We start from the raw sequence: 72,089 nt of genomic DNA, 5'->3' as shown, positions 1-72,089 counted from the left end.
TTGGAGGGGACTGCCGACCGGACGAGGAGGTAATGGTTAGAGGGGACTGCCGACTAACCATAGGTAGTTAGAGAGGACTACTGACTAACTACCTCATGCCATCTGGAGGGGACTGCCGACCAGATGAAGCATCGGAGGGGACTGCCGACCGGAATATTCTGGAGGGGACTACCGACTAGAATATTGTCTGGAGGGGACTGCCGACCAGGTAATGCATGCATGCTCTGACTTATTTACCTCCTCAATAAACTGGAATAAACCTCTTTCAGATAATTGCTTTCGGAAAGAAACTCGATATCAATTCACTAAATCCTCAATAATTCATCGAAAGCATAACTCAGAAATATCTCGATAACTCAAACCTCAATATCTCAATAAATCCTCGAAAGCATAAATCTCATACTCGATAAATCAATAAATGCTTTCGGAAAGAATTCTCAATATAACTTCAAAGCTTATGAGTGCGGAACTCAAAACTCAAGCAGTCTCAATTCCATCGTGCTCTAATATTGATAAATCATTCGTATTCGTATATCATCATATAAATCGGTATTCGAAATTAATATAATTCTCATAATATTTGCTTAATCAATCACTTCCCGAAATCATTTCCCAACTCAATAACTTATAACTAACAATCTCGAAAATCTACTAAAAGCCCTCGGGAAGGAACTCCAATACTAACCCTCGTAATTCATAAATAAATCTCAATAAACCAAAGTTTATAAAATTATAAAACTCAATAATTCAAATAACAAATTAAACCTCAATAAGAAAATAATAATATACTGCATGCACAATTAATTTAAAATAAATGTCCACTCACAGTACTATTTAGGCGACCACGCCACCTGTTTCCTACGTCGAGCAGTAGCTCGGCACGTCGCCCTGTATACAATTATAATTCGTGAATAACAATCCGGAAATTAAATACGATTCCCACATCAAATCCTCATGAATTAACATTTCTATTTCTTCTCTAATTAAACCAAGACTTTATCATTTGCACCATTCTTTAATTGAAGGTTTCTAGGGCAAAATTGAGAGAAATCCGATAGTGGAATTCTCATAAATCAATAACCAAACTATTGAACTTCGGAAATTCCGATTAATATCCAAACCTCCTCCAATTTCCACCAAACACCTATCCATAAATTTGTAACAATATATACTACTCAATAGACCAAAACAACTCACCAGGAACGGCCGGACGCGCCCTCACGCGCCGCCACAGGCAGCTGCGCCTGGGCCCCACGCGCCGCCGGTTAACCACCATATCTGGCTACCAAATTTTACCAACATCAACAACTCAACATTCTAAGCGTCTTTCATAACTGTGGCCAAGTCAGAAAATACCTCTAAGTGGCCGAACAATTAAGCAAAGACTCGACGAGCTACCACCACAGGTGTGTCCAGGAGGAGGAGAGGAAGCCAACGGTGGTCGCGGTTCCCTCCCAGGTAGCCGGAATCAAAAAGTGGCCGGAGGTGCAGAGGAGAGAGAGAGAGAGAGAGCTCAGTGAGAGAGAAACGGAGAGGAGGGAGAGAGAGTGGTAGAACTGATCTACCACAGTAAATTTTCGAATATATACTAATTTATCATGAACAGTAAGTTTACCTTTTCGCTTATAACTTTCGCATACGAACTCCGATTTTTACGTACCAAGTATGCACGCGCTCGGTTTAACATCCTCTACAAGTTTCATGAAGAACATTTTCTCAAATTTTGACCCGAAGAAAAAAAAGCCAACTTTTAGGGCCCCTAAAACATCGAAACGGAGCCAAAAAGTAAATGTAAATGTCGTTTACCCATCAAAAGACTCGTAAACTGGTAAATTTAGGTTCAGGATGTTACAGCCAGCCCACCACGAGCTTGGGGGTGACAACCACAATGCCATCAAAACAAAAATGAAGGGATAGGCCAGAATTTACCTCGAAGCAAATCGGAAACCCAAAATCCCAATTTCTTTGATTCCACCTCCACACTTCGATTTGATGCAAGAAACTTGTATGGTTGGGAAGAGGATGATGGCAGCTTCAAAACCTGACCGGTGGCACGGCCTGAGGTGGCCGGAAAACGGAGAACTGACCGGAAATGCAAAACGGATCGATCGTGAGCTTCTAGGCTTCGATTCGTCTTGCAGGGCAAGAATTGATGAAAAAGGAGGCTAGAATCCGGTAGGAAGGAATGAGGTGCGCCGAATGGCGCAGGTGGGGCGGTTGGAACGGCTTGACGACCTGTTGGGTATCCGGTTCGAGTTGGGTCCAAAAATCAGGTCAGCTGGAGAGATAATGTGAATGGGGTTTTTGGGTGACTTTCCGGAATTAGAAACTTACCAAAGTAGAAATTTCTATTTATAGTCAATTCCCGAAACAGTAACTTTAGTTTTCTAACCATAATTTTCACATACGAACTCCGATCTGCGCATGCTACGTGTCCACAAACTAAAAGGATACGTCATCTACAACTTCTGTGAAGAAAAATTTTCTCAAATGACAAACGAAATAAAAAGTCAACTTTTGGAGCCCCTAAAAGTATCGAAATCAGGTTAAAAGTGAAACTAATTATCTTTTACCGTCCGATTGACTGATAAACCAGTAAATTGAGGTACGAGACGTAACATGCAGTCGTAGGTGTAGGAACTTAATTATTTGTTTCACACTTGTTATACTTTTTCTGTGTAGTAAGTGTTGTGGGTGTGTTTACTTATTGAATTGTTGTTTCAATTTAATTTGTAAACTTGGGTTAATGTAATATATGACTTTAGAAAATGAGTTTGTATTGACATTGTGGGTTCAGAGCATCATTGGTGCTTCTTTTTTTTTGATAAATTGGAAACATACCAATAGTATGCCCCAGTTCATAGATCAAGAATAGTACAGAAGACTACTCAAATAATACATTTCTGCTCAGAGTAGTCTATGCCACATAAAAACACCTCGCCTTGCAGACAATCTATTCTAACTAACCTTAAACGCCGAACCCGCAATTGTGGTACGCTCAAGCTAAGCATTTCCACAAGACTCATAGAGACATTCTTGCTAGCATAGACAATCAAAACTAGGATCACCTACTAAGCAACTATAGATTCATTCCCCTTAGACAGGTTAGGACCATTGACAACCTCAACTAAAGTAAATTCCGGCAAACCATTCACCAACTTTTCCTCTTTTCTTGGAGACTTACTCTTCTTTGATAGGGACTTCTTCATAGGAGAAACTTGAACAGCCTTGAGCTCCTTGGCCTTTTTTTTTTGTACCTTTCGGCCTGCCTCTCTTCTTGTACACCTTCTTGACTGGTATCACGTTGCACAAGCCCATAGTCATAGCATCCAGGTTTGTTCTTCCAACTGCCAACCTCAATCTCATCTTCTTCGGAGAAATCCCATCCTCATCTACACGCTTACGGCGCATTACACAACTAGGAGAAGTCATTGCTTGAGTTGGTGCCTGTTTTGTCGAGCTGTCAACTCCAACTGTCTCCTTACCCGAGCCATCAGACTTTGGCTCACTACCACCATCCAACTCCGTCGCATTTGAGTCTGTCTGCACCCTAGAGCTACCTCTCCACTTCTGATAGAAGCATTTTAATGCAACGTTTTAATTGTTATTTCCTCATATTTTCTTAGTTATTTCCTTAAATGAATCTTTATTGTTTAGGAAAGTTACTATTTTTAGAAAGTTTCCATTTTTAGTAATTTCTATGGAGCAAACAAGCTGAAGTGAGCACAAAAGAGAAAGAAAAGCTAGAGGACGTTGGAGGGAGCTCAAGGACTGCATAAATGAGCTGAAACGAAGCAATGAAGTTTTCCTGGTCCAGCTAGGAAATCCTGTTTCAACTAGGAACCCCTGTTCAGAAAAGGAAACTTTGACAAAGCAGGACTCTTAAGCCAACCAGGAAGTATGGTCGAAATAATGAAGAAAAATGATGTTGAGAGAAGAGTCCTGGAGGCACTAGGAGACCTATGGCTCGAAGATGACACATGGAGGCCCAAGAATCTTCTAGATTAATTATGGATTTCGGCAACAAGGAGAAAGCTCAATCAATTTGGGTTGTTGGACGTAAAAAGAAGGATTTTTGGAAAATAAAATCCCTTATTGTCGTGAAAATCATGGAAGATAATGTTGGAGATATTCTTGGAGGAACAAATCTTGATTTTGCCCTGAAGATTGGTGGAGATAAGGAAGTTAAACGTGAAAATCTAGAGAGAATCATGGAGATGACGTTGGAGATAAGGCTTGGAGAGTTTTAAGGAAGGGTGAAAGCTCAAAACAAGTCCAGATTCACTCCTAAATCTGCTAAAGATATTTTGGCCGAAAATAAAGAATAAAATCAGATTAAATCTCTAGATATTTCGGCAAAAATATATTAAGGGATTATGGACTTATTTTGGAGCTTTTTGATTGGTTGGATGACACAATAAAGCTAACATGGCACTCTGTGATTGGTTGAAGCTGTGTGGAGCAACCAGAAAATTAATTGGAAAATAAAAGAAGATTCATGAAGCTTGGAGAGCCTTTGCCGTTCCCCTATATATACTCCCCTTCTTGGACGTCAGACATCTTCCTCCCATTCAGAAAAATCACACCAAAAACGTCAAGTATCTCTCTCCCTCTCTCCATTCTCTAGTTGCAAGCTCCACGGTTTTCAAGCAAGGAAGAAGAAGAGAAGAAGGAGCCGTGTGACCTAGCCTCCATCATCCACCTTGAAGACTTGCTTCCAAGATTCAAGATTCCAAACGTCAAGCCCTCCATCTCCATCTCCAACTCACTGTGTAATTCGTTCTCTTTCTTTGGAACCTTTTAGGTTTTCCTTGTTTGATTTTCTTTGGAATTGTTTCTAGTTAACAAAAATATTAGGGCAAAGTTTCAAGCCCAATTCTTATGATTGAATGAAATTTTCGATTCCTATGATTGTGATTCTAAAGTTGCTTACGTGAGTTTGTTCAATTAAATTTGCTTGATTGATATCTTTTGTGTGTTTATCTTATATGGTTCGAAACATCTAGGGTTTACATATATTTGATGCTAAATTTAAGTACATGATTCACCTAATAGTTTTGTGAACTTGAATCAAAAGTAGTAAAGGCTTTGGACAAAGGTCGAATTTAATTGAAAATGATTGCAAATAGATGAACTTATTCATACTAGGTTGTGCACTTAAGTTGATAACCTTCCTCTATGTCTATTGCGTTGAACATGTGTTGATTAGCTAACTTTCTAGACTTTGATTGCATGTTTGATAGGATTGATTTAGGTGCTTTCACTTAGGTTAATTAGTAAAGGGAAGTAAAATATGGGAAATCATTTGCTTTGCATGTTTCACATGATCAACTTCTTTCTCATGACTTAGATGAACAATTATAGGATTTGAATCGAATTTGATTATATGAAATTGGTTTTGATCTTTGTTTCTTACGTTTCATTCTTGTACTTGCGTTTTTATAATTTCTTTCCTTTGTTTATTTTAATTTTCGGAACCATCTTGTTAAAATCCCCCTTGTTTCGTTAACTTGTATATATCCTTGGTTTATTTTTGTAAACATTTTACTTTGTATTTATCTTAATTCTCTAATTGTTTTTAAAATGACAGGTGTACCCTCAATCTGCAGATTTGAACGATCCTTATTTACTGCATACTAATGATGATATTTTCAGGGTTAAATTACACGCTTACTTTGAGCGAGTCAACTTCCAACAGAAGGTCGCCAACGTATTTCTTTCCTCACCTTAGGCTTAGCAGTCAGCATAAACCTCTCCAATCCAACCTGGGGGGGTATTCTGTGCCCCAAAAACCAACATTGGCCCAGCATGCTGTATCACATCCACCTGATTCAAGGCACACTCCAAATTCTGATGTGCTAAAGGAGTATCAGTTTGCAGCTCTACTGGCAAAGGAGTTCCAGAACACGGGAAACCAACATGAGTGACAAGTCCACAATCCATGCATCTGCCATACAAATTCTCGAAGAAGAAATCCAGATCCACCACAATACCATTATCTATAGTAAAGCTACGATGAAAGATGATAGGTTGTAGCAGGTCCAGTTCAACCCGGATCCGGATTCTTCCTGCATCAAACTTCGTGGTGTCCTTTTGAACATACCAACCTATGGCACTGCCAATCCTTCTAAGACAGCGATCTGTGTGAAAATCCGGCGATAGTCCACGCACCTTGATCCAGAAAGCTAGTGTAGTAAGAGGTACATCTTTGATTGCTCCAACTCCATCATATGGTGCCAAAACCACCGGAGCTCTGTCAAAATCACAAGGACCACCCTGGAGAATCCGGTTACGATCAGTTGGATCCGACAAGGTAAAAAGAAAGCGGTCATCATGCTTCTGGACGGTGTAGCGGCCATTCAACCTCTACGCTCGCCGGAACATCCCCATAAAAGATCTCTTGTTGAAAGCTCTGGCTATCAGAAGTTTTCCAACAAGGTACGTCTGGGATCGACGTAATCCTTCACCACAAGAAGGTCGCAGATCCACCGGCCGGCGTGCATCTGCTTGTCCTAAGGATGCAGCCAGGCGCACGACCATCTCGTCGACGTCCTCCATGCAAACCGAAGTAGGGTTTTTTGGTGAGCTAGGGTTTTCCTCTCTCTCGCGTGTGTGCGGCTAGGTTAATTGAATTTCTGTGAGTATTCTCGATATTGTATTGGTGAATGTCTCAAGTTCTTTGAGAGATTTAGTATAGAGTTAACAAATATATAAATATTAGCATGATCAGAAAATGAGCATCATTGGTACTTGTTTTAAAAAGAAAAAAAAAAGATTAATTTCAGTTTACCCCCCTGAGATTCGGGGGTGTCATCATTTCACCCCCTCTACTTTTAATTTTAAATTTTTACCCCATAAGCTTTTCAATTTTCCTCAGCTGTGCCCAATGTCTCATTCTCCGTCTAAATTGGACGTTAAATCCGACAATAGGGCCCACTTTAGAGGTTAAAATGGTCATTTCGGGAAAAAAACAGCACAAAAAAAAAATCATTCTTCTTCTTCCTCCTCTGATCCCAGAAGCTTCCTCAACCTCGCAAAACCCACCACCTCCCCACTCCTCTGTTCCTCTCTCTCTTTCTGTCAGTTCTTCTTCTTCTCATAGCAGTGATAGAAACCAAAGACCCATCTCTGATTTCTTCTCAATTTTCACATTCCCCACCCCAAAATCAAATCTTTGGAATCACCCATTTCACAATGTCCACCGAAATCGTGACCCGGTTCAAGGAAGCCTAACAATCGGCGATGGCCACGCACCGGCCGTGGTCCGAATTCACCGACCCAACCGCCCTCAGCCTCCCTTCAAACCTCTCTGACGCCACAACCCGACTCTTCCATCATCGTCTTCTTGATCGTCTTCGTCATCTAGGTCTTATACTTCTCCCGCGACGAGGAGCTTGTGGTGTTCGGGTTTCTGATTGAGGATTCAGATGGATGCTTTCTGGGACTTGAAACTTGATCAATTACAATTACCACTGGAGATAGAGAAATGGTGGCAAGTGATAACCAAAAAGAGCAAGATGCTCATCAGAAAAGTCCCACAATACTTGAAGCTTGAAACTCGGCGTCTTGCTGTGAGAAATCAGATAAAAACGCTCTCCTTGCTTTCGCTTCTAGTACTATAATCCAGGAGGTCAAATACTGACGTCCATTCTTCTTCCATAGCATTTCACAGTGATTTTGGAAAAAAGTGGAGCTTTGTGCATCGGAGAGCCATCTAATTCAAAGGTCAACATATTGTGGGTGAGGCTAAACCCCTTTTTTTTTATGTCCAATTGACTTGAATTGCTGAACCTTGACCTTTCTTGCTTTGAATATGTTGATTAAGCTTTTGTCTTGTGCATAAATTGATGGTCTGCAACGCCACCATTCATTTTTCTTTCTTTTGTTTTTGCTTTGCACTTTGTCAGCTTCTACAATTGTCTTGAGCACCTTGTTGATTAAGCCTTTTGTCTTATGCATAGCTTAATTAATCTATCTTTTGGCCTGCAACATCACTAGAACATTCATTCTTTGTTTTTTACATTCGGGTTGTGTTTTGGGTTTTGGTTATCTATGATGGGTGTGTGTGACGAGTAAAATTTGGCTGGTGGTTTTTGTCAGGACAAGTGATGGCTGTGTGTTGTGAAACACGTATGAGGTGGATTTTGGCTGGGCGGTAATGGGTTTTTTGGGATTGGGTTTTGCACTTTTGCGAGGTTGAGGAAGCTTCTGGGATCGGAGGAGGAAGAAGAAGAATGATTTTTGTTTTTTTTTTGTGCTTTTTTTTGCCTGAAATGACCATTTTAACCTCTAAAGTGGGCTCTATTGTCAGATTTAACGTCCAATTTGGACGGAGAATGAGACATTGGGCACGGATGAGGAAAATTGAAAAGCTCAGGGGGTAAAAATTCAAAATTGAAAGTAGAGGGGGTGAAATGATGACACCCCCAAACCTTAGGGGGGTAAACTAAAATTAATCCAAAAAAAAAAATTCCCAAGTATTTTCTGTTGATGTCTAAACCATCACGCTCAGAATAATTGTGATTGTTTAACTTATTTATTATTTGTGCTTGAAAATCGGGGCGTGATAGTAAGCATCTGCAGCATCTATTAGTGTTGTCATTAGAGCAAGTGTAGTGCTAGGTCGCTTTAACTCTACAAGCTCTTCTGCTTATTTCACCATCAATGTGGTATTTATATCGTTCCTATCCTAGTTGTCCAGCACTTGTCTTTTTCATGATCGTTAGTATACGACAGTGACCACAGTAATTCTTCTGTTTTCGGCCATCCTTGATCTGCTTACCTTTACTCTTCCAATCAGATTTACTTGTAGTTGTTTGTTTGTCACCCTTCTTGTCAAGTCTTTAGCATTAGGCCTCGATGACGATGGCCTTGACAGTAGCTTCTTGAAGAGATTCTACGGTGAATAATTTCAGTTCTTTTTAAATGTAGTCGGCAAGACCTTTTTTATATTTTATGACAACATCATAATCCTCAACATCTATATCCAATACCAAACTTGGTCATGGAATTCAGAGGTATAATCTTGTACCGATTGACCGAACTTTTGATTAGAGTGCTGCCATCTGTACCATCTTTCTTCCTCATAACCAACAAGATAAAATTGTTTTCTTAGCAACTTCTTGAAATTACTCCAACTCAATTCTGAAACATTGAACTATTTTCGCTATAACTTCCACCACGTAACAGCATGGGTTAAGAGTTTCAAGCTTGCAAATTAAATATTTTTGTCACGCCCCGAATCCGGGTCAATTTTTTAATAATATTTTCCCGAAATCCGAGGTGTGAGTAAAAATAAAAATAAACGAATAGAAAATAAAATCGACACTTTGTTAATGGAATTGACTTCTCATTTCGATATAAGGATAAATCCAACTCAAGATCACTATACTCACTTTTGTAATAATGATCTTACATATGCAAAACTCCAACTAACGTACTCTAATTGCTTTCGATCACTAATCTCCATAGTTCTTGTGTTTAATAACCTGCAAGACTGTTAAGGGGTGAGCTCAACCTGTGGCTCAGTAGGGTGCTATTCCTCTTCAAACAAACAATAACCACACAATCATCATATGGTATGCATGAATGCATGTTCTATTCCCGATAATTCACACAGCAGAATAAACTGAGCCTATATGTCCCATACCATGTATTTTACCACGAAGGTGACTCAGAGTACTCAACTGTATGAACTAACCCCCACCCAAAATCAATCCCCCTAGCCCTCTTTTGCTAGTCATCTTGTCCATGCCCCTTTCGCCAGTCCCGAATTACCCTTTCAATATCCTATACTAATTGTGCATCAACAATGGACATACCTGGGATCTGGTACTTGCTGAGGTTATGGACTCAACTACGTGAAAGATAAATTTCAAACTTTCTTATACCAATAGCATTACACATATCATCATTGCCACCCTTATACTTGATATGTACTCACTGGATGATGCATCAATTGATAATATATACTTCGCAATGTAATTGCATCAAATATTCGTTCATTCCAAAACAAACCGGTCAAGCAACATATATGCATACAATACAGTTGAGTAGAAGTTCCCCAGATCCCCCTACTTGGATTCCAAGCTATTGTATAGATACATGTTCCTACATAAAAAGTAATTATCCAAGTACAATTCACATTTCCTCTGCATAAGTACATAATTTATTTTAAACACAAAGCTATGATTCTGGCTTGAGAACATACTTCAATATCGAGCTTATGTCTTAAGAAAATGGTACCTAAAAAATCTCAAGCCATTTAGATTTCATTTGAAGTGCTAACTGACCAACCAAAATGTCGATAAGAATTGGCTATGAAGGTGATGGAGAATTCTAGAGAGAGAGTCTCCTCCTTCTCTCTAAAATTCCCCTCCCCTCTACCAACTTTCTTCCAAACACAAACTGACCTCCTTTAGATCTTAACTCCCTCCTCCCACTTCTTTCCCTGTTCTCTCTCTAACCTTTTTCCTTATCCTCACCTCTCTTTTTTCTTGTGCTCACCCCCTTTCCGCCCACTTGTAAGGTTCTTATCTTGTGGATATCATCTATACCCAGTGGTATATTCAGATGTTGTCTCTCCAGCCCCTTGGAGTTTTTTGCTCTACCCACACGTGGTAGTCCCACCTTTTCTCCCGCCAGATCTGTACTCCCCTGGGGGAGCAGTACCGTTTTGTTCCCTTTTCTTCTATCACCCTTCCTCCACAATGCCTTCACACGACCACTTGACCTCCAAGCTTGAGAACACCTGTTGCCTGGACGACATTGAAAATGAGGTGTCGCTACTGGGTGCTTTGATTACAGATGTTGTCCCGAATATTGGAGGTGTGAAAGGCTCACTTCGTAGTTCGTGGAAAGAGGTTGGTCGCCTCAGGATCGCCCATTTGCACCACAACATCTTCTCCATCAAGGTCTCATCAGAGGGAGCAAAAACTCTTCTAGAAGAGGGTCCCTGGCATGTGGATAACATGCGTTTCAACGTAGTCAGGTGGCTCCCTAACTTGACCATCAACGATGTTCATTTCCACAAAGTCTGGTACTGGGTCCAGATCGCTGGCCTAACTTATGAGAAGATGAATCCCAAAAATGCTATGGTGATTGGGTCGGAGATTGGAACTGTCTTGGAGCTAGAAGATCCAGATAAGGTAGATGCAACTTTAAGAGGGTATTTGCGAGTAAAGGTACTTTTGGACTCCAGAAATCCTCTTCCCAGTGGATTCTGGCTACCTCTGAATGACTATACAAAGACTAGGGTTGGTTATGCTTATGAAGGTTTGTGTGACTTTTGTTACAAATGCGGAAGGCTAGGGCACCACTTGGATGCCTGCAAGAGTTTTCGTCTTATCAACCCGGATGAGGAAGAGCACGAAAACGTCTGGTATGGGCCTTAGATGAAGAGGAAATCACTCAGTGTGAAACACCAGTCATGGCTGGACCGTCCGGCTAGGGTGAACCGGAGGAAACCTAAAACCAGAAGAGTGACCAGACCGGATCTTTGCTCCCCTTATGCTTCACAGGCTGGCCCTAATCACCGGCCCATATACCAGCATATTAAGCCATTGCTGACTGACATGGATGTGACGCAACCTCTAGTCACTGAACCAGATGATGCTGACTTCTCTGGAGGTAATTCAGAATTTCAAATCAGTCCCGTGAGGGCTCAGAACCCAAACCTTCCTCTGCTGGATGACATGCATGCAATTCACCCTCCAAGGCTACAGGTAAACCCCTTCCCTAGCCCCCATTGGCTGAAATTAGCGGTCACCACTAGTTTGACTCATGAAAAGTGGACTAAGAGAGTTGACAGCTCGAAAACTGCTATACCACTTTCCCCCATTCCAACCCATTACCTTGAGATGAGTAATCGGCCCATTCCACCCTTCATCCCTCACTCATCAGGCCCAATTTCTGAAGCTAACACTGCTTTGGTTAGGGGCAGGCCCATTGAGTACTTAAACCATTGATAGGAGCAAAAAAGTGTGACGATATTATTAATTATGTGCCTCATTTTAGCCTTATTTCTCCCTTAGTTTAGTGTTTTGAGTCATTAAGTCATTTTGAAAGTCTTGTTGAGTGTTTGGAGTGAAATAGGCGGAAAAAGTAAAATTCATGAAAAATCCTAGCTGGATCAGGATTCCTAACTGTCAACTATTTTTGCGGTCTTTACATTTTAATTTCCCTTTATTTTCTCTAGAAAATTCTGATATTCTCCTGCTTGTTGTAGGAAACGTTGCCTGGTTGAACTCTTGGAAACAGCAATGATGGAGTCATAAAATAAAGCATTAAGATATTTGACCAAGCAATGAAGAAGGGAAATAAAGAAGAAAAGACGTTTTCAGTTGAGGAATAAAAGAGAAAGTCGTTTCAGCTGGAAAATAAATAAGAGGAAGACGTTTTCAGTTGAAGAATAAAGGAGAAAGACGTTTTTCAGTTGAGGAATAAAAGAGAAAGATGTTTCAGCTGAAAAATAAATAAGAGGAAGACGTTTCAGCTCGGAAATTAAAGGAATTGCCCCATTATGAGAGGAGTTAAGGCCATAAAGGAGACGTTTCAGTTGGTAAAGCCAACCAATGCTTCCCTATAAATAGGCAACGTCCAGAACTGAATTTGCATCACTTCCTGACCAAGATCACTTCCTGACCAAGATCACTTCCTAGCTTATCAGTTCCTAGCTGAAAATTATTCCATAGCTCTACCCAATTCACTTCTCAAACCTCCATCACATACAAGGCCGTGACCACCATCCTTCCATCAATCTACGAGTTCTTAGGCGCTGAGTCAAGGACGCTCCACCACCACCATAGCAGAGACGAGTTCATCACCTTGTTGCTAAGCCGCTGAGGAAAGCTTCAAAAGTGTAACTATGACTCTACTTATAATTATTGTTTCGGTTTTGTGTGTTTGGATTTGTGAGTTGTGTAATTGGAGACATGAGATTTTCAGAATATTTTTGTTAATATTTTTGAGATTTCCAGTTTATTATTGAGTTAATTTCGAGAATTCTTTCACGATGCATGTTGTAATCTTGTGCCGTTTTATGTGTTTAGATAATTTTCAGAGTTAGGTTAATAAGTTTGCATGCTAGAATCACGCTGAGTATTCATGTGTGTTTGCTTAATTTGCCAAGAGTAATTATTATTTGTTAAGACGCTGAGTTAAACAAGTAGTAATTAGTTCTAAAGAGTGGTAAAAATCATGCTTTAATGATTGAATGATACTGGAAATTACGTGTTAATTGCTATGAGTAATGGATTGGACCGTGACAGCTTTTCATTTGGGCTCTTATCTAGCATTTAAGTAGGGCAAGTTTTTGTTGCATGTTGAAATGAATTTTCTGTTTTTACACTTAGTAATTTTCGAGTGGTAGTGGTCTAGGTTACGGAAGTCGATCATTGTACATAATTTTATTTGTTTTGTTTTTTTTTTTAAGTAGATTAGAACCAAATCTCAAAACCCCCCATTTTATTCTTTTATTTGTTAATTGACCTTTTAGTGTAGGTGTACCCTACAATCCCCGGACTGAACGATCCCTGCTTATCCTATACTGACAACTACATTTTGCAGGGTTAAATTGTGAGGCTATTTCAGCCGCATCAATTTTTGGCGCCGTTGCCGGGGATCGAACCCGCGTGACAGGCTATTCCTTTAAATTATGCGCTTGCTTTCAGCACCATCAATTTTTGGCGCCGTTGCCGGGGATTGTTAAAATTCCTTGCACTTAAAGTGTCATCGATTTTGTTGTCTATAGAATGCATGCTAATTTTTGTACTACACTTGTGGAATGGTGACAAATTGCGATTTCGGTTAGGCCAAGCTTTAATTGTGATTTAGTTTAAGTTTTATGAGTGTTACAAAATTAAGCATGTCTTTTATCATTGTTGTACAATTTGTAGAAGTTTTTTTTTAAGTATGTTGTAAATTGTATGTGTTTCACTTAGATTAATATACTTAGGTTATGAATTTAGCTAAATACTTAATTGTTGTAAGTGTGTAAAATCGTATGAGTAGACAAGGGCCCTTTTGTTAATATTGGCCTAAACCCTTCATTAGTACCTTTTTCAGGTCTCTTGAGGTTGAGGGCGGCCTTTATTAGCACTTGGAGAACGGTCTAACACATAAGTTAATTTCCCAGCTGAGTAAGGGGCATACGGATGGTGTCTTAGGTTGAGACCCTGGGTGATGGGTTCAATTGGATCTCAGAGATACTATAGAATGAGCCTAAACCACTATGTGGGAGTAGCCGATAGGGGCCTAAACCTCAATGAGGGAGTAGCCTCCGTAGTTTCACTAAAATGAGTCCTCCCTCTCACTTACCTCTTAATCTGGCCATTCGGCCTTCTGAAACAAAGGAAAGAGACTTCTGTCTGGGCGACTATCCCTATATCGTATCTCACCAGTAGTAGTGGTTTCTATTGGGCTCGACTTACAACTTGGAATCAATTGAGTTATTAACTATGTTTATAACAAACTAACAAAATGTTGTGTGACATGCTTAAGGTATATTGGATTAAACATGACTTTGTCGAGGGTAGCTGTTCTATAGTCCCATTGCACAAACAAGGTCCTCTGTTCCAATACCTAAGTATGGAAATGTAAAAGTAACTTAGAAAGTAGGAAAGGCATAATGTTTGTATTCCTAACCTTGTATATGTTACTAACACTTGACCCAAGGAATGAGCACGTGTGAACAAGGAGAAAAGTCTAGGCTGAAGGACTATAAATATTAAGCGCGGCATGGGAGGCAACCCATTTCAATCGAAGCTGTGGTGGAGCCATCAATGAGAGTTTGACATTTCTATCCCTTCACTTGCTTAGGTTGAATTGTACTTGTGTCTTTGTTTGTTTGTTTTACCTTTCCCTTATTTTCGTAGCCCCCCATATTTAGGGTCTATATACCATATTTCTTGCCTACATTGAGGACAATGTAGATTCTAAGTGTGGGGTGGGTTTACACCTTTATTTTAGTTTAGTTTATTTTGGTTTAAACCTTTATTGCAGTTATAAAAATAAAAAAAAATAAACCTAAAAAATGTTGGTTTTAGAGTCTTTTTGTTTGTTTGAGTCTTAGGATGCCCCTAACGTCTAGGATGAACATGTCTCTGAATTCATGGCTGAAGGTTTTCACAATCGAAATAGGACTTAATTGAATTCTGTGGTTAATCGACATTGTGATGCTTGTATGAAGATTTGAGATAGGATTGTAACTTGGTTCATTAAGCATGCTAGGATTAAGTCTGATTCATTTGACCCTAAGTGAGCTGTTGAGCTAAAAAACTTTCTTTTCAAGTGCTTATTGATAATTCTAGAATTTCTTGGCTGTATTTGAAAAACCTCATCATTCTTTGAAAATCCAATGATCATGTGCCATAGATTTTAATGGACTAGAGAGTACTAGAACTCGGCTGTTGTGACTGTCAAAACTTGTATGCCATAATATGCACTGATCCTGGATAGGATAGAAGGCATTAGGATAACCACCAAAGCCAAACAAGCATGTGTCCCCAATTGTGCCCGTCGTGGGACTCCTTAGAATGAACCCTGATAGGAGCATTTTAATGCGACGTTTTAACTGCATTTCCCTACATTTTCTGCGTTATTTCCTTAATAAAACTCTGTTTAGGAAAGTTTCCATTCTTCGATTGGGAAAGTTCCTATTTGTAGAAAGTTTCTATTTTGTAGTTTCTATTTTTCATTTTTGGAAAGTTTCCATTTTCAGTTTAGGAAAGTTGCCATTTTTCATTTTAGGAAAGTTTCTATTTTTCTTACTAGTTTCTATTTTCAGGACCTCAGAGCTAAAAAGTGGAAATGAACTCACAAATGGAAAGAGGAGCTCGCCAATGTTGGAAGGAGACAAAATGAGATACAAAGGGCTGCATAAATAAGCTGAAAAGAAGAAATGAAGTTTTCCTGGTTCAACCAGGAAACCTTGTCCAGAAGAGGAAACCTTGCCAAAACAAGACTCTTGAGTCAACCAAGAAAGGAAAGCAGAAAAATGAAGTGTCAGGGCATTGAAAGAAGCTTCTTGAAGACATTAGAAGATGACATGGCTTGAAGGTGACGCACAAAGGCCCAAGAACTCTCAAGAGGTTATGGATTTCGGCAAATGGATAAAGGCCCATGGAAATTAGGGTTTGTGACACATGAGAGATATTTTTGGAGAATATATATGTGTTTGCCGTAAAATACAAAGAGGAAAAGGAGGAGGCAACATGAAAATCTGAAAATATAATTGAAGATTTTGATTGGAGTAATTCAAGGGAGATTTTTAAGGGCAAAGAGATATTCTTGGAAGATTTAAATGTGATTTTTGGCCGAAAATAGTGAAGCAAATCAGCATTTATTTATGGAATTTCGGCAATTACTTTCCCAAGGATATTTGTGGCCGAAATTGGTGAAGCAAATCAGAATTTATTTATGGAATTTCGGCAATTACTCTCTCCTAAGATATTCTTGGCCGAAATTAATGAAGAAAATCAGAAAATCCTTATATAATTTCGGCAAGGATATATATTAAAGGAATTTAGGGAATTAATTTGGAGAGTTTTGATTGGTTAGATGACACACCAAGGCTTACTTGGCATTCTACGATTGGTTGGACCACATCACAAGGCTTACTTGGCATCATACCATTGGTTGAAGTGATGTGGAAATTTCTGATTGCTTGGAGAACCCTAGCCGTGCCCCTATATATTCTCCCCTTTTCTCAACTTCAGGGGTTCCTCTCCCCCATACAATTTACACTTTAGAAAAAAAATCAGAAAATCTTCTTAGCATAGCCGTGAGTTTCTCCATCCTCTAGTCATCTCCACGAGTTCAAGCAAGGCCAAGGGAGAAGAAGAATTGCCGTGAGCATCATCATCCACCACCATTCTTGAAGCTTGCTTTCGAGATTCAAGAGACCACAACGTTAATCATCCATCTTCATCCTCCATCCACGGTGTAATCCGATTCTCCTTTGTAACCTTTGCTTTGAATTTCGTTGGTTATGAACTAGTTGACATATGTGTTTGAACAAATATTAATTTCTGGAATTTTTATGATTAATTGAGAATTTTCAGATTCATATTATTGTTCTTCGAGAGTTGCTTATGTGGGTTTGTTTAATTAAATTTGCGTTATAGATAACTTTTGTATTTTAATCTTATGTGGTTGCAAACACTTAGGGTTTTGATATGAATGGTGCTAGGTTTAAGAACATGAAATCGACTTTTCGTTTTGTGTAAACTTGAATCAAAGTAGTAAAGGTTTTGTGCAAAGATCGAATTTAATTAACGAGGATTGCAATTAGGTGGACTTTTCCATACTAAGTTGTACACTTGAGTTGATAGCCTTTCTCTATGTGTAATGCGTTAAACATGACATGATTGACTAGCTTTCTAGGGTTTGATTGCATGTTTGATAGGATTAATCTAGGTGCTTTCGCTTAGGTTAATTAGCATTGAAAAGTAAAAAAATGGGAATTCATTTGCTTTCGAATGTTTCACATGATCAACTCCTTTCTCATGACTTAGATGAACAATATTAGGGTTTGAATCGATTTTAATCATATGTTTCGATTTTGATCTTTGTTCTCTCATTCCATTTGTATTTTTATGTTTTTGCATTTTAATTGTTTTGTTAACTTAGTTTTATTTTCGAAAAACCAAAAAGAAAATCCCCCCTTTTCGTGTACAATGTTTATAGTTGTGGATATCTTTGTGAATATTATACTTTGTTTTAATTTTAATTGTTTAATTGTTTGACAATGACAGGTGTACCCTCAATCCCCGGAATAGAACGATCCCTATTTATTACGTACTACTAACGACATTTCAGGGTTAAATTATGCGCTCGCTTTTGAGCGCATCAAACCCCTTTGAGCTTACGTTGAAAACCTTTGTTTCATCACCCTCACTACCCTACCATGAGCTTAGTACAGGATATCTCTACCCTTGTCTTAGGGACTTAGTAGAGTACGACATAGTATGTAGGGGTGACGATGAAAGACAAGTGTGGGGTGGGGAAAATCCAAGAAAAAAAAAGAGAAAAAAAAATTTGCCGTAAAAAAAAAATGAAAGAAAATGAAAATGAAAAAGAAAGAAAGAAAAGCGGCAAAATAGAAGAAAAATTGAAAAGAAAACTCTTGGGAAATTGTTGAAGTGTGGTTTTGGACTTTCAAATTTGTAGAAGGCTCAAAGTTGAAAATTATGCCTTTGTCCATTCCCATGTTGGTTAGAGTGAAGGTTTGGCCCAAAACAATGATATTTGGTCTACAAAAATGATGACATAAGGTGGTCCTTATGTGCTCTGCTAGGTCCTTAGGATTTTTGTATCCTTAATCTTCATTTCGAGAACCCTAGCTTAGCCCCATTACAACCTGTTTTAAGTGCTAACTTGATCCTTGAGATGGGCAGTCTTTGGTTAGTGGAGTCAGGTACGCAGTCGAGCTTATGGTTTAGGTCCATTTGTGCACTTAGTCATTTCATGAGGTCTTTAATAATTCTTCACAAAATGCATTTATTGATGAAATATGCAAGCTGTTTGTTGCCTTACAATTTATTCTCTTGCATATACTTGAGAGTGAAGCTTTTAAGCATAGCCATTTCTGAGAGAAAAATCGAGAGTATGCCCTGTGAGTTTGGATTGGACTTGTTCGAAACATGCTATCATTCACTGTATAACTTAAGTTCTCCATATCTTGCTTAGTCATATGAATGTCACAGGTTTATTAACCATGGAATTATCTATGCAATTTTGATTAAGTGTTTAACGTGAAAGCCATGAGTTTGGAGTCTCTGAGACAACAGTTAAGGGAAGTAGAGTCATTTACTTGTTTTTTTTTGTTGAGTCGTTGTTTTGTTTTGTATTTTTGTTTTGCTAAGGGACTAGCAAAAGCTAAGTGTGGGGTAGTTGATAGGAACAAAAAAGTGTGACGATATTATTAATTATGTGCCTCATTTTAGCCTTATTTCTCCCTTAGTTTAGTGTTTTGAGTCATTAAGTCATTTTGAAAGTCTTGTTGAGTGTTTGGAGTGAAATAGGCGGAAAAAGTAAAATTCATGAAAAATCCTAGCTGGATCAGGATTCCTAACTGTCAACTATTTTTGCGGTCTTTACATTTTAATTTCCCTTTATTTTCTCTAGAAAATTCTGATATTCTCCTGCTTGTTGTAGGAAACGTTGCCTGGTTGAACTCTTGGAAACAGCAATGATGGAGTCATAAAATAAAGCATTAAGATATTTGACCAAGCAATGAAGAAGGGAAATAAAGAAGAAAAGACGTTTTCAGTTGAGGAATAAAAGAGAAAGACGTTTCAGCTGGAAAATAAATAAGAGGAAGACGTTTTCAGTTGAAGAATAAAGGAGAAAGACGTTTTTCAGTTGAGGAATAAAAGAGAAAGATGTTTCAGCTGAAAAATAAATAAGAGGAAGACGTTTCAGCTCGGAAATTAAAGGAATTGCCCCATTATGAGAGGAGTTAAGGCCATAAAGGAGACGTTTCAGTTGGTAAAGCCAACCAATGCTTCCCTATAAATAGGCAACGTCCAGAACTGAATTTGCATCACTTCCTGACCAAGATCACTTCCTGACCAAGATCACTTCCTAGCTTATCAGTTCCTAGCTGAAAATTATTCCATAGCTCTACCCAATTCACTTCTCAAACCTCCATCACATACAAGGCCGTGACCACCATCCTTCCATCAATCTACGAGTTCTTAGGCGCTGAGTCAAGGACGCTCCACCACCACCATAGCAGAGACGAGTTCATCACCTTGTTGCTAAGCCGCTGAGGAAAGCTTCAAAAGTGTAACTATGACTCTACTTATAATTATTGTTTCGGTTTTGTGTGTTTGGATTTGTGAGTTGTGTAATTGGAGACATGAGATTTTCAGAATATTTTTGTTAATATTTTTGAGATTTCCAGTTTATTATTGAGTTAATTTCGAGAATTCTTTCACGATGCATGTTGTAATCTTGTGCCGTTTTATGTGTTTAGATAATTTTCAGAGTTAGGTTAATAAGTTTGCATGCTAGAATCACGCTGAGTATTCATGTGTGTTTGCTTAATTTGCCAAGAGTAATTATTATTTGTTAAGACGCTGAGTTAAACAAGTAGTAATTAGTTCTAAAGAGTGGTAAAAATCATGCTTTAATGATTGAATGATACTGGAAATTACGTGTTAATTGCTATGAGTAATGGATTGGACCGTGACAGCTTTTCATTTGGGCTCTTATCTAGCATTTAAGTAGGGCAAGTTTTTGTTGCATGTTGAAATGAATTTTCTGTTTTTACACTTAGTAATTTTCGAGTGGTAGTGGTCTAGGTTACGGAAGTCGATCATTGTACATAATTTTATTTGTTTTGTTTTTTTTTTTAAGTAGATTAGAACCAAATCTCAAAACCCCCCATTTTATTCTTTTATTTGTTAATTGACCTTTTAGTGTAGGTGTACCCTACAATCCCCGGACTGAACGATCCCTGCTTATCCTATACTGACAACTACATTTTGCAGGGTTAAATTGTGAGGCTATTTCAGCCGCATCAACCATCGTGACCAGAGAAAAGGGAAAAACAGTGCTCAACACTTCCCAAATTCCACCACCACTAAAAATAACAACCCACCTCAAACTGGACAGAGGACTCAGAGTCTTAGAACCAATGCTCACTCTCTCTCTCTTAACCTCCCGAACCACCCCCAAGACCCGAATATTAACCACCACTTATCCACATGCCTTGGCTCATCTCTGACTCTGGGACACCAAAAACTTAATTCTTCCTCTTCCCTAGAGATCCCACTCAAGTCGCAGCAGGAATCCTCTAGAGGGAGGGGTCGTCCGAGGGGAAGAGGACGTGGTTCTAGAGGAGGCAGAGCTGGTTTTGATCCCCCAATCATCAGAAGAGGCTTATATGAGCTGAGAAGTAGCTCAAGCAAGAAAAAGTTTGATTTTCTGCCCAGCTCTATTCGTGAAATTGGGGAATTACAGGAAATAAGGGTGGAAATTTTAGATGATTCTTCTGAGGCAGGTTGTGTCGATCCTACAACTTCAAATGATCTGGAGGGACGTTCTCATCTCCAGGGCGGTAGTGGCTGGCCAACAGCCACATCGCATCAATGAGTCAAATAATTGCTTGGAACTGTCAGGGTCTGGGACGAGCCTTGACAGTCCAAAAACTTGGGGAGCTTATCCACTCTCATTCTCCCTCGGTGGTCTTTCTCAGCGAGACCAAGCAACCAAAATACAGAGTTAATAATTTGAGGCGACAGTTGAGGTTTTATAAAGGTGAAACCTTTGAGCCATCGTCCAATTCAGCGGGTGGCCTTGCTATCTGGTGGCGTCACGATGTTCATGCGGAAATCATCTCAAAGGGTAAGCACCTTATTGATACAAATATTTCCTTCTCAAGTCTTAAGACTACTGTCAGATTCTCTTTCTTCTATGCTCCCTCTTACCATGATGAAAAGCCTTCCTTCTGGTCTTCACTGGGTCGAATGTTTTCTCCCTCTAATGATCCCTGGATTTGTGTGGGTGACTTTAATGAGCTAATTTCATTGATGAGAAGGAGGGAGGTGTTCCCTGGCATTGGAACAGACCTAGATTCTTGAAGAATTTCATGGATCAAAATGCCCTCTTTGATTTGGGATTCACTGGACCCACGTTCACTTGGGAAAATAAGAGGGAAGAGGCAAGTGAGGTCATCCGGGAAAGACTGGACAGAGTTATTGGAAATGGGGGCTCCTTGTGCCTTTGGTCGGATTCTGTAGTTAAACATGAGCCTCGAGTTGGGTCTGATCACAGCCCCCTTGTCTTCTATACTCATCCCAGTATGCCTAAAGGGCCTAGACCGTTCAAATTTGAAGCGAGCTGGGTGGAGCATCTAGAGTGTGAGAACATAGTTAGGTCTAGCTGGCTCTCCAACAATTTCACCTACCCCATTGTGCTCTGGGAGTCCAACCTCAACTCTTGCAAAAAACTTCTTTTGAGATGGAGCAAAGAATGCTTTCCAAATAATAGAGTAACCATTGAGGCATTAAACTCGGAGTTACTGTCTCTTCATAATGCCCAGCCTTCTACCCAGGCGAGAATGAGGGAGAATTGGATTCTTAAGGAACTGAGTGAGGTTTGGAAAAGGGAAGAGGCCTTTTGGAAGCAGAGGTCTAGAATCTGTTGGCTCCAGGATGGGGATCGCAACACAAAGTTCTTTCATCTTTCTACGATCTTCCGAAGACAGAGGAATAGAATCAGCAGTCTCTGCTTAGGGAATGATGTTTGGATCAATGAGGACAGACAAGTTAGGGGCGCTTTCACAAATTACTTTAAAACTCTGTACTCCTTCAATGGCACTAGGGATTGGGGAACCACTTTAGACAATGTGAACTGTCTAGTTACACCAACTCAGAATTCTTGCCTCACGAGCCCCTTCACGGTGGAGGAAATAGCCAAGGCAGTCAAGCAGCTGGGTACTCTGAAAGCCCTGGGACCGGACGGTTTCCCCGGCTTGTTCTACCATAAGTTCTGGTCTATTGTGCAAGAGAACATCAACACTGCTGTAAGTGGTTTTCACAATGGGGAAGTCTCTATTAAAAGCATCAGCAAGACTAATATTGTCTTAATTCCCAAAGTTCCCAGTCTAGATTCAGTCAGTCAGTATAGACCCATCAGCCTCTGCAACAATTCCATTAAGATTATTTCCAAACTATTGGCCAATCGGATCAAACCACTGCTTCCTCAGCTTATTTCTGAACATCAAAACTCCTTCGTTCCAGGGAGACAGATACAAGATAATCTCATCCTAGCACACAAGGCCTATCACTATTTGAAGATGAAAAAATCCAAATCGGACCATGAGGTGGCCTTGAAGCTTGACATGAACAAGGCGTATGACAAGGTCGAATGGGATTTCTTGGAGGCCACACTCCTCAAGTTTGGTTTCGAGAGCCGTTGGGTCAATCTGATCATGAACATGGTATCTTCTGTTTCCTTTTCAATCATGATCAACGAGAAACAAGGAGATTTTTTCTGCCCCTCAAGAGGCCTAAGGCAGGGAGACCCCCTCTCTCCCTACCTCTTTCTGCTAGTTGGTGAAGTTTTGTCAAAGAATATCTCGGTAGCCACTCACACAAAGAAATTACAGTGCTTGAAACTCAGTGTAAAATGCCCGGGACTATCTCATTTGCTTTTTGCTGACGATGCTCTCTTTTTCGTGAAAGCTACCATTGCAAACTGCAGAAATTTAAGCAAGATAATTGCTGATTATTGCCAAGCTTCAGGACAAGCTGTGAACTTTGATAAATCCTCCCTCTACTTCTCGGCAAATACACCTCTAGAGACTCAGGGTGAAATTGCAAACACCCTAAATGTGCCAATCTCCGAGGAGCCTGGCATGTATCTCGGTTTACCTACACACTGGGGTAACTCGAAGAGAAAAGCCTTATCCTACATAAGAGAAAGAATCAATCAAAAGCTTGAAGGGTGGAAAGCTAATGCCCTGTCCCAAGCCGGTAGAGAAATCCTGATAAAGGCGATAGCAATGGTGGTCCCCGCTTATCCAATGTCTATCTTCTTAATGCCAACCACTCTTTGCAAGGCAATTGACTCCGACATAGCAAATTTCTGGTGGGGCTTTACAAAAAACAAAGAGAAAATCCATTGGAAGGCCAGGGAGTCGTTATGCAATAGCAAGGCAGAGGGGGGGCATTGGTTTCAAGGATTTAATGACCTACAACAAAGCGCTTTTGGCAAAGCAATGTTGGAGAATGATAGGCAATCCCAAGTCTCTTTGGGGGAGGATCATGAAGGCTAGGTATTTTGAGAGGTCTACTTTCTTAAATGCTAAGAGGGGATCTCGGCCTTCCTGGGTTTGGAATAGTCTTTTGGCTGGTAGAGAGGTCATCCAGAAGGGTTCTTTGTGGCAAGTTAGGAATGGTAAAAGCATTAATGTGTGGAAGGACCGGTGGGTTCCAAATCAATGTGGGGGTCTTATTATTCCTACGGATACTTCGAACAGGTTCACCCCCGTCTTAGTTTCCAAGATTATTGATGTTGATAGATGATAGGAGCATTTTAATGCGACGTTTTAATTTTTATTTCCTTATATTTGCTTAGTTATTTCCTTAAATGAATCTTTCTTGTTTAGGAAAGTTACTATTTTTAGAAAGTTTCCATATTTAGTAATAGTTTCTATTTTCAGATCCTTGAAGCAAATAAGCTCAAAATGGATGTTAGACAACACACTTTAGACAACACACTTTACAATTCAGAAAATTCTCTCCATAACGTCAAGCTCTCTTTCCACCCTCTAGTGCAATCCACGGTTTCAAGCAAGGAAGAAGAAGAAGAAGAAGGAGCCGTGAGCATCATCATCCATCCTCCACCTTGAAGACTTGCTTCCAAGATTCAAGCATCCAAACGTCAACCCTCCATCCTCATCTCCATCTCATGGTGTAATTCAACCTCTTTCTTTGTAACCTTGTTTGATTTCGTTGGAATTGTTTCTAGTTGACAATAATATTTGAACAAAGTTTAATTCTGAATTTCTTATGATTAAATGAATTTTCGATTCCTATAATTGTGATTCTAAGTTGCTTTTGTGAGATTGTTCAATTAAATTTGCTTTACAGAAAACTTTTATATGTTTATGTTCTTTGGTGGCCAACTTAGGATATATGCATGTAATTGATGCTAGATTTAAGTTTGTGATTCACCTAATAGTTTTGTAAACTTGAATCAAAAGTAGTAAAGGTTTTGGACAAGAATCGAGTTTAATTGAAAAGGATTGCAATTAGATGAATTTTTTCATACTAAGTTGTTCACTTAAGTTGATAGCCTTTCTCTATGTGTATTGCGTTGAACATGTTATGATTAGCTAGCTTTCTAGACTTTGATTGCATGTTTGATAGGATTGATCTAGGTGCTTTCACTTAGATTAATTAGCAAGGAAAGTAAAAAATGGAAAATCATTTGCTTCAAATGTTTTACATGATCAACTTCTTTCTCATGACTTGGAAGAACAATTGTAGGGTTGAATCGAATTTGATTATGGAATTGGTTTTGATCTTTGTTTCTTATGTTTCATTCTTGTACTTGTGTTTGTATAGTTTTATTTGTTTTAATTTTTTAATTTTCAGAAACCAAATCTTAAAAACCCCCCTTATTTCGTAAATTTGTATATACTTTATTTTATTTTTGTAAATAATATACTTTGTTTTATTTTAATTCTTTATTTGTCTTACAATGACAGGTGTACCCTCAATCCCCGGAATAGAACGATCCCTATTTACTATATACTAACGATGACATTTTCAGGGTTAAATTATATGCTTACTTAAAGCGTATCAAAAGAAGTTGGAGTGTGGATCACCTTGCACCTTTTATTGAGGAGAAGGACCTCAGGGCTATCAAAGCCATTCCTATTGGAGAAGAAACGGAGGAAGATAGACTTGTGTGGCCTCACACAAAATGCGGCACATACTCTGTTAAGAGTGGTTACCGTAGGCTTCACTCCTCCTCTACAACAAAGCAGATCAGTAAACCCTCCACCTCTCATTTTATCAATCATAAAATTTGGAAGGTGGTCTGGAACCCAAAGAACATTCCTAAAATTTCCAACTTTCTGTGGAGATCCCTAGTTAATGCTCTACCCACTAACCTGAATCTATACAAAAGGAAGATCCTTCCTTCCCCTATCTGTCAAATATGCGGTGAACACTCGGAATCTGTTGAGCACTGCCTCCTTCTCTACCCTTGGACGAAGGCAGTGTGGTTTGGGAGTACTCTCGGTTATATTCCCGACAAGCAGAGGATTACCACTTTAGAAGAATGGCTCATAGCTATTGACAAAAATGCTGGTTTGCTCCATAATGACAGAACTGAGCTCCTTCAGTGTGTAGGCTTTCGTCTGTGGGAAATTTGGAAACATCGGTGTGAGGTGGTCTTTAGAACCGGAAAGCCGAACCCAGCTGCCACTTTGAAAAGAATACAAAACAGCTCCTTGGAATGGTCAGAGTTGATTAACCGCAAGCAGGAAGACTCAAATGTGGGGATCCCTGGGTCTAATCTCCCCACACCTGAAGCTCAACCTAACTAGCACCCTCCTCCCCACCCTTTTGTTAAAATCAATGTTGATGGTGCTTGGGATGCAGTTAATCAGAAGAGTGGTCTAGGAACTATTGTGAGAAATCACAAGGGTTTCTCCATAGCGGGTGGAAGCCTACAAGGGAACCACAACTCAGCAATTGAGGCTGAAGTAGATGCAGTGGTTAAGGGCCTCCAACTTGCGGCTCACTTGAAGCTTCATAATATCATCCTTGAGAGTGATTGTTATGAAGTTATCAAGGCCTTGGAGAACCACTCAAATCCTCACTATTGGAGGATCTCTCTAATGCTCGATAGAGTGACTCACCTTCTGCCTTTGTTTACTGGGATAAGATGGAGCTGGATCCCTAGAAAAGCTAACCGCGTGGCGGATACAGCGGCCAAGCTAGCAAAATCGAGGTTGTGCTCTCAGGAATGGGCCAATAGGCCTCCAACCTCCCTCTTCTCTGTTTTGAGAAGCGATGGGCTCCCTGGCCCTCCATAACTATTGCTCAGTTGGTTTAAAGTCTCTTTGTTCTCTCTGTTGTAGGATTTGCTTTTTCATATTGCTTTCCCTTTGCTTTGTTATCTTTATCTTTGTAATCTTTGCCCTCGGGGCCTTATGTTATGAATTCTCTTTTTCAGACCAAAAAAAAAAAAAAAAACAAACCAAAATGTCCCGCAAATTTGTTGTGACGAAAAACAGATATGGCTAGCAAATTTCACAATGACGTAACTATCTGAAATAAAGTCTGAAAGTGGTGTCATAAGTTTTGTTGTAAAGTTAAGAATGTCTATGTTCAGTTTGTGAACAAGTTTGAATAAAGGAAACTATTGAAATAAAATGAAACAAACAGAAACATAGTGACAATTGAAGAATTTCCTGATGCAGACCCTCAACTTCGAAAAATCATAACTTACTCTAGAAAACTCTTTTTCATGAGATTTCAATTCTGAAATGATCTTTAAGATGTCTACTGAAACTTTCATGAAGACACGATACCCATCCGAAATGTACAGTTTTCAGTAAAAATAAAACTGGGTTAAAAACAACAGATTGTAGACCTTTGTTTTTAGCCTCAAAATTAACCACTGAATCTTAAATGAAATTGTACGAAACTGTACAGATATTAAGCCTAAAGTATAAGCTTTCAACATATGCAAATAGTTTCTAAAATGAAGGTCTAAATCAAAGGATATGGTTGCTCAAAGTAAACTAAATGATTATAATGCAGAAACCTGTTCTAGCTTTCTCCGATGCTTACAAACTAATGTTTGAGGTTACTGCTCAGTCTAAGGTTGTTAAACTGATTCATATAGGTTCTTTGATCACTCTAATCTCTTGTTGTGAAGTCAAAATAAGAATTCCAACCCAAACAGCAACCTAAGACTTTACTCAGGACACCCACCTTTAGAAAGCCAAGTTTCTTATCATCTTAATCTGTTTCTATGCTTGCATTATGTTTGAAAATCATTTAGGTTACTAACTGTGCAGAAGCTTAAACCAATTTGGACAAGAACTAAGCTAAACCTAAGAACAAGAATAACAATTAAAATAGTTTATAGGACTGAATTCACCTTTGAATCCCACCAGAATATCGATTGAACTAATCTTGTTAATTCATCCTTTCCTTCTTAACTTCAAATATCTCTCTCATGTCTCACATCTCATGTTTCTCCTTTCTCTTTTCTTTTTTATCCTAATTATGTTTCTTCTTTCTTTTCCTCTTCTCTTCTCTCTTAGTCTCTCTCTTTTGTTTTCTTCTTTTCTTTCATGCTCCTATTCCCCACGTCCTTCTCTTTCTCTCTTTAGTTTCCTTCCATCTATTCAACTTTAGTTTCTTTCTTTCTATTCTACTCCAGCCCTTCTCTCTGCTATCTCCCTCACTCTCACGTTAGGTTCTATTGCTCATATTCACTGTTGCAGACTTTGCCTTGCCCCTTTTGGGAAGTCTATGCTTTCCCACATCGGAAACAAACGAGGTGCAAATTTCAGCACTTGCTAAATCGTATATACAGACATATCTGCTTCCATTCTTCTTAAGTTACTATTTTTACTCTGTACCGTTACTCTATCAATATTATATCTTGGTATCTGACTTAAGCATCGGAGAGTTATAGGCTGATAACCCCGGTCTCCCCCTGACCTTTGTTTCTTCTGACAAGTAGTGGGACTCGGTAACTAATCTATTCTCGGTGATTCTCAAGTTCCCCATCTCTAGGAACCACACAGAGAGAGGGAGCACGGTTAATACAGTAGTGCTTGTGTACATAGCCCTTTTTACAACAATTAATTCCAAGCATACAAAATATATCTAAGTATTCATTTATTTCAAAAGTTTCAGGGTTTTACACTTTCCATACGCCTTTCTTTGATACTAAAATGTATAGCTTAACTATGATGCATGAGATTTCACACTGAACAATGAAACCTCATTATAATGAAGTGAGAGAGAAAGAAAGAGATAGAGACAGAGAGGTTTCGTAGTGAAATAATGTACATAAAAGAAAGTTGTAGTCTGAATTCAAAATTTCCTCTCATCTTGATAAATTGTAGACTGCAACTATATGGTGTAGTAACATATTTTAAATAGCAAATTGCCACTAACAACAAACTCAACTCAACTTTTAAAAAGTGAGAGCTTCTAAAATAATAAATAACGTTATCATAGGGTTGTGTTTTTAGCACCGTCTGAGTTGAGATCCATGGAGGTAATGATCTTGATGTGCAACCGTTGAAAAAGGTTAGCACCGTCTGAGTTGAGATCCATGGAGGTAATGATCTTGATGTGCATCAGTTGAAAACCCTTTTTCAACGGAAGAAAATAGAATGTTGTATGATTAAAAAGTGAGAGCTTTTAAGTTTTGACTCACGGTAGAATGACGTTGTAAAAGATTAAAAAGAGTGACCGGGCCGGGCCGGGCCGTTCCTTTTCTTTGTTGAGAGTTAAGACCCATAATAGTTTGGGTGGTCCAAAATTACAAATCCTAGAGGATAAGAAGACGACTGAGCAGCTCAATTGTAATGAAGGCGTTCAACCTCACTCATCCATCTTCTTAGTCTCTCTACTGCTGATTGCAGCGAGTGAGTGAGCGAGCGACTAATGTATGGTATTGCTATGCGTCTGAATCTGTACATATAGACAGAGATGTCAATCTTATCATCTTCATCATCATTGTCAGTTGGGTGTTGCGATGCCCAGAAACACGCCAATGTCTCTTCCTCTTCCTCTTCCTCTTCCTCGTCTTTAATATGTTGTTCATTTCTGACCCCACTATCTCTTCCGCACCCCAAAAACAAGAACAAAAAGAAGAAGAAGAAGAAGCAGCTCACCCTGCTCGCCTTTGATGACATTGCCATGGGCTTCCAAGGTTTTGTTTCATGTCGTTTTTCTAAGAGAAAAATTCAGCTACCGTCCCCAAACTATTTTGCCAAGGCCAATTTGATACCCGAACTCTCAAAAGTATCAATGTGATACCCAAATACCTAAATTGGTATCAACGTGATACTTCCGTCCAAAATTTTGACGGCGCAGTCTGTTTGCTGACGTGGCAAGCACGTGGGTCCCAAAAAAAAGTGAAATGACCAATTTACCCTTTTTTTTTGTTAATTCATTTTTTCCTTTTCTTTTCATTTCTTTTTCTTCCTTCTTCTTCTTCGTTCTTCTTCTTCTGGGATTTTCTTCTTCTTCTTCTTAGGGTTTCGCGGCGCCAAGCAGCTTGGGGCTGAAGCTTCCAATCGAACCCGATACCGGTCGAAGAACCTGCTGGTGCTGAGATGATCAACAACCCGTCGGCGTAAATTGGGGCCGCCGAGTTGTTGAGCGAGACGAGGCGTTCAGCCTGAAGGTACCGTGAGAGAGTGGTCGTCGAGCATGGTAGCGATCTTGGCGCCGAACGGGAGGGACTTGAGTGATCAGACAGGGAAAGCAATGGGAGGAGGTGGTTAATCCACAGGAGTGCGAGGGAGATGGATTTGTAGCAGGAATTGGAGAGGATCTCGACGACGTTAGTGATGGTTTGGGCGGAGGAGAAGGAGAGGAGAGAGAGAGGAGGAGAGAGAAGAAGAAGAAGAAGAATAGCTAAAATGGCTTCCCTATAACTGGACAGCCTTCCCTTCGGAGACCGTACGTACTCCGCCTCGACGACCACTCTCTCACGGTACCTTCCGGCTGAACGCCTCGTCTCGCTCAACAACTCGGCGGCCCCAATTTACACCGACGGGTCGTTGATCATCCCAGCACCAGCAGGTTCTTCGACCGGTATCGGGTTCGATTGGGAGCTTCAGCCCCAAGCTGCTTGGTGCCGCTAAACCCTAAGAAGAAGAAGAAGAAAATCCCAGAAGAAGAAGAAGGAAGAAAAAGAAATGAAAAGAAAAGGAAAAAAATGAATTAACAAAAAAAAAAAATAGGGTAAATTGGTCATTTCACTTTTTTTTTTGGACCCACGCGCTTGCCACGTCAGCAAACAGACGGCGCCGTCAGAATTTTGGACGGAAATATCACGTTGATACCAATTTAGGTATTTGGGTATCACATTGATACTTTTGTGAGTTCGGGTATCAAATTGGCTTTGGCAAAATAGTTTGGGGACGGTAGATGAATTTTTCTATAAAAAAAAATAAGGGTAAATTGGTCATTTCACTTTTTTTGGGGACCCATGTGCTTGCCACGTCAACAAACAGACGGCGCCGTCCGAAATTTTGGACTGAAGTATCACGTTGATACCAATTTAGGTGTTTGGGTATCACATTGATACTTTTGAGAGTTCGGGTATCAAATTGGCCTTGGCAAAATAGTTTGGGGACGGTAGCTGAATTTTTCTCTTTTTCTAATATTTGACAACAACAACACTGTTTCTGTTCTAAATGTCGAGTTCACTATTCAGCTCCTCTGAAATATTGTTTTTTGTTTTCTTATTTTGGACAATAAATTTTCATGTACCGCTGAATTGTCATCAACTCTTTATATATACCGATAGCAAATTTTAAAATGATTTTCTCACCAGAAGGAAAAAGTTGATAACAATACTAAGCTTATTTGCATATTTTCTGATTATTCAATTATTGGTTCTCAAATATGCAGCAAAAGCTAGGCCTCCTATCAGCTTCCGCGCACAATATATGTTATCTACTACATCACATTCAACATCAACAGGAACAGCTAACTTGCTTGATATGGAGGAGCTCAGATTACCTTCTTTAGAAGTTAATTCTGATTCTTTGATTGCAAATCGACCATGGACATACACGGAGGTGAGAATAGCTCTGCACAAGTTATTCGTTTAAGGGACATTTGGTAATGTGTATTCTTTTTCCTCTTGGCTAACGAGATGGAGAAAAATATGTGGGCTAAAGGGGGAAGGGGGATGAGATACGACATTCTTGAGTAAGAAATGAGGGGGAATGCAGAAATCTAAACTTAGAAAGCAGACTATATAAATTGGTTTATGGATTTATATTTCATCAATCATTCCGTATACATTATATCCTCTATTCCTCACATCTATCAACTCTTATTTCACTATTCTCTCATTCTTCCATCTGTAAAAGTCAGGCATGTAAGTGTGACTAAGTGGCAACTTTGATATTCTATAGGAATGCTTGAAAATAGACTAGCAAATGTTGGAGCAGTTATCTCTGTTCAGCTGACTTCAGTTGAATAACTGCTGTATATTTGAATGGTTTTCAATGAATGAAAAGCTTAAACAAAAATATGGCTGTGCCTTGATTTTTTTTTACTCGAATTACAAATTTTCATCTTATTGATGGTCTAGTTGTCAAGCAACTTCCTGATTTCAAAATACCCCAGTTATGTTGTCACTCTGTTGAGTTTTTTGATGCCTGAGAAATGTTGAGCTCAAAACTGTAATTAGCTTTGATGTATATCTTCAGGCAAACTATGGAGCAGCTTTAGCTACTGAAACACTTCTTACAAGTGAAGAGGCTGTAATAGCAGCTGCTGCCGCTGAAGCTGTTACTCTTGCAAAAGCGGCTCTGAAGGTTGCAAAGGATGTGGCTTTGCTGGTTAGCAATAATCACTACACTAAAGCAGAAAGTTTATCTCCAGTTTCTCGTGGGACCAATGCCTTTCATATCAACTGGGCTCAGCATCTGGAAACTGAACAAACTCTTAGAATTGGAGATTCCATGGCATCTGAAACTGCACTGATGGAGGATCATTTCATTCAAATTGCCATAAAAGAGTCTGAAGATGTGGAGCCAGCCAATGAAGAATTTGAACTTCTGCAGGAGCAACTTTCCAACGGTATAGCTGCGAGATCAAGGCGCCAAACGGAAAGGAAGGCAAGAAAAGGCTGCTGCCAGTGTTGTGTCCGTGAAGTCTGGTTCAACCAGCCGAAAAAAGCGTGCTTCTTTACAAGACGTAGACCATTCTGATCCATTGCGTTACTTGAGAACAACTACCCATACTTCTAGACTTCTTACTGCAACTGAAGAAATTGAACTATCAGAAGGAATACAGGTATTACTTATATAATCGATTGTGATCTTGGGTGAGTTTTGAAACCACCCTGTTTATAACATTATAAACCTTGGAATATTCATTCATACTGCAACCTCCGCCTTTGCAAATTAGATATGTGCATAATAAATTTTTAGGATAGTGTTTTAACAGTTCTCACTAGTCATTCCGTACTCATCTTGTATTCATTTACTTTATTATGTAAATCTATCATTTTAATTGTCCATTATACCCTCTCATTTTCTGATGTTATTATGGGCAGCTTAAATAAAAGAGTGTATATGACTATTGGAGACTGTTAATAAGGATACCCTTAATTTACCTTTTCATAGCTGAGAGAATCCATGAAACTATTAGAAAGTTCAGTAATTTAAGGCAGACGTTCCTCTGAACTAAGAGTAAACTTATAGTTTCTGCAATAGTTGAAAAAAAAATTACATGTAGATGAGAACATGCACAAAAACGGCAGTCTCTAAACCAAGCATCTCCTACACATAACGACTTTTTTTAAAGAAAGCATCACTATTGTAAGAAGCTGTTTTAGGATTCATTTAATTGGAAGTGAAATTGGCACCCTCTTTTTTGCAGACCACACCTCTCTTCCTTTTTGCATGAATGCTTTATATAGCCATGGTTTAAATTTATAGAATGTAAGGGCTTTTGTTAGGAAACTTTGGATACAAATGACTATTTGGCTTTTGATTGATCTGATAGATATTGTTGTCGTTGAAATAGGGAAAATGTCAAGGAAATTATTGTCAACCTTAGAGGACTAATTACTCTTCTTGCAATTAAAGAGCAAATAGAATAGTCATTGCAATATTGTACAATTAGAAGTAAACTAGGAAAATATTGAAGTCAGTTCAAGAAGTATATAAGCATTCAGGAAAATGTTACTGTGATATTTTGACTTAGTTTGATTATTTTCTGATTTCCGATGCTTCAATTATCATTGTATATTTCAGGAACTTCTAAAACTGGAAAAGCTCCAGGAGGATCTTGCACAAAGATGCGGCACTCAGCCCACCTTTGCACAATGGGCTGCAGCAGCAGGAGTTGATCAGAAGACATTAAGGAAGCGGGTAAACTATGGTATTATGTGCAAAGACAAAATGATTAAGAGCAACATACGGCTTGTTATATCAATTGCAAAAAATTATCAGGGAGCTGGGATGAATCTTCAAGATCTCGTGCAGGTATTATTTTTATCTTATTGTTTAATTACATATAGTCACCCCTTTCCGATATGTAATTCAATAATGTGGACCATTCATTCTTTAGTTCTCTCTACAAGCATTATTTTTGCAAATAGTTAAACCAAATCCGTGTTGCCATTTGATTACTATCACTCTCATTCCAATTTTATCCGAATGAATTTGTTTGCCCAGTTTGGATGACCAAAGAGTTAACACTTTAGCTGATTTTTGGAGGGAAGATCCTTGCATAGGGATGTAAAAATGATAGTTAAGTCATTGATCTTTTAAATTACATGGTAGTTGAAAACTGTGGAGGTTCACAAATTTTAAAATATGCACAATCCTATAACTTTATATCTTTCTTTAAGATTTAACTTTTTCCAGAAATGATGGAAGAAATTCCTAAAGTTGTTCTTTTGAATTATAACTTCATCTTGTTTATTGACTTTCAGGAAGGATGTCGTGGCCTTGTAAGAGGTGCAGAAAATTTGATGCTTCAAAGGGTTTTAAGTTCTCAACCTATGCTCACTGGTGGATTAAACAGGCTGTTCGAAAGTCTCTTTCTGATCAATCGAGGACAATTCGTTTACCAGTGAGTCTTACTGTCATCTTGTTCATAATTCCTGTGGATCCTATTTGTAGCAATCATAACCTCTTGGGCTGCTAAGCACAATTTGCATATTCAATAGTTGAAAGTGGCTGCATTAAGCAAAACTGCGTAAGCTTAGGTCAGAAAGTTTTCCCGTTGGACCCAATTGTTGTGGGACCAACATAGGGTAGAAGTCATTGATTTTGAGTAGGGTATTGTCATTGTCATGATTCATATTCCAGCTGGAGTTGTATATTGTATTGCATGATTTTTAGTACTCTTGTTTTTAATATTTTTGGTAAAACAGTTTCACATGGTGGAGGCAACTTATAGAGTGAGAGAGACTAAAAAGCAATTGTATAGTGTAAACGGAAGACATCCTAATGATGAAGAAGTTGCAGAGGCAACAGGGCTATCGATGAAAGGCTTGCTGCTGTCTTACTGACTCCAAAAGCTCCTAGATCGCTGGAGCAGAAAATTGGAATCAACCAGAATCTTAAACCTTCGGTCTGTCCTATTCTACTTCCAATAATTGGCAACTTTCATCCTACATGTTGTCACCTGGTTGTGTTTAAGTGTTTATTTTTCTGATGAGTTGATGACTTTCTTGACAGGATGTAATTGCAGATCCTGACGCAGAAACAGCCGAAGACCTGTTGATGAAAAAGTTCATGAGACAGGATTTGGAGAAGGTACTGGATAGTCTCAATCCAAGAGAGAAGCAGGTGATCAGATGGAGGTTTGGAATGGAGGATGGGAGGATGAAGACATTGCAAGAGATAGGGGAGCTGATGGGTGTTAGTAGAGAGAGAATTTGACAAATTGAGTCATGTGCGTTCCGAAAGCTGAAGAACAAGAAAAGAACTAAACATTTGCAGCAGTATGTGCTTTCATAGGCTGATGGAGATTAAAGTGCATAACTAGCAGGCAGTTCTTATGAGGCATGTAGAGCCAGTGTTAATATTCATTTATATTATGGCTTCTTTTTTAATCTCAGAGTGGAAATTGTACTCTTATCCTTTTTGTAATACGAGAGTATTTGTGCATACAAACAGAATCTTTTGGATCAAGCATTTGTCATTCTTTTCATATACCAAAGTACTTGATAAAACACTCATATGGACAATCTTAAATTTTGTTCTATACAATGTCAGCTACTGTTTTTACTGAATTTTACATCTTTTTTTTTTATGGATATGTGCATGTTCTTCTGTTAAATTATATTTGGACATTCAAGATATGATTTTGGCACTTCATGATCGTAAGTTCAAATAAACGTCGAGCAGAACCTATACTGGAGCGGCCGGTAAGCCTTTTTTTATTACAAAAATACTTAGATCCAAACAATTCTACCAAATATCAATACCGTGCCACATCATCAAACTATTTTATTTTTGTTTAAAAAACTTTCAAATATACTAGAAGGATTTCTCCTCATTTAAATAAATGCTTACGCATTTGAATTTCGTAATTTATTTCATGAATATGGTTGAATTCCTTTCTTTTCCTTGCCGGTTCCTACAACTTGGGTTAAGAAAATCTTGACTTAGGTTCTAAGAATTCGAAGCAATGGAATAACTATGGTTTGGTGAGGTGTAAGTCGGGGCATTATTATAGGTGTCTCATATATAGGAATTCATTCAAGAAACATGTATTCCCTTCAAAATAGGAACAAATTTCTCTTCTCTAGCGATTGCCCAAGTCGATTTGCTGAAAACTTTGTTTGTTGTGTAATCTTCAGAGAGAACACAAGCTTCATTGTCATTCATACAGATGGTGCCAAATTGTTGATGCCTAAAATTGGTACCAAGAATTAATATGACATCGTCAAGATTGAGACCGACAATCCTCCATAACAGCTCAACATGACTAAGCTAGCGGTGTTCCAAACTATAATTTAGATGTGTGAAATGATGAATGGAAGCAAAAGAGAGCAACTCAAGCATTATAAGTAGCATGGAGGTGGAGTATGAGAGTGGTAATAGATCCCAAAATCAAGGGAAAAAAATATGTAAGTGATGGTGTAGGTTAGAATAGGTAATGATGAGTGAGAGATGATGATTAAACCTAAAACTTGATAGATTTTGAAGTGATGATGGTTGTGGACTTTTTGGGTAACAGGGAGTAGAGATGGTATGGGAAAGATGGAAGAAAGAATGGTTAATTACATATAAGTGCATATTTAAATGTTTTTTTAGCCATAAGGCCACCAACTAATTTTTTCCATCATAAGGCCACTAGATTAAAAAGGGTATTATATTTTGGATATAAAAACCAATATATTTACATAAATGCCACTAAAGTAAAAAGTCAACAATCATTCTCTCTCTCTTCTCCGGCGAGGTCTCCGGTCAACTCCGGTAGGTCTCCAGCCGACCTCCAGCCAACTTCGGGCAGGTCTCCGGCCGCCCTTCGGCAAACTTCCGGCGACCACAAAAACTACCATCACTAACACCAAAAGCTACTGTGGCTAACAACAAAAACTACTTTGATGAGATTTCCAGCAACCTCCGGCGATGTCACAAAAGCTACTATCACTAGCAATAAAAGTTACTGTCACTAGCAACAAAAGCTACGCTGGTGAAATTTCCAGCGAGGTCACAAAAGCTACTATCACCAGCAACAAAAGCTACTGTCATCAGCAACAAAAGCTACTGTCACCAACAAAAACTACACTCTCCAAAACCAAAAGCTATTATCCCCACCAACAAAAGCTATTGTCACCAACACCAAAAGTTACTCTCACCAACAACAAACGCTACTATTACCAACACCAGAAAGTTACTCTCACCATCACCAAAAGTTAGTCTCATCAACGCCAAAAGCAATAACCAAGCAGAACAAAAATTACAACCAAATAGAACAAAAGTTACTTCCCAAGATTGAGAAAACTATTCTCAGATACTAACAAAGCTATGAAAATGTAAAAGATACAACCAAAATAAAAATGTTACTGCAATCGAGAGAAGAAAACATATTCAATGATACAACAAGTATGCAGCGTTCAACAATGATATAACTATGTAAAAAAACTACTTTTATAGTTGTAAAAGGCCACTACCATAGTTGTGAAAATCTATTACAATAGTTGTATAAGGCCACTGTCAATGTTGCAATGCTACTGTCATTTTACAATGGTGACACTCTAAACCTGTAGGCATAATTTTGCCACCTTCACCGCGAGACTTCATTTCAACATTTCTTAGTTGGCCGAATGATCTCTTGGTCAATGGAGGTTTCAATATCCAAATTCACATGATTTTCAAAATCTACTACTACAAATGCAAAGGGGAAGAATTATGCAAGAACAAAGATATAACAAAATAGGATTAAATACTGTTTACTCCCTGAACTTTCAGGGAAAAAACAATTCAGTCCCTCCCCTTCTAATTTCACACGTTTACTCCCTGTACTCTAAAATTTCGGACCAATAGGTCCTTGCCGTTACCCTCCGTCCAAAAATCTCGTTAAACTGCTGACGTGGCAATTTTTCGGTTATAAAATGTCTATTATACCCTTAGTTCATCTTTTTTTTTTTTAATTTATTCTCTCTTTTATTTTATTTTTTTGATTTTTTTTCTTCTGTTTATCTGTTCTCCCCTCCATCCTCGTGCCACTGCCACCGCCACCTCCACGGTCACCACCACCATCACTACCCACGTTGCACTGCCACTATCACCCACACTTCCTTTCTCTCTTTCTACCAAAACCCATATATAAACTCTCGTAATCACAAACAATTTCCACAAAATCACAAACAATTTCCCAAAATCCAAAACCGAATTGGATTAGCCCCTAAATCCAAACCTGTCCTCTCCTTCACAGGCAAGGTCAAGGACTACGGCACCAGCCTCAAGCCAACACGACTAAGAAAAATCAACAGCAGCTTCCTTTCTCCTTCTTCCAACCCAACACGACTAAGAAATTCCAATTCCTAAACCTCAATTTTCCCTCAAAATTAACCCAATGCAGCGAAGCCCAATTCATTTCAGGGATGAGGCTGTGAATTGGGATCAGTCAATTTGGTGGGGTTGAGTCAGATGAGCCTCAAACAATCAAACTCATCTCTCGATTCAAACCCAGAAGCTCACCTTAAATTCCGTCGCCGACCTTGGCATACCTCTGTAGGAAGAGAAATGATTTCGTCGCCGCTCCGCCTTCGTCACCGTCGGAATCGGAGGCAGCGTCGGAGCTGCGGGAATCGATGTGAAAAACGAAGGTGTTGAAGTTGGCGGGTCGGGTTGGTTTGGTGGCTCTGGGTCGCTAGGTAGGTGAGGGGTCTCGGCTTTAAGGCGTCGATGACTGAGGAGAGAAGGAGGAAGAGAGAAGGAAGAGGGAGGAAGAGATTCTGGCGCAGCAGCATGGTGACAAGTGATGGAGGAAGAGAGAGAGGAAGAAGAGAAGGAAGAGGGTAAAATCAGAAAGCTTTAAGCTCCGATGTCGACTCTTAAAATAATAATAATAAATGGAAAAAAGCAAAAACAAAAAAAGAGAGAAAAGAATTAATTAATAAAAAAAAAAAAGATGAACTAAGGGTATAATAAATGTTTTATCCGAAAAACTGTCACGTCAGCACTTTGACGAGATTTTTGGACGGAGGGTAACGGCAATGACCTATTGGTCCGAAATTTTGGAGTACAGGGAGTAAACGTGTGAAATTAAAAAGGGAGGGACTGAACTGTTTTTTCTCTGAAAGTTCAGGGAGTAAACAGTATTTAACCCAACAAAATATTAGTATCTGATATGAAAACTAAAAACAGCAACGTACTGTTGCGCCGCAAACGTGACACTCTTTATCTAGATAATAAAAATAAGCAATCTAAAAAGCTAATGACCTAGCTAGGTAAAAAAAGTACTATAACACACGTACAAAGTTACTGAACCAGTAATAAAAAGCTACTGATATAGGTACAGAAAGCTATTATAAAACACGTACAAAGCTACTAGACTAGTAATAAAAAGTTACTGACATAGATACAAAAAAGTACTATAACATATATAAAGCTACTCAACCAGTAATAAAAAGCTACTAACAAAAATACTGATTGCAAAAAACCAGCTGATTATAAATGTTGATAATGTAACACAAATTCCAAACAAGAAATGTTAGAGATACAAAATCACAAGAAGAAGAAAATTGAATTTCATTCAAAATCATGCTTTTCTAGTTTGATAAGCTATTGACAAAATACCATTTGAAATCAATCAAAATGAAAACAAAAAAACTACTGTCATCAGATTGAAAAGATACTAACATAGAGAGAGAAAGCTACTATCACTGTGTTGAAAAACCATTGTAATACTTATAGAGTTACTGATTTAAAATCAATCAAAACGAAAACAAAAAAGCTACTAACATCAGCTTGATAAGATACTAACATAGAGATAGAAAGCTACTATCACTGTGTTGAAAAACCACTATATATGTTATAGAGAGCTACTAACTTGAAATCAATGAAAATGAAAACCGAAAAACTACTGACATCACCTTGAAAAGATACTAACATACGTGGAGAGCTACTATCCCTGTGTTGAAAAATAAATATAACAGTTACAGAGAACTACACACTTGAAATCAATAAAAATGAAACTTAAAAAAACCAAATCATTGGCGACATAGCAGAGAAAGAGAAGTAACACATAAATTGAAGTTCTATTTGGCACTTCAATCTCTCAATTAAAAAAAGCAAAACATGAGCCCGTAATTAGAAATAAAAAGAAAACTGAGTGATGATTCATACTTCACCCTCCTATTCTATCACATATATAGGATCATATAGAACCATACAGAATAATAATGAACCAACCTTGAGTATGTAATCTGTAACTACATTAGCCTCCTGCCCTTCTAATGATGCAGCCTGCAAAAGTTGAAAAGCAGTTCTAATTAGGTGAAAATGACTCTTTTAAGAAATAGGTTTGCATTAGGTGAAACATATATTACATACAGAAAGTACTAGAAGAATTAATTTTTCTCTTCCAGCCGTTTCATACCTTCATGTAATATCAAAATCTTTCTCTGGCATAATATTTGCCTCCTTTTCTCTCCTTGATAACTCTGCCAACATTTCTGAAAATTAGTTCTGTCCGTTTACTTTTTTGATTTGATAATTCCACTAACATCATCAAGGATTGGTAATGGATGCTTTCTAGTTGGAATAATGATGTGACAGAAACTAAGGAATCCCTTCAAATTTGACCAAGAGATCACTCGATACAAATCAATTATGATAAGAGCAACGACACATTGAATACAAATACAAATCATTGACACAAGATTACAATATCAAAACGAAGATTATATAATAAGATTACGAATATCAAATAAGAGCAACAAATCATGACATTGAGAATATCAAAAACGAAACACAGAATATGAAACAGAATACGAATCAAAACCACGGAGAAACTAATTCCATAGCTACGGTGGCGAAACACGAAGATTAAACAAATCAAAAATGCTACGAAACAAAACAATCAAAGATGAAGGCGTAAGAAGTTACACAGCAACAAGCTTCTTGCTCGCGACCACGAGTCGGCATATTTTGGACGACGTACCAGAGGAAGATGAGGACAACCAGAGCTGGAGGAGAAACCAAATAAGGCTATCGCTGACGGGGAACAATCTGAAGGAGAAGCGTCACCGATCGATGTGCCTGTCGGTCTGTTTCTCCAGCTCCACGCATCTTTTGACGTTTTGGACGACTAGCACAACATCACGACTCTACGGTCGCCGGTGACTCTGGAGATCAGGGATCGGTACTGGAATCTCATTAACAAATCAGAGGAGGGAGACGCTGGAGGGCGGCATCGGCAGACTTCAGCTACGATATGAGAGAGAGAAAGAGAGAGAGGATAAGAGATCTTTTGGCCCGATGTAGTTAGACTTGGTAGGTGGAAGGGCAAAATCGTCAGAGAATGAATAATTTGAGAATTCAAGTGGCCTTATGTGTACAAGAAAAATTAAGTGGACTTATGGCTAATTAAAGTTTTAAAATGACACTTATGAGTAATTTTCTAAAGAAAGATATGGTTGATTTGGAACCAAAAAATTTAGAATTTGGTTAAGATAGAATGATGGTGAATGAATGTAATAGAATAGATGCTATGTTACTCATCCTCCTTGCTCCTTCATGAATATGGTTGGAAAATACATGGCACCACCGTGAGTGATGGTGTGCCGCCACTTGTAGCTCCATTTGTGGTGGTTTGCCGGAATTTGAAAAATTTTGTACTACATTTGATCGTCATTCTTCTGGGCTCCAATTCTCCATGTCAAAATCCAAAATGGATGTTTCCTTCACTCTTGTAATATTCCTAGATAAATAAGAAAATGATTTAGTAAAAACTAAAATAAACTTAAAAACAAGTTAAATTCAAAAACAAGTTGACGGGATGAGTGATCGGAGACACACTAAGTCGAGAATGAGGTGATTCGGCGACGCAAAACTGTAACGTCCCGAACCTAAATTTACCCGTTTACTAGTCATTTGGACGGTAAACGATAACTAATTTCACTTTTTACTTTGTTTCGATACTTTTAGTGGCCCTAAAAGTTGACTTTTTGTTCAGGTCAAAATTTGAGAAAATGTTATTCATGAAAGTTGTAGAGGACGTTAAACCGAATGCGTGCATATGTGGTTCGTAAAAATCGGAGTTCGTATGCGAAAGTTATAAGCGAAATACTAAATTTACTGTTCATGGTAGATAGTATAAATTCAAATTTTTTTACTGTGGCCGGTAACTTTTTCTGACAGGACCCGCCCCGAATTTCACCATGAAATTCGAGGTGGCCCTGTGGGGCCCACCTTAGAAGTAACTCTACCGAAAATCCAGCAGAGTCACCCCTAAAAATGGACTACCCGAAACCTGTAGAAATACACTCACACTTCTAATAAATCGTCCTTATTCTTCTGGAGCCGCCCTGCTCCCCGAATCACAACAACTCCACAAGAAGTAACTGAAATCCGAATCAAACAACGTAAACCAAATACGCACGTGCAACTCACAAACTTTACAACATTTGTCCCACAGGTTATCAGAGCAATCTAAAAGAGAAAAAGAAAATAAATACAGGGAGGTGCAACAGTTAACCCACAATGAAAACAACAGCAGCAGATGCTATGCCTCGAATCCTACTAGGCCGAACCAGCTACTCTGCAGACTGGGCATTTGAAAACGAAGGGCCCAGGGGAAAAGTATATAAAAGCGTTAGCGTGAGTGGACAAAAATAAATAATTGTGAGAAAATAAATTTATACTTTCCCGCACATATTTTTTTAAAAACCCGATGCATGCAACAATTTAAAGAAACACAACAATTTTAGTTCAGCTCAAGAAAAACCGACTAGCCCCGCTAGTCACAACTGAGCAAAAAGGAAAGAATTCCGATACTCAAGAAAATAAGAGCTGGTTAGGGAATCGGACTAACCCCGCTAGTCAAAAATAATATAAATATGGGGAAAAGCATCACCATACGAAAGAAGGGGGCCTCTCGGGCTCGGGTCGAAGTGTCCCACACTCTGAAGCATCCCATGCTCTGCTCTACTCACCCACGAACACATAGTAAGCAGGGAGGAGTACTAATAGGCTAGCTAGCAATAAATTATATCGACCCAGGTCTGGTGGGTAAAAACCATACGAAAATCGAAAATCAGTAAGGCTTCCCCAATATCTCACAAGAAGGAAATAAAATTCTCATGACGTGGCCCCGCACGCCAAAACATTCTCGAAATAGAAATACAATATTTAATTCCGGAAATTATCTCTGAAAATAATTAGCCGAAGCTCAATATAAATCATAATATCAAATCGAGCATAACAAACTTCAATTCGGATTTCCAATTGACATAGTAAATAAAATATTCAAATCCATTTAATATGCTCGATAAATTAAAACAATAAATTAAGTCACTAAATCATTTCCCAAATCAAGATCAATAATCATCAATAACAATTTCCCGAAAGTAAATTATAATAATATGATCATTAATTAAGTAAATACTTATTTCGGAAAAATCAATTGCATGCATCAATATTTAGAAAACAAAAGTCCACTCACAGTATACTGCTAACGTGGTATCCAAGCGTAAAGATCCTCGTCAAGTGATGAGTCGGTATCTCGTCCTCAACAATTAAGGAGAAACTTGAACTCAAATGGTGAATAGTAACCCGAAATTTCAAAACTTCGATTTCTCCTCTACACTGCAAATCGTGGCTCAAGGCTAGGGGATAAATGATCCTTGGCAAAAACCCGACCTTTGACGCTGGTTTGATGGCCGGAAATGGCCGGAATAGCCGGAAATCGACGAAAAACCCAAACTGCTACAGTAGACTTCGTGGCTTAATTCCGAGCTCCTCCGGTCGAATCACTGCAAAACACCACCACAAGCATGACAAGGAGGAGGAGGCGAAGCTACTGACACCAACCTTGCACCACCAGGTGGCCGGAAAAGGAGGAAGTGCTGGAGCTGCAGATCGCCGAAGAGAGAGAGAAAAACGCGGGGGAGGAGGAGAGAGAGAGAAAAGAAAGTTACCGGCCCCCAACAGTAAAAATTCAAATTTATACTTTCTACCGTGAACAGTATCATGAACAGTAACTTTAATCTTTCACTTATAACTTCCGCATACGAACTCCGATTTTTACGTACCACATATGCACGCGCTCGGTTTAATGTCCTCTACAACTTTCATGAAGAACATTTTCTCAAATTTTGACCCGAACAAAAAGTCAACTTTTAGGGCCACTAAAAATACCGAAACAAAGTAAAAATGAAATTAGTTATCGTTTACTGTCCAAATGACTAGTAAACGGGTAAATTTAGGTTCGGGACGTTACATTTTCTCTCTCCCCTTCCCCGCGTTTTCTTCTTCCCCTCCCCGAGCTATCGCTCTCTCTATCCCCTTCCCCGCGTTTTCTTCTTCCTCTCCCCGAGCTATCGCTCTCTCTCTCCCTCTCGCCTGCAACTCCGGCCCTCTTCCTCCTCCGGCCACCTGACGATGTAAAGCAAGCATCTTTGGACTCGTCTCGGCCCCCTCTAGGCGCCTGTGGTGGTGTTTTGCGGTGGCTCGGCCCGAGGAGCTCCGATTTGAGCCGTGAAGTTCACTGTAGCAATTCGGAAGTTTCGTCGATTTCCGGCGATTCCGGCCATCTCCGGCCACCAAACCGGCGTCGAAGGTTCGGTTTTTGCCAAGGATCACTTGAGCCACGATTTGCAGTGTAGAGGAGGAATCGAAGATTTGAAATTTTGGGTTACTATTCACGATTCGGGTTCAAACTTCTCCTTAATTGTTGAGGACGAGACACCGACTTATCACTCGACGAGGATCCTTACGCTTGAATACCACGTTGACCGCATATTGTGAGTGGACTTTGGTTTTTTTAAACAATGATGCATGCATTTAATTCTTGAATTAGCGCTTTATTTAATTATCATATTATCTTTCGAGCATATGATTGTTTTCGGATTTTGATTTCGATTTATCTCAGGGAATTACTTTCATTGTGGAGTTTCATTAAGTGATTATGAATTATTTCCGGTTGTGATTTTCGGATATTAATTTTGTTATGCTCGGATTCGAATTTATAATTTATGTTTATTTTCGACGATTTATTTTTCCGAGGCGAGTTTCCGGAATTATACTTTTTAATTATATTTCTATTCGTCGATTTGAGAGATTTTTGGAAATGGGATTTGCTTATACTAATTTCCGGTTTCGGTTACGGATTTGTGAATATTTGGCGTGCGGGGTCACGTCATTGTAATATACTTACTTTCTCGTGAGAGATTGGGGAAACCTATCAGATTTTATGGATTTTGAATGTTTTTCCTTCACCATACCGGGGTCCAATTACTAGGTCTCCTCCTCACTTACTTTGTGTTTGTGAGTGGCAGTTGAGGTAGCTTATTCTCCTCCTCACGTGAGTGGTAGTCGAGGTTGTTAGTTCTCCTCCTCACACAATCTATGTGTGGGTGACAGTCGAGGTTAGGGGTTTCTTTACCCTACACGTTTGGTGAAATCTCTTCCCCATAATATTTATTATTTACCTTGGCCAACGGGGCTGGATCATTTCATTTCTTACGCTCTTTTGAAGTTAAGGAAATAGATTGTTCTAAATCTGCATGCATCGGAATTTCAGTTAAAAATTAAATGTGGGAAAGTATACATTCCTTTTTCTTTACAATTACTTATTTTTTTGTCCGCTCACGCTAACGTTTTTATATACTCTTCCCCTGGGCCCTTCGTTTTCAAATGCCCAGTCTGCAGAGTAGCTGGTTCGGCATAGTAGGATTCGGGGCATAGCATCTGCTGCTGTTGTTTTCAGTGTAGGATAACTGTTGAACCTACCTGTATTTTATTTTTTCTCTTCCTCTTTTAGATTGCTCTGATAACCTGTGGGACAAATGTTGTAAATCTTGGGAGTTGCACATGTGTTTTGGTTTATGTTGTAAGACTCGAATTTCAGTTGCTTCTTGTGGTGTTGGAGTGTTGTGGGGAGCAGGGTGGCTCTAGGAGATTATGATGGTTTATTAGAAGTGTGAATGTGTTTTTACAGGTTTTTTGGTAGTCTATTTTAGGGGTGACTCTGATGAATTTTTGGTAGAGTTATTCCTAAGGTGGGCCCCACAGGGCCACCTCGGATTTCAGGGTGAAATTCGGGGGCGAGTTCTGTCAGTTGGTATCAGAGCATTAGGTTGTTAGGTTCTGTAGACTTCTTTCCTTCCTACTACTTTATATGCTTAGTGGCGCCTAGTACCTTCCGAGTGATGGCCCGACCGCGGCGGATCCCCATCATATACTCTTCGGTGCTAGTATGTTCATTAGGTATGTAAAGTAGGTAGGTTAATGTCCTAATTCTTGAGCTTTGTTGTCCTTCTCTTCTCCAGGTGCTATGTCTCCTAGACGCCAAACACATAGGGGGACTCCTCCTGTTGAGGATGATGAGCAGATACCTAGGAGGGTTACAGATACTTTTGGGCAATTCTTTCGGCAGATTGCCGCAGTACTCCCCGGTTCACGTACTGACTATACTGTGGAGCGTGCTAGGAGGAACGGGGCTCAGACTTTTGCTTCCGCCACCACACCTGTAGAGGCTCAGCGGTGGCTTGATATGATGGAGAGAGTTTTCTCCCAGATAAAGTTTCCAGAGGATAGAAAAGTGAATTTGGCAGTACAGTTCCTTGAGGATACCGCCTGGCATTGGTGGACTGGTGTTGTCAATAACCTTGCAAATGCTGGCCCGATGACATGGGATATGTTCAAGGCCCATTTCTATGGACGGTACTTTAGTGATGCCCACCTTAATCGGATGCAGGACCAGTTCTTGTGCTTGGTGAAGAGAGATCATCAGTCAGTGTTGGAGTTTGAGCAGGAGTTTCTTTCCTTGGCTCACCATGTGCCGGATTTAGTTCATACGGAGCAAAGTAAGATTCGTAGATTTGTCCAGGGACTTGGAGGAAAGTTTAAGGATAAGATGTTAGGCACACCGTACAAGAGTTTTGGTGAGGCAGTATCTTATGCCATGGACATTGAGTCGAACTCACCTGCTGGGTTTCACCCTAGGGATCCTGGTGGTCCTAGCCAGGGTCCATCTAAGAGAGCTGCTTTCACTTCTGGTTCAGGATCTTCTGGAGGTGGTAGACGTGTTAGCTCAGATTCGATCACCCTATCTGATTTTGGAGGACTTAATATGGGAGATGGTCAGTCTAAGTGGTAGTTCAGTGACGGCACTAGTCAGTATGGTGGTACCTCAGGAAGGTTCCATACTCGGAGTGATCATCCCTAGCGTCAGACGAGGGATGTGACGTGTTATCAGTGTGGACAGCCAGGTCATTACAGGAGGGATTGCCCTACATTGACTCATGGTGTTACTCCAGATGTCGGTCAGGGTTCTAGTCACGTATCAGGAGGTTCATCTAGCGGCACCCCCACTAGTTCTGCCAGGGGCGGCACTCAACGAGGTGGTGGCCACCGTGGACGTCCTACGACTCAGACGAGCCTTCATGCCATGTTCCAGCGAGAGGATCATGTTCCTCTAGATACTCATGACGGTATGACATTCTTTCCCTTGAGTGTTTACTTATATTGTTTCACCGGGGAATGCGTAACCAATAGAGTTGGTTTAGTTAAGCCTTTATTCGTTCGTGTGAATTTCGAGGACGAAATTTTTATAAGGAGGGGAGATTGTAACGTCCCGAACCTAAATTTACCCGTTTACTAGTCATTTGGACGGTAAACGATAACTAATTTAACTTTTTACTTTGTTTCGATAATTTTAGTGGCCTTAAAAGTTGACTCTTTGTTTGGGTCAAAATTTGAGAAAATGTTCTTCATGAAAGTTGTAGAGGATGTTAAACCGAGCGCGTGCATATGTGGTTCGTAAAAATCGGAGTTCGTATGCAAAAGTTATAAGCGAAATACTAAATTTACTGTTCATGGTAGATGGTATAAATTCAAATTTTTTTACTGTGGCCGGTAACTTTTTCTCTCTCCCCTTCCCCGCGTTTTCTTCTTCCTCTCCCCGAGCTATCGCTCTCTCTCTCCCTCTCGCCTACAACTCCGGCCCTCTTCCTCCTTCTGCCAACTGACGACGTAAAGCAAGCATCTTTAGACTCGTCTCGGCCCCCTCTAGGCGCCTGTGGTGGTGTTTTGCGGTGGCTCGGCCTGAGGAGCTCGGATTTGAGCCGTGAAGTTCACTGTAGCAATTTGGAAGTTTCGTCGATTTCCGGCGATTCCGGCCATCTCCGGCCACCAAACCGGCGTCGAAGGTTCGGTTTTTGCCAAGGATCACTTGAGCCACGATTTGCAGTGTAGAGGAGGAATCGAAGATTTGAAATTTTGGGTTACTATTCACGATTCGGGTTCAAACTTCTCCTTAATTGTTGAGGACGAGACACCGACTTATCACTCGACGAGGATCCTTACGCTTGAATACCACGTTGACCGCATATTGTGAGTGGACTTTGGTTTTTTTTAAACAATGATGCATGCATTTAATTCTTGAATTAGCGCTTTATTTAATTATCATATTATCTTTCGAGCATATGATTGTTTTCGGATTTTGATTTCGATTTATCTCAGGGAATTACTTTCATTGTGGAGTTTCATTAAGTGATTATGAATTATTTCCGGTTGTGATTTTCGGATATTAATTTTGTTATGCTCGGATTCGAATTTATAATTTATGTTTATTTTCGGCGATTTATTTTTCCGAGGCGAATTTCCGGAATTATACTTTTTAATTATATTTCTATTCGTCGATTTGAGAGATTTTTGGAAATGGGATTTGCTTATACTAATTTCCGGTTTTGGTTACGGATTTGTGAATATTTGGCGTGCGGGGTCACGTCATTGTAATATACTTACTTTCTCATGAGAGATTGGGGAAACCTATCGGATTTTATGGATTTTGAATGTTTTTCCTTCACCATACCGGGGTCCAATTACTAGGTCTCCTCCTCACTTACTTTGTGTTTGTGAGTGGCAGTTGAGGTAGCTTATTCTCCTCCTCACGTGAGTGGTAGTCGAGGTTATTAGTTCTCCTCCTCACACAATCTATGTGTGGGTGACAGTCGAGGTTAGGGGTTTCTTTACCCTACCCGTTTGGTGAAATCTGTTCCCCATAATATTTATTATTTACCTTGGCCAGCGGGGCTGGATCATTTCATTTCTTACGCTCTTTTGAAGTTAAGGAAATAGATTGTTCTAAATCTGCATGCATCGGAATTTCAGTTAAAAATTAAATGTGGGAAAGTATACATTCCTTTTTCTTTATAATTACTTATTTTTTTGTCCACTCACGCTAACGTTTTTATATACTCTTCCCTTGGGCCCTTTGGTTTCAAATGCCCAGTCTGCAGAGTAGCTGGTTTGGCATAGTTGGATTCGGGGCATAGCATCTGCTGCTGTTGTTTTCAGTGTAGGTTAACTGTTGAACCTACCTGTATTTTATTTTTTTCTCTTCCTCGTTTAGATTGCTCTGATAACCTGTGGGACAAATGTTGTAAATCTTGGGAGTTGCACATGTGTTTTGGTTTATGTTGTAAGACTCGGATTTCAGTTGCTTCTTGTGGTGTTGGAGTGTTGTGGGGAGCAGGGTGGCTCTAGGAGATTATGATGGTTTATTAGAAGTGTGAATGTGTTTTTACAGGTTTTTGGGTAGTCCATTTTAGGGGTGACTCTGCTGAATTTTTGGTAGAGTTATTCCTAAGGTGGGCCCCACAGGGCCACCTCGGATTTCAGGGTGAAATCCGGGGGCGGGTTCTGTCAAAAACGGTCAGGGTTGGGGTGCTCTAAACAGTGCTTAAGATTTTTTATAATTAGCTAGCATAATTTGGAGCACTAGGTGTTAAATTTTTATCCTCCATTTTAAAATTCTAGTTAAAGCGCACTTTTTTTTCGAACAAAATTAAAGAGGCACTTAAATTCAGCATATGATCGATCGATATTAAACGTAATATGAATGCATACGAGATATTATACATTCACATATGTGTATGTCCAAAAAATGAAGTCGTGGATTCCTACTTTTTAATAGTAATTTTTTTTTTTTTTGGCAAGTATTGATTCGTATTTGCACGTCAATTGTGTATGTTATTGGATTGAGGGACTTCGACTTGTCACTAAATTCGAAAAGATTTTTTTATTTTTTTTCAAACTTCAATATGATTGAACATATCCCGGCTTTTTTTCTTAGTTGCTTTTCATTTAGAGATGCATGCTTACCTAAGGGACAATTTTTAAGGGAATGTGAAAGACAAGTGAATCTGACTGTTGAAATTTTTTTATAGTTTTAAGTTGTTACAAATTTAGATTTTAAATTTAATACATGTAGTTAAGGTGCATTTGTCATTCATTTGTCTTTTAAAACTGTTCATTTGATAAATAAGACTGTTCATTTGCCCAAAAAAATAAATCATTATTGCTAATTTTGTTCAAAACCTTGGTTTTTTGGGCCTATTTCACCGAGTATATCGACAAGAATTAAAATAAAATTGGAATTGTGATTGTGACATTGTGGGGAACGAGATGTTTTATTTTTATTTTTATCTTTTTTTTTTGTTGGGAAAAAGAGATGTTTTAATTATAAAGGGGAAAAGAAGAGGAAAGTAAGAGGAAACAAAGAAATGTAATGGTTCGTTCAGTCAGCAGAAGAAAAGCAGTTGTCTTTCCAAAAAGAAACAATATTTCCAGGTATGCCGCTCCTCTGACTGCTGCCGCTCATTTTTCTCACTTCTTTTTTGTTTCCTTGTTTTTGTGGTTCATTTTCGTAACTGATCTTAAATTGTTTTGAACAAATCAGATGTGGTAATAAATTCGTGCTGGGATATTATGATCAGTTTTTTCCTTTTTTGAGAATGATTATGATCAGTTTTTAATCGTTACAATTTTGGGTTTTTGGTTTTTGTGTGAACAAGGAACAGTTTTGGGTTTCAGATCTGTTAAAAGATACCAGCTTGTGCGGTTGATTCTTTTCTGCATCATTATGAATTTTTTGTGGTTGTTAGCTCAAGTGAGTGTGAAGTGAGTTTAGCCGAGATTTCATTTTCATTATTTTACACGTTATGTGAAAGTAATTCCCACTTTGGAATATCATTCTTAACCTCGCTTCGATAATTGGAATACTAAACAACTTTGGTTGATATTTTTGTTTTTTTTTTTTTTTTTTTTCCAGCAACAAAATGGTTTCATAACCTTGGCTTGATGCGCTATTGTGTAGTTTCTATGTATGTCTAATTTTTAGGTTGCATTCTGCAGGAAACTATTCTGCACCGCAACTCAGTGCCTGCAAATTTGTACTTAATCTGTTGAGTATTCTGCTCTTGAAACAATTACGGTTTCCCTTTAGAGATTGATATTTGGGTATTCGAAAATTGTTTCTGTTTCCCTGGTACTTTTAAATGGAACACAGTTTAGGTCAAGACTCTATTCCTGGGTTTGGGTCATTTGATAAGTCTAGGGTTTTGGATGTAAGGCCTTTGAGGCGTCTTGTTCCTGTATTCCCCTCAGCTTCTAGTAATTCTTCATTTTCAACACCCCAAGGTGCCGCTTCTTTTGTTTGTGCTTCTCCTGCTGGTCCTTTCCCACCCGGGGTTTCCCCATTTTCCCCCTTTTTCATTTCATCAGAGTCTCACAGGCCGCTCGAACAAAATCTTCAAACACCAAGTAGTATACCCAATGAGAATCAACCGTTTGGCTTCAGTAATTCAGTATCTAATGCAATTCCAATAAATTCCTTTAGGAATCCTCCTCCACCCTCAACAGCTGGGGTAACCCCCAACCAGAGTACAGGAACTTCGAATGGAGGAGATACTACACCTTCGAGAAGGATTACTAGAAGTCGTGTCCAACCACAACCACAACGTGGGGTTGCGGAGGAAGATGGTTTTAGTGAGAGCGTTGTTGATGCAGAAAATACAAGGAAGGTCGGGAGGCCAAAGGGTAAGTTTCAGTCTCAAAAGAGGACACGGGGTGGCCAGGACATTAATGTTGCCTTGCCTGATGTTGACATTGATGCAATAGTTGATAATGTTCTCACCTCATATACCAATACCTTGAGACAAACTGATGGCAACAAGGAATCAGTTGGATATGCACTCATGTGTTATGATCTGCTACGAAGAAAGATTTCACAAATTAAAGAGATGAAGGAGGGGATACCAGGAGTGTCAAGAACAGGGCGCTCTGATCTAAGGGCTGGAACTCTCTTCATGAATAAGGGAGTTAGGACAAATGCCCAAAAGAGGATTGGTACAGTGCCCGGTGTTGAAGTTGGGGATATTTTCTTTTTCCGAATGGAATTGTGCTTGGTTGGATAACACACTCCAACTATGGGTGGGATTGATTATATGGGAGTCAAGAACAGTTCAGAGGAAGAGCCCTTAGCATTGAGCATTGTTTCTTCTGGAGGGTATGAGGATCATATACAGGATGGGAATGAGTTGATATATAGTGGCCAAGGTGGGAATGCCGGCAATGATAACAGGAAAGATAAGGAAATAAAGGATCAGAAGCTTGAAAGGGGTAATCTAGCTTTGGAGAAACGTTTGCATCGGGGTAATGATGTAAGAGTAATTTGGGGTGTTAAGGATGTTTCTAATCCAACTGGGAAGGTATATGTCTATGATGGTCTATACAAAATCCATGAATCATGGGTAGATAAAGGGAAGAGTGGTGGCAATGTATTCAAGTACAGATTGGTAAGATTACCTGGACAGCCTGAAGCGTTTACATTATGGAAATCAATTGAGCAATGGAAAGAAACAAATACTACAAGGGTTGGATTGATATTGCCAGATCTTACTTCAGGGGCAGAAACTTTTCCCGTTTCTCTTGTAAATGACGTAGATGGTGAGAAAGGCCCTGCACACTTTGCATATATTCCTAGTCTTAAGTATTCAAAACCTGTTAATCTTACAGAACCTACTGCTAGGTGTAATTGTACCAGTGGATGTCTCCCTGGTAATTCTAACTGCCCTTGCATTCAGAAAAATGGAGGTTATCTCCCATATACTGCAAATGGGCTTCTTGTGAACCAAAAATCCTTATTACATGAATGTGGTCCTTCCTGCACGTGCCCTCCTAATTGTCGTAATCGTGTGTCCCAAGGTGGCTTGAAAATTCGTTTGGAAGTGTTTAAGACTAAGGATAAAGGTTGGGGTTTGAGGTCCTGGGATCCCATCCGTGCTGGTGCTTTCATATGTGAGTATGCAGGGGAAGCTCTAGAAAAGCTTGGGGATGACCGTGCAGATGATTACTGTTTTGATGCTAATCGTACTTGTCAGCCACTGGGAGTTCTGCCTGGTGATTCTAATGAGACTCCAAATGTCCCTTTTCCTCTACTTATAAGTGCAAATACTGCTGGAAATGTTGCTCGCTTTATGAATCACAGCTGTTCTCCAAATGTGTTCTGGCAACCAATTTTACGTGAAAATAAAAATGAATCGGACTTACATGTTGCGTTTTATGCGGTTGGACGCATTCCTCCTATGACAGAGTTGACTTATGATTATGGGATGATCGCTCATGAGAAAGCATACCAGAGGAAGAAAATATGCCTTTGTGGGTCAATAAAGTGTAGAAGCTTCTTTTACTAAAGGCTTGTTAATGGGTTTATCTGATGATGAAGGATGTTGATAATTTCAACTTGTTGAAAAAGGTGATTTAGTTTGTTACTGACTGAAACTCCTTATGTTCACTATGCTTTTTCTTGTTTATTAGTGCAAAATTCTTGCTAAAGTAAGTGGACTGATTGGCTTAAAAGCATAAATAAATTCAGGCAAAAAAGCATGTATCACAGTGTTCATAAGTATCTGATAGTTTAGGTCCAGGACTCAGAAGGTTATGTCTTTCCCTCTATTATAAAACCTGTTATGTATTAGCATGAGATATGTTGATTTTGTCTAGATGCTTCACCTATTTGAACTTATAAGACATTATATTATAGGAGAAACGGATAAGTAATAAGTTCCTTGAAATTTTATTAGGATAATGGATTGAATGTGGTGAGTTTTGGTTGAAAATTTTACATTAAAATTTGGGCTAAATGTTGTTTTGTACCCTGTGGTATTGATCCAACATCGATTCAGTCCCTCAACTTTCAATTTCATCAAAACCACCTCTGTGATATCATATTCTCATCCAATAAGTCCCTCCGTCGGGATTCCGTCAATTTCAACCGTTAACTGCTGACGTGGCATTCCAACTCAGCAAAAGTGGGACCCACATGGAAGTCAAATACCGAAAATAACTGTGGCCAACCAGATATGGAAAAATTAAAAATAAACTCTCAATTTTGCCGTTGGGGAGACTCGAACCCACCCCATCACACATGCAAATGAAAGCCCTAATCACCATACCACTTGCACATCATTGATATACTTCAAACAAAATAATATATATCTGATACCCAACCGGATATGAAAAAAATCCAAAATAAACACCAGATTTTGCTTTTGGGGAGACTCGAACCCACCCCACCAAATTGGCAAATGAAATCCCCAACCACCGTACCAATTGCTGGCCATTGACATATTTCAAACAAAATAATATATATCTTGATACCCAATCGAATATACCAAAAATCCAAAATAAAGTACAGATTTTGAGGTTGGGGAGACTCGAACCCACCCCACCACGTGTGCAAATGAAGAGCCCAACCACCAGACCACTTGCATCTGTTTGGTATGCCCCAAACAAAAATATATATTATTTTTGGATTTTTCCATATTCGGTACTCTGATCTATTATTTTGTTTGGAATTTGTCATTACCATATCCGGTACTCTAATCTATTTTATATATATATATATATATATATTATTTTGTTTGGGGCATACCAAAAAGATGCAAGTGGTCTGGTGGTTGGGCTCTTGATTTGCACATGTGGTGGGGTGGGTTCGAATCTCCCCAACACCAAAGTATGTGGTGTTTGTTTTGGATTTTTGGTATATCCGATTAAATATAAAGATATATATTATTTTGTTTGAGTCTCCCCAAAAGCAAAATTTTGGGTTTATTTTAGATTTTTTTCATATCCGGTTGGGTATGAGATATATATTATTTTGTTTGAAATACATCAATGATGTGCAAGTGATATGGTGGTTAGTGCTTTCATTTGCATGTGCGATAGGGTGGGTTTGAGTCTCCCCAATTGCAAGATTGAAAGTTTATTTTTGATTTTTCCATATCTGGTTGGCCAGGGTTATTTTCGGTATTTGACTTCCATGTGGGTCCTACTTTTGCTGAGTTGGAATGCCACGTCAACAGTTAACGGTTGAAATTGACGAAATCCCGACGGAGGGACCTATTGGATGAGAATATGATATCACATGGGTGTTTTTTATGAAATTGAAAGTTGAGGGACTGAATCGATGTTGGACCGATATCACAGGGTACTAACCAATATTTAGCCCTTAAAATTTTGTTATAAAAACCAATAGAGTATTTGGCTTACTTGGGTCCTGTTTATCGCAAGGATAGTCACGTCCATTTTTCATAGAGATTTCTGAAGTATCACCTATAGCATATCAAAGGTTGAGCAGCTTCTGATTGTATTAAGTTGTGACCAATAACGACCCTGTATTAAACTTTAGTAGGCAAGTATAGGGTATCAGTTAACAAAGGGTATTGGCTATCCTAAAGTTCTGACTACAATTGGTTTTGGCTTAATGTATATGGGTTATATGTACTATATTCCTAGAAATGATTTCTATCATGATTTTGTGTTTTATCTGACTGACACGCGCGTGTCAAATTGATTATATGATGTTTTTTCCGACTAGAATTGATTATATGATGTTGGGTATTTACATACCCTAAGTTAATGAAGTGTCTATTGGTGCTCGAGTTTCCATGCCGTGTAAACCTACATTTTCTAACATTTAAAGTTGAAGTTTGGTACCATCTTATATATCAATTAGCCGTTGTAATATAATAATATTCCAAGATAGGATTTCTATAACAATGTGGTGTTTCAGCCTATTTACCCATAACGCATACTACAGGATTTCTCATATAGTATCCGAATTATCACAAAATGTCGAAATCTATTTTTTGGTACATACAAATTTTCAGGGATCCAGTGGTACTTGTACTGTCCCTCCATCAACTCTTATAGCACCTCTGTCTATTATTCCGTTAAAAAATGCCTATGTGGCGGTCATGTGAGTGATGTGATACTCATGTGAGTAAAATAGTAAGGGTAAAATAATCTTTTATTTGTATTTAGAAAGGGTAAAATCTTTACCCGTACTATCACGAAATGCAATTTTTTGTACCTATAAATTTGTAGGGAGTCTAGTGGTACCTATATTATCTTTCTGTTGGCCAATTTTGTACTTCCGCCAATTATTCTGTTAAAATAGGAATAAAATCGTAAAAAACCTTTTTTTACACTTTTTTTTTTATAAAGCTAAATTAAAATAAATTTAACTAGATAAAAAGAAAAAGACCTAGAATTGAATTTAGTGAATATCTAGATTTGCCTACTACCTCCATTGGTTAATCCTATTGATTGTTTGAGAAAGAAATTATCTCATTATGTGACTCAAATTAATATATATTAAATTTTAGAAAAAGAACTACAGACAAACAAAAGTACTTAAATTAATTTCCCCAAGTGTCCTGATGATAGGAGCATTTTAATGCGACGTTTTAACTGCATTTCCCTACATTTTCTGCGTTATTTCCTTAATAAAACTCTGTTTAGGAAAGTTTCCATTCTTTGATTGGGAAAGTTCCTATTTGTAGAAAGTTTCTATTTTTGTAGTTTCTATTTATCATTTTTAGTAAGTTTCCATTTTCGGTAGTTTCTATTTTCATTTTTAGAAAGTTTCCCATTTTCAGTTTAGAAAAGTTGCTATTTTTCATTTTAGGAAAGTTTCTATTTTTCTTATTAGTTTCTATTTTCAGGACCTCCGAGCTAAAAAGTGGAAATGAACTCACAAATGGAAAGAGGAGCTTGCGAACACCAAGGGGAGCAAAGATGAAGAACAATGAGCCACAGAAATGAGCAGAAATGAAGAAAAGAAGTTTTCCTGGTCCAACCAGGAAACCCTGCGGAAAGGGGGAAAGCCCACCAATGAAGTTTCCAACGTTACTATGAAAAAGAAATGGAAAAATAAAGTGTTGTGACGTTGGAAGATGACATGGCATAGAAGTGACGCATGGAGGCCCAAAAACTCTCAAGACTTGTTGGATTTTCGGCTAATTGGATAAAAGCCCACAAGAGCCCATGGAACTAGGGTTTGTGACGCAAACCCTAGCCCTAAAGATGTTTTGCCGTGAATTTGCAAGAGAGAAACAAGGAAGAGGCGTCCAAAAATCAGAAATTAAAAGGAGATTTTCTAGGGAGATTTTCTAGGGCTATTTTTAAGGAAAGAAAATCTACTTGAAGAAACCCTAGATGAATTGCCGTGAGGAATGAAGAGAAATACAAGGGAGAACGTGAAAACCTTAGGGTTTTTGACGGCAAAGAGATATCCTAGAGAGTTTTAAGGAAAGAGAAAAAGGTGGAGGCCAAGAAAAGCTCAAAAGAAGTCTAGATACATTCCTACATTCCCTAAAGAGTTTTGGCCGAAATTAAATGACAAAAATCAGAAATTATCTCTATATTTCGGCAAGAATTATTTAGGGAATCAATATGGGAATTTTCTTATTGGTTGCACCACCTCAGAGGGCTTATGTGGCAAGAATTCATTGGAGGAAATTATGTGGAGGAAGCAAGCACATACCGTGAACTTCTCTAGGGTTTTGGACGGCTTGGACACTTAGGGGCCGTCCCCTATATATTCTCACACATTCTCAACGTCAAGGGTTCCAATTCTTTACATTCTACACTTGAGAAAAAAATCAGAAAACTCTCTCTAGCATAGCCGTGAGTTCTACCATCCTCTAGGGCAACCACGAAGTTCAAGCAAGGCCAAGGAAGAAAAGGACAAGCCGTGTACATCATCCATCACCATCCTTGAAGATTGCTTTCGAAATTCAAGAGATCATTCATCACTTCATTCATCTCATCTTCATCACGGTGTAATCCGATTCTCCTTGTAACCTTTGCTTTGTAATTTTCGTTGGTTATGCCTTAGTTGACACATATGTTTGAACAATTGTTGATTTCTGAAATTTTATGATTAATTGTTAATTTTCAGATTCATATATTGCGATTTATGGTTGCTTTTGTGTGAGTGTTTGATTAAATTTGCATGATAGAAATCTTTTGTATGATAATCTTGAATGGTTCGAAACATTTAGGGTTTTTATGTGAATGTTGCTACGAATTCGAGAAACATGGATCAACTTTTTGGTTTTGTGTTCTTGAATCAATAAGTAGTAAAGGTTTTGTGCAAAAACCGAATTTAATCAAAGAAGATTGCAATTAGGTGAACTTTTTCATACTAAGTTGCACATTTGAGTTGATAGCCTTTCTAGGTGCTTATTGCGTTAAACATGTATGATTGACTAGCTTTCTAGGGCTTGAATGCATGTTTGATAGGATTAGTCTTTGTGCTTTCACTTAGATTAATTAGCATTGAAAAGTAAAATATGGGAAATTGTTTGCTTTTAACGTTTCACATGATCAACTCCTCTTGCATGACTATGATGAACAATGATGAACTTGAATCAATTTTAATCATGAGTTTCGACTTTGATCTTTGTTCTCACATCCCATTTGTATTTTTATGTTTTTGCATTTTAATTATTCTTTACTTAGATTTTATTTTCAAACTAGAAAACCAAAAACCAAAAATCCCCCCCTTTTCGTAAATATGTATATATTTTGTTATATTTTTGTAAATATTATACTTTGTTTTAATTTTAATTGTTTAATTGTTTGACAATGACAGGTGTACCCTCAATCCTCGGAATAGAACGATCCCTATTTACTTTATACTACTAACGACATTTCAGGGTTAAATTGGTCGCTTCCCAAAAGCGACACCAATTTTTGGCGCCGTTGCCGGGGATTGAAAAATCATTTGTCACTTTGTGAATAATATGTGTTTTGTTTATATTGTGACCAAAAAAAAAAAAATTTTACTTGTTAATTAATTTGTAATTGTCGAAAATTAGTAGATTAATTACATAGGTTGTTATTTTTATTGTTGAATACGAATTTTTATTGTAAGTTGTAAATTAAAGAAGGAATAGGTGAAGTCGTGTTTATTAATATTGGCCTAAACCCCTTATTGGTACCTAGTCCAGGTCCCTTAAGGTTGAGGGCGGCCTTTATTAACATTCATTGAACTGTCTTCACACTTAGGACCTTTTTCATCCAAGTAAGTATAGCCTATGTGGGATGGTGTCTAGGAAGGGGACAACACTCATGACAGGTTCTTGAATCCAGAAGTGCGTGCAAATGGGCCTAAACCACAATGTGGGAGTAGCTCATGCCAAAATGGATTCTACCTCTCGTGGTCGCCCTCCCCTACCTGGCCATTTCAGTAAGGTTGCCCAAAGGATGTAGGAGGGACTTGGTGTCTAGACGAATATACTTGGGCCGCACGTCCTCTTGATTTACCGCTTGGAATTGAATTTGAAATCAATGATATATATAACAAATGAAAATATTGTGATTCACTAAGGTATATTGGATTAAACATAGTCTTGAAAAGGGTAGCTGTTTCAGTCCCATTGCACATCGAGACTCCCTGTTCCCGTACCTAAGTGTTGAAAATAATTGTAAAGAAAAGGAAGAAAAACAATTTTTTGTAAGTATTTTCGTACAAAAAAAAAAAAAAAAAAAAAAAAAAAAGAAGAAAAAAAAAAAAAGAAAAAAAAATTTGTGACGTTTTGTTTGTTCTTGTTTGAAAGTTTTGTGTAAAATGTGTCTAATCTTGTTATACAAAAGAAAAGAATTAATTGTAAATATCGTTAAGTTCTTAATTGTTATAAGTGTGTAAAATCGTATGAGTAGATAAGGGCCCTTTTGTTAATATTGGCCTTAACCCTTCATTAGTGCCTTTCTAAGGTCTTATGAGGATGTGGGCGGCTTTTATTAGCATTTGGAGAACTGTCTAACACATGAGTTCTTTTCAAGCTGAGTAAGAGGCATATAGGTGGCGTCTTAGGTTGAGACCCTGGGTGATGGGTTCAAATTGGATCTCAGAGATGCTATAGACTGTGCGTAAACCACAATGTGGGAGTAGCCAATAGGGGCCTAAACCTCAATGAGGGAGTAGCCTCCGTAGTGTCACCAAAATGAGTCCTCCCTCTCACTTACCTCTTAATCTGGCCATCTAGCCTTCTGAAACAAAGGGAAGTGACTTATGTCTAGGCGACTATCCCTAGATCGTATCTCACCAATAGTAGTGGTTTCTATTTGGGCTCGACTTACAACTTGTAATCAATTGAGATATTAACTTTATTTTGTAAAGATAATAAGATACTTGAACATAACCTCCACTTGTAAATTGTGTTGTTTTGTACATTTTATACTTGTATAAACTTCTAACGTGGTTTATTTGTGAAAAGATTGTGGATAGTTTGTAATTTATACTCTATTTATACTTGTATAAATCATAAATAGTAAATTCGTGAATAGGAACTTGTGAATAGTGACTCGTGAATAGTAAAGTTGATGTATAAATCACTAATTTGTAATTAACTCACTTTATACTTTGCTAACTTCTTTGAATTTTGATGATGTTCAGGATTCCTATGAATGACCGAGCCTTTTAGACCCTCTACACTAAAGGAAATTGAAGCAAGGCTCGCTCGTTTGAAGAATCCTTCACTCCTTGAGTTCACAAGCCTTTCTCCTTCAACATACAAAGAGTACACATTTAACGAGCAAGGGAAGAGGACCTACTGTTCTGAGGAGTCTACATCACCTACACCGAGTCCATCTCCTCCCTCACGTTCACCTTCACCTGTGATTTCGTCCAACTCTACACCACCACCTTCACCACCACCTGAAGAAGTCAGGGAAGAGAGAATGGCATCTATTAAGGAACTCTCCACAGCAACTGTTGAAGGAGGACCCCCTACAGGCATAGTATACCCTGCCCCTGCAGCTGGAAGACAGGCAGAGTTTGAGCTTAAGAGTGGATTGTTGCACAAGCTCCCTATCTTCCATGGACTTAATATGGAGGATGCTAATAAGCACGTACGAGAATTCCAATCTGTTTGTGCAAACATGCAACCACAAGGAGCAGATGAGAACCTTCTTAAGATGAGAGCATTTCCATTCTCTCTAGCTGATAGAGCCAAGGATTGGCTATATGAACTTCCTGCATGACGTATCACGTCATGGGAAACAATGAGAAAGGCCTTCTTGGAAAAATACTTCCCAGCTTCTAAGGTCATCACACTCAAAAAGAAGCTTAGTGGAATAGAGCAAGCTCATGATGAGTCCTATGCTGCCTACTATGAGAGGTTCAACTCCTTACTTGCACAATGTCCTCAACATCAGATGAAGGATGAGACCCTACTTACATGTTTCTACGAGGGACTCCTACCCTTGGAGAGGCAAATGCTTGATGCTGCAGCTGGAGGAGCCTTTGTGGATAAGTCACCTGCAGTTGGGAAAGAGCTTATAGCAAATCGTGCCCTAAACTCCCAACAATATGAGGGGGTAGGACACTCTACTCGTAGGGTGCATGAGGTGAGCAAGAATACTGCCATTGAAGACCAACTGAATAAGCTTACTCTCCTCATGAACCAAGTGGTAAGCTCCAAGGGACCAAGTGCAACAATGGCTTGTGGGGTGTGCTCTATGCAAGGGCATGTTACAGATCAGTGCCCCCAACTTAATGAAAATGGAGGTTGGGAATCTGCAAATGCTATTGGAGGATATCAAGGAGGATATCAAGGAGGACCTCAACGTCCAAGACATGACCCTTACTCCAATACTTACAACCCAGGATGGAGGGACCATCCCAACTTCAAGTGGACCAACAATGATAACGTTCAGAATCCTCTTGGAGGGAATTTCCAACGTCCACAAGGGCCTTCATTCCAAGGATCATCTTTTCAAAGGCCTTACCTACCTCCTCAACAGAACTCAGGACCTTCAATGTCTCACTATGACAAAACGTTGGAAGCCTTGACTAGTTCTACCCAAGCCTTGACAAACTCTACACAGGCTTTGATTCAAGGACAACAGACCCACACCAAGGATATTGCAGAGCTCAAGAAGCAAATGGGTCAAGTTGTGGATTTCATGAGCAAGATCCACGAAACTGGCAAGCTCCCTAGTAATACAATACCTAACCCTAATGTGGAGAATGCATCAGTTGTGACTACAAGGAGTGGAAGACCATTTGTGGATCAACCGAAGCAACCCAAGAAGGCTCAAGTGAGCATAGAGATTGAGGAAGACCAAGAACCCACCAAGTTGGGTATTGAGAAGGACCCTGCAACGTCCAAGGAAGAGACCAAGGCGTCCTCACCATTAAAGGCAAAACCGAAAGTAAAAGGTATTAATTCTAACTTATCAAATTCGGTTATTGCTAACCCTTCTTCTTCTTGCATGCCCTTCCCACGCAGGTTCGCCCAATCTAAGAAGGATGAAAGTGACCAAGCTATCTTGGAAACTTTCAAGAAGGTGCAAGTAAACTTACCCCTCCTAGAGGCCATCAAGCAAGTCCCTAAGTATGCCAAGTTCCTCAAAGAGCTTTGCACTACTAGGAGGGTAAACCGTGAAAAAAGAGGTGGTAAAGGTAAGTGAGAACGTCTCTGCCTTGATTCAGAGGAAGATTCCTCCAAAGTGTAAGGATCCTGGAAGCTTTACTATTCCTTGTACTATTGGTAACTCTAGATTTAAGAATGCCATGCTAGACCTAGGTGCATCTGTTAATGTTATGCCCTACTCTGTTTATGAAACCCTAGGTCTAGGGGAACTTAAATCTGACAATGTTATCATTCAATTAGCTGACAGATCCAATGCATACCCTAGAGGTTTGTTGGAGGATGTGCTTGTACAGGTTAACCATCTTATCTTCCCAGCTGATTTCTATGTGTTGGAAATGGAGGACTCCCCTGTAAGTTCAACTCCATTGCTTTTGGGACGTCCTTTCTTAAGGACAGCTAGGACGAAGATTGATGTGTATGAAGGTTCTCTTACAATGGAGTTCGATGGTGACATTATTGGCTTTAACATTTTTGAAGCCATGAGGTATCCCCTAGAGGTTCATGATTGTTTTTCTACTGATATTTTGGATGAACTTGCGCAGAAAATGTTTGACATTATGCATGAGGATACCTTAGTCACTACCCTTGAGAGTGGGGTAGGCTATACAAAGGAAGGAATCACCATTCCAGAGGACAAGTTGAAAGACACTTGTGAGGAGAAAATCATTGAAAACGTCTCCTTCCTTGAGGCATCTCCCTATCTAGGTAAGTCTGTTTCTCCCTTGTCCATTCAGTTATCCACTAACAAGACTTTACCTTCAGTGGTCCAGGCCCCAGAACTTGAGCTAAAACCTCTTCCAGACCATTTGAAGTATGTCTACTTAGGGGACAAGGAGACCTTACCAGTGATTGTGTCCTCTGCACTGACGACTCCACAAGAAGAGAAGTTGGTGGAAATGTTGAAGCAACACAAGACCGCCATAGGATGGACATTGGCGGACATCAAGGGAATCAGCCCTACAACTTGCATCCATAGGATACTTCTGGAGGAGGGGTCTAAACCCACTAGAGAGGCTCAACGTCGTCTCAACCCTCCAATGATGGAAGTTGTGAAGAAGGAGGTTATCAAACTCCTTGATTGTGGGGTAATCTACCCTATTTCTGACTCCAAGTGGGTCTCCCCAGTTCAGGTCGTGCCCAAGAAGTCTGGGATCACTGTGGTCAAGAATGCTGATAACGAACTGGTGCCCCAAAGGACAGTCACAGGCCACAGAGTGTGCATTGACTATAGAAGGCTCAACGCAACTACAAGGAAAGACCACTTTCCTCTGCCATTCATTGATCAGATGCTTGAGCGCCTAGCTGGACATGACTACTACTGCTTTCTGGATGGATACTCTGGTTACAACCAGATTGCAATTGCAAATGAAGATCAAGAGAAGACAACCTTCACTTGCCCCTTTGGAACGTTTGCCTATAGACGTATGCCCTTCGGACTTTGCAACGCTCCAGGTACCTTTCAGAGGTGTATGGTAAGTATCTTTTCAGATTATATTGAGAAAATCATAGAGGTATTCATGGATGACTTTTCAGTTTTTGGAAAGAATTTTGATGATTGTCTTAATAATCTGGAGATAATTTTGAAACGTTGCATGGAAACTAACCTTGTACTTAATTGGGAAAAATGCCATTTTATGGTTCAACAAGGGATAGTTCTAGGACATATTGTCTCTGCTAGGGGTATAGAGGTTGATAAGGCCAAGGTGGATATTGTGCGTCACTTACCCTCTCCCACTTCTGTGAGAGAGATTCGTTCTTTCCTTGGCCATGCAGGTTTTTACAGGAGGTTCATCAAGGACTTCTCCAAAATTTCGAGACCCTTATGTCAACTACTCCAGAAGGATGTGCCATTTCACTTTGACAAGGAGTGTCAAGAAGCTTTTGACAAGCTTAAGGAGTTGTTGACATCTGCCCCCATCATGTTACCTCCAGACTGGTCCTTACCCTTTGAGTTGATGTGTGATGCCTCTGACTATGCAGTTGGAGCTGTTTTGGGGTAAAGGAAGGACAAGCTACCCTATGCCATCTACTACGCCTCAAGGACTCTCAATGATGCACAGATGAACTATTCAACCACAGAGAAAGAGCTCCTTGCAGTTGTCTTTGCCCTTGAGAAGTTTCGCTCTTACTTACTTGGTACCAAAGTTACTATCTTTACTGACCATGCAGCTTTGAAATACTTGATGACCAAGAAGGAGGCGAAACCAAGGCTCATTAGATGGATCCTACTCTTGCAAGAATTTGACGTGGAAATCAAGGACAAGAAGGGTAGTGAAAACGTGGTAGCTGACCACTTGAGTCGCTTGGTGCATGCAGAAGATCATCTCCCTCTGGTGGAGACATTTCCAGATGAGCAACTCTTTGGACTTCAGGTAAGTGAACTATGGTATGCAGATATTGTGAACTACATTGTGTCTAGAAAGATTCCTGATACCATGTCACGTGCTCATAGAGATAGGCTTAAGAAAACTGTTAAGCAATATGTTTGGGATGAACCTTATCTATGGAAATATTGTTCTGATCAATTGATTAGAAGATGTGTGCCTGAACATGAACATAATGCTATACTTTCGTTTTGCCACTCTAAAGCATGTGGGGGTCACTTTGGGTCAAAGAAAACTGCATTAAAAGTGTTAGAATCTGGGTTCTATTGGCCAACATTGTTTAGGGATGCACATGCCTATTGTTTAACTTGTGATAAGTGCCAAAGAACAGGAAACCTAGGTCCTAGAGATCAAATGCCCTTGACTAATATCATAACTGTTGAAATCTTTGATGTCTGGGGTATAGATTTCATGGGACCTTTCCCATCATCTTTTGGGTTTATATATATCTTACTTGCAGTGGACTATGTTTCCAAATGGGTGGAAGCAAAGGCCACTAGAACTAATGACTCTAAGGTTGTTGCAGATTTTATCAAGTCTAACATCTTTAGCAGGTTTGGAATGCCTAGAGTTCTCATTAGTGATGGTGGATCCCATTTTTGCAATAGGACGATTGAGGCTCTCTTGAAGAGATATGATGTGACACATAAGGTTTCTACACCTTATCACCCCCAAACTAGTGGGCAGGCGGAGGTCTCTAATCGTCAGATCAAGGGGATATTGGAGAAGACTGTGAACCCTAACAGGAAAGATTGGTCCTTGCGTCTAGAGGATGCTTTGTGGGCCTACAGAACTGCATACAAAACTCCCATAGGTATGTCCCCATATCGAATAGTCTATGGCAAACCTTGCCATTTACCTGTGGAGTTAGAGCATAGAGCTTGGTGGGCTGTGAAGCAGTTCAACATGGATATTGATGCAGCTGGGCTTCATAGGAAGTTGCAATTGCAAGAGTTAGAGGAGATTAGGAATGATGCCTTCGAAAGTGCTAAGATTTACAAGGATAAGACTAAGGCATTCCATGACAAAATGATTCGAAGGAAGACTTTTGTTGTGGGTCAAAAAGTTCTTCTCTTCCATTCTCGTCTCAAACTCTTCCCAGGTAAGCTTCGTTCTCGTTGGATTGGGCCTTTTGTTATCACTCATGTGTTTCCTCATGGAGCTGTGCAGATAAAGAGTGAACAAACAGGTAATGAGTTCAAGGTGAATGGGCATCGCTTGAAGCCTTACTATGAGGCATTTGTGGAACACGAAGTGGAGGCTGTACCCCTCCAAAACGTTCCAAACCCTGAGGATTAAATGGAGGTACAAGTCTAGGTTGAAAGACTATAAACATTAAGCGCTGCTTGGGAGGCAACCCAATTCAGAAGTAGCTGTGGAGGAGTCATCAACGCAGATTTGTTTTATCTCTCCCTTTTACTTCTCCAATTTTTCTTTGTTTTTGGTAGTCATTTTCGTAATTCTCTACCCTATATGCTTAAGTGTTTCATTGCATGCTTATTCTTGATTACATTGAGGACAATGCAATATTTAAGTGTGGGGGAAGGGATTTACACTTTTGTTTTGAGTCATATATATTGAAAAATACAAAAAAAAAAAAAAAAGTGAAAAATGTCAAAAATTTAAAAATTTTCGTTGCTTTTGTTTTTGTTTTGAGTCTTAGGATGCCCTTTCAACTGTCTAGGATGATTCTATATCTCTGAAATTATGACTAAAAGAGGATCACAAAATTGAGACGACTTTAAAATGGTATTCTTTGGTTAATTGAGATATATGAAAAATATATGCCTTGTAGTGGATATGGATTTCGAAACTTTGGTACAGAATATGAGCATGTTAGGATGAGTTTTGATTCATATAAACTCATGTGAGATATTTGAACCCATGTCCCTTTTTCTTGGAGTGTTAAAATGAAAAATATACTCTTATTTTCTTGGCGATGTTTTGGTGATCTCATTATTCTTTCATTTGATTGACTACTTGCCATAGATTAAGTTTGATGGACTAGAGAATGCTAGAATTCACTCTTGTGCTTGTTGAGACGTTATATCAATACATGGCCCTGATTCTGGAAGGGATAGAGGCACCCTAGGAATTACCACCATTGCCAAATAAACTTGTGTCCCTATTTGTGCCCGTCGTGGGACTCCCCTAGATAAGCCCCTTTGAGCCTACATTAAGCCTTTTCATTCATCACCCTTAAAATCCTTAACCATGAAGCTTAGTATAGTTACAACCCTACCCTTTGTTCTAAGAACTTAGTGGAGCTATCTTTTGAGACATACTACACGGGTTTGGTGCTAAGGATGAAGAATAAGAAGAGGTGAAAGCTAAAGTGTGGGGGTAGACTTGTCCATAAAGAAAAAAAAATAAATGTGAAAGCCGTGGAAAAAAAAAAAGAAAAAAAATGAATACAGCTAAAAAGAAAAGAAAGAAAAATGTTTATGGATTTTAGTCCCCCATACTTAGTGATTTTGGAGTTTACTTTGAACTGAAGGCCCACTACAGAAAAATTTGGCCTTTGTCCATTTCACTAGAGTTCAAGGGAAGTTTACATTGAAGATTGGGCCCAACACGAAGACATTAGGCCCCTTTTATGTTACCTCTAGGGAAAGTGACGTTTTTGCAATGCCTTGGTAGATTTCTTGAGGTCTCTACATTTACATGTGCTCTGCTAGATTTTTAGGACACTTTGATAAATCCTTACCTTTCATTTCTTTAAACCTTGAGCCTTGGCCCCATTACAACCTTTGAGAAGACCTTCTTGATCCTTAAGATGGGACAGCCCTTGATGTGGAGATGAGTTACAAGAGTTGAACCTATGGCTTGGGTCCATCTGTGCAAGTAGTTGGTATCCTTCATGAGATCTTTAAAGAAAATTATACATGTGCTTTCGTTTCTTGAATTATGTGATATACTTGTTATCTTTCACATAGACTTGAGTGTATAAGCTTTTAAGCATTGCCTTGAATTCTGAGAGAAGAAAGAGTGGATATACTTTGTGAGATTTGAATCATACTTGTCTGAAACATGTTTAACATAACCCATCACCATTGTTACAACCAAGTCCTACTTGTGTATATGTGATTTATGCGTTTCAATTAACTCTCGAATGCCTAACATTGAATCTTGGTTAAGTGCTAATCTTGGTGTTGTGAAAGTAAGAGATTGCTGAGACAAAAAGTTGAAGGGCAATAGAGTCATAGTATTTGTAGAGTCTTTAAAATTTCGATGAGTCTTAGTGTGTGTCTTAGTGTGATTTTGCTAAGGGACTAGCAAAAGCTAAGTGTGGGGGAATTTGATAGGAGCATTTTAATGCGACGTTTTAACTGCATTTCCCTACATTTTCTGCGTTATTTCCTTAATAAAACTCTGTTTAGGAAAGTTTCCATTCTTTGATTGGGAAAGTTCCTATTTGTAGAAAGTTTCCATTTTTGTAGTTTCTATTTATCATTTTTAGTAAGTTTCCATTTTCGGTAGTTTCTATTTTTCATTTTTAGAAAGTTTCCCATTTTCAGTTTAGAAAAGTTGCTATTTTTCATTTTAGGAAAGTTTCTATTTTTCTTATTAGTTTCTATTTTCAGGACCTCCGAGCTAAAAAGTGGAAATGAACTCACAAATGGAAAGAGGAGCTTGCGAACACCAAGGGGAGCAAAGATGAAGAACAATGAGCCACAGAAATGAGCAGAAATGAAGAAAAGAAGTTTTCCTGGTCCAACCAGGAAACCCTGCGGAAAGGGGGAAAGCCCACCAATGAAGTTTCCAACGTTACTATGAAAAAGAAATGGAAAAATAAAGTGTTGTGACGTTGGAAGATGACATGGCATAGAAGTGACGCATGGAGGCCCAAAAACTCTCAAGACTTGTTGGATTTTCGGCTAATTGGATAAAAGCCCACAAGAGCCCATGGAACTAGGGTTTGTGACGCAAACCCTAGCCCTAAAGATGTTTTGCCGTGAATTTGCAAGAGAGAAACAAGGAAGAGGCGTCCAAAAATCAGAAATTAAAAGGAGATTTTCTAGGGAGATTTTCTAGGGCTATTTTTAAGGAAAGAAAATCTACTTGAAGAAACCCTAGATGAATTGCCGTGAGGAATGAAGAGAAATACAAGGGAGAACGTGAAAACCTTAGGGTTTTTGACGGCAAAGAGATATCCTAGAGAGTTTTAAGGAAAGAGAAAAAGGTGGAGGCCAAGAAAAGCTCAAAAGAAGTCTAGATACATTCCTACATTCCCTAAAGATTTTTGGCCGAAATTAAATGACAAAAATCAGAAATTATCTCTATATTTCGGCAAGAATTATTTAGGGAATCAATATGGGAATTTTCTGATTGGTTGCACCACCTCAGAGGGCTTATGTGGCAAGAATTCATTGGAGGAAATTATGTGGAGGAAGCAAGCACATGCCGTGAACTTCTCTAGGGTTTTGGACGGCTTGGACACTTAGGGGCCGTCCCCTATATATTCTCACACATTCTCAACGTCAAGGGTTCCAATTCTTTACATTCTACACTTGAGAAAAAAATCAGAAAACTCTCTCTATCATAGCCGTGAGTTCTACCATCCTCTAGGGCAACCACGAAGTTCAAGCAAGGCCAAGGAAGAAGAGGACAAGCCGTGTACATCATCCATCACCATCCTTGAAGATTGCTTTCGAAATTCAAGAGATCATTCATCACTTCATTCATCTCATCTTCATCACGGTGTAATCCGATTCTCCTTGTAACCTTTGCTTTGTAATTTTCGTTGGTTATGCCTTAGTTGACACATATGTTTGAACAATTGTTGATTTCTGAAATTTTATGATTAATTGTTAATTTTCAGATTCATATATTGCGATTTATGGTTGCTTTTGTGTGAGTGTTTGATTAAATTTGCATGATAGAAATCTTTTGTATGATAATCTTGAATGGTTCGAAACATTTAGGGTTTTTATGTGAATGTTGCTACGAATTCGAGAAACATGGATCAACTTTTTGGTTTTGTGTTCTTGAATCAATAAGTAGTAAAGGTTTTGTGCAAAAACCGAATTTAATCAAAGAAGATTGCAATTAGGTGAACTTTTTCATACTAAGTTGCACATTTGAGTTGATAGCCTTTCTAGGTGCTTATTGCGTTAAACATGTATGATTGACTAGCTTTCTAGGGCTTGAATGCATGTTTGATAGGATTAGTCTTTGTGCTTTCACTTAGATTAATTAGCATTGAAAAGTAAAATATGGGAAATTGTTTGCTTTTAACGTTTCACATGATCAACTCCTCTTGCATGACTATGATGAACAATGATGAACTTGAATCAATTTTAATCATGAGTTTCGACTTTGATCTTTGTTCTCACATCCCGTTTGTATTTTTATGTTTTTGCATTTTAATTATTCTTTACTTAGATTTTATTTTCAAACTAGAAAACCAAAAACCAAAAATCCCCCCCTTTTCGTAAATATGTATATATTTTGTTATATTTTTGTAAATATTATACTTTGTTTTAATTTTAATTGTTTAATTGTTTGACAATGACAGGTGTACCCTCAATCCCCGGAATAGAACGATCCCTATTTACTTTATACTACTAACGACATTTCAGGGTTAAATTGGTCGCTTCCCAAAAGCGACACCACCTGAGAACAATGAAGAACGAATTGAGAATTATTTGTGTCCTCCTCCTTAACACGCATGTGGGAGTTGTTTACGACGATTTGGCCGGAAATGTGGAGATCGAAGCTAACATTTTTACTGTAGCAAAATGGTCAATGCCGATTTCCGGCCACCTCCGGTCATAAACCAGGTCCATTAGGAGCGCCTTGAGCCACTCTTCATGCTCGCCAAGTTTCATAACCCAGATCGAAGCGTGGAGGAAGAAAGCATAATTGGAAAATTTCACTGTACTTTGGAGTGCTTAATTGTTCGGCCACTTCAAGGTATTTTCTGACTTTGTCATAGTTGAGAAAGTTGTTGGAAATGTTGAGATGATACTGTGCATAAAATTTGGTGGCCGGAGGAGGAGTTGGCCGCCGCATGAACAGTGTCACCGCGTGAATAGTGCGGTGTATGAACAGTGATTTAAATTCTGTTTTTCAGTTAGTTAAATCATATAAATATTGTAGAGCTTATATATGAAGTTTGGTGAAGCTTGGTGAAGTGTTGAATTTATTATGTATTTCCAAAAATTAAGAGTTTCGATTATCGATTTACGAGAATCCGATCGTCGGATTTCTTTCAAATTCGTCTTAAATTTGTAAATCGACGAATGGAATATGTTAGTGAAGTTTGGATTAAATCCGAGGAGAATTGAAAGAGTAGAGATTAAAGGAGACAATTAGAAATTCATTTTAATTATCGTAAAGTTAATTTCCGTCTTGTAATTATTTTGTTTACGCGCGATTATTTTTATACAGGACGTGAGGAACACAAGCTTAGCCGTATACTATGAGTGGACTTTTGTTTTAAATAATGATGCATGCGTTTATTTCTTGAATTAATGTTTTATTTAATTATCATATTACGTTTCGAGCATATAATTTGATTTCGGAATTTGATTTCGATTGATCTCGGGGATTTTCTTTCAATGATGTTTTTTAGAGATTGATTATGATTTATCTCAGTTATGAATTTCGGATATGAATTTGTTATGCTCGGATTTGAATTCATGATTTATGTTGATTTTTGACGAATTATAATCTGAAGTGATTTCTGGAATTTAAGATTATATTTTTATTCGTCGATTTTGAGATTCAGAAACATTATCGGAAATGGGATTTCCTGAGGAAATTATAATTATCTATTATTTCACTCCTATTTATTTATGAATTCGAGAATATTTTGGCGTGCGGGACCACGTCGTTGGAATATATATTTTTCTCGTGAGATATTGGGGAAGCCTTACTGATTTTCGATTTTCGTATGAGTTTGTTTCGCCATACCTGGGTCGTATTATTTGATTATATTATTGCTAGCTGGCCTATTCCTCCCCGCTTACTTGTGTTTGCGGCTGTGATGAGAAGAGCATGGGATGCTCCAGAGCCTGGGAGGCTCAAGAGTGTGGGACACTCCGACCCAAGCCTGGGAGGCTCTTTTGTCATATGGTGATAAATTCTTCCCCAATATTCGTTTATTATTATTTTGGCTAGCGGGGCTAGTCCGATTTCTTTTAACCAGCGGGGCTGGAATGTTCTCACGAATTTTCTTGTGACGAGAAATATATTTTATAAATGTGGCATGCATCGAGATTTTGGAAATAATTTGATTTGCGGGAA

General features: G+C 38.9%; 1 protein-coding gene, 1 long non-coding RNA gene and 2 pseudogenes across 3 annotated transcripts; 3 read left to right on the top strand and 1 right to left on the bottom strand.

Annotated features, from left to right (window-relative positions):
- The first annotated feature begins 29,204 nt into the window (after positions 1-29,204).
- On the top strand, positions 29,205-35,392 carry LOC112194605 (annotated as a pseudogene).
- Positions 35,393-36,147: 755 nt separating this feature from the next.
- Positions 36,148-41,201, bottom strand: LOC112192498. Of its 2 annotated transcripts, XR_005808264.1 has the most exons (4): positions 40,826-41,201; positions 40,317-40,380; positions 40,130-40,183; positions 36,148-36,859 (listed from the first exon to the last, which is right to left on the bottom strand). It is a non-coding gene; the product is annotated as an uncharacterized LOC112192498 (long non-coding RNA). The 2 variants fall into 2 exon arrangements; XR_002933537.2 differs by lacking the exon at positions 36,148-36,859 and having other exon boundaries at positions 37,821-40,183; positions 40,826-41,199.
- Positions 41,202-46,214: 5,013 nt separating this feature from the next.
- On the top strand, positions 46,215-47,039 carry LOC112194604. The gene has a single exon (XM_024334822.1). It carries the CDS (start codon positions 46,215-46,217, stop codon positions 47,037-47,039), a length of 825 nt encoding a protein of 274 aa, XP_024190590.1.
- A 3,388-nt stretch (positions 47,040-50,427) lies between these two features.
- Positions 50,428-53,519, top strand: LOC112194769 (annotated as a pseudogene).
- Positions 53,520-72,089: the final 18,570 nt, after the last annotated feature.

Source organism: Rosa chinensis, chromosome 3 (genome assembly GCF_002994745.2).
Source record: "Rosa chinensis cultivar Old Blush chromosome 3, RchiOBHm-V2, whole genome shotgun sequence".
NCBI classification, from domain to species: Eukaryota; Viridiplantae; Streptophyta; class Magnoliopsida; order Rosales; family Rosaceae; genus Rosa; species Rosa chinensis.
The sequence above is the reverse complement of the archived record's forward strand: the minus strand, read 5'-3'. Positions and strand labels throughout refer to the sequence as shown.

What these genes read in the sequence shown, in the direction of transcription:
- LOC112194604 (XM_024334822.1), top strand. Translation starts at nt 46,215, where the DNA reads ATGTCTCCTAGACGCCAAACACATAGGGGGACTCCTCCTGTTGAGGAT.